The sequence below is a fragment of the Panicum hallii genome, chromosome 8 (assembly GCF_002211085.1).
Source record: "Panicum hallii strain FIL2 chromosome 8, PHallii_v3.1, whole genome shotgun sequence".
In the NCBI taxonomy this organism is placed as follows: domain Eukaryota; kingdom Viridiplantae; phylum Streptophyta; class Magnoliopsida; order Poales; family Poaceae; genus Panicum; species Panicum hallii.
The window spans coordinates 36,768,695-36,840,783 of NC_038049.1; the positions used below are offsets into that span (position 1 = coordinate 36,768,695).

A 72,089-nucleotide genomic window follows, 5' to 3' on the forward strand; every position below is an offset into this window, starting at 1 on the left:
TGTTTGTCATTGTGCAAATGTTTGATTTGGATTTTTGGTTGATTGCATAGTCTAGTAGTTAAACTTGTTCTTGCAAATCGACCTAACCTGTAGCAGAGCAAATTGTACACAGTGTACTGCAGGATTAGGGTATGAGAAACAAGTAATCATTCTCTTATGTAGATACTTCACTCGATATCTCTACTTGTTTGCGTGCCTTAGCTGAATTGGGATCCAGGCTCACAAGGCTCAAGTAGTAGACGCTTCCCTGGGTGCAACGACCCGAAGGGTGGCTAATACTTGTCGAACGGATTAGCCACGACTCGATCGAGCGGGTCTAAACTTGTTAGGAAAGAACGCGAGCATCGTCGCGGGGTTGCCGTGCATAGGGGCAAAAAGGGGACACCCCCGAGTGCAGCGACTCGGAGTGTAGTCGAAAGTCGCTCCTGCTGTGAGCGTGCTCCGTAAGCTAGGTAAGACCCGGATGGACGGATCAAGCTTGCAAGGAGCAGGTGCAGGCGGTGCCACGAGCTTGCCATTCTTTTGGCAGAAACAAGACTGTTCTGAGTGCAGCCACTCAGGATGTAGTCGAGATAGCTCTTTATGCGAGCCTTTCCAGCGTGCTGCTGTTAAGCTAGTCGAGCGGATCGACTGCGTTGGAAAAGATACGACTGCTGTCGCGTGCGACCATCCGAGGTTGCGGCGGAACTCGATGTGCAGAGGAGTTAGCCGGAGCCGAGGGTTCCGTCAGGAATAGGAGTCGAAGGGAAATGATCGTGGCCATAGCCCCCGCATCATTCACGACAAGAAGTCGATTTATGTACATATGTGTTTGCACGTGACCCTGGCCATCGTGTAAGTAAGAAGGCAGGTACAAAACGAGTCGTGACCCGCGACGACCTCATCTGGCTTTCGTTTCCGGGGTGGCCCCAAAAAGTCCCGCTGGCCCTTGTCGCTGCGGTTGTCGTTTGGGCGCCGCAGATTGCTGTCTTGACGCCGCGGGAACCGCTCCCGCATCTTCTCCTCCTGCTCGAACCAATCGTGCATCATATCACGAAGGCCCGCAACAGTTTTCGGCCTGTTCCGCCCGAAATCCCTGTATATGCCCGGGTCGGTGATGCTGTTGTAGAAGCAGTCGATGATGTCCTCCTCTGAGATGTTCGCGATGGTGGCGCGGACGTTGAAGAAATAGCGCGTGTAGGACCGCAGAAGCTCGTTACACTCTTGTTTGCACTGGGCAAGATCGTGTCGAGTACCTGCACGGGTAATCGCTCCCTGGAAATTGTCGATGAAGACCTTCTTAAGTCGTTCCCAGGAGTCGATGGAGTTGCTGCCGAGGCTCTCCAGCCAAGTGAGCGGTGCAGGATCCAAAGCCATCGGGAAGTAGACGATTTTGGTGATATTTGAGCCCCCCGCGACCTCAATGGCCGTGGAGTAGCAACGGAGCCACTGCTGGTGTAACATACCAAGTTAACCCCTAGAGGGTTAGATTAACCAAAAATCATGGATTTCGAAAAACTTTCGTGTATGATCATGTTTGGATGGGTTATTGCATTTTATTTGTGTTGGATTTTCGAATTTGTTTGATTTATTCGTGTGAGATTTGAAGTTGGAAAGGCCATTCAAATTCAAATCTAAATACTAACCCCTAACACCCCTAGTGGGCCGCCAGTCCACCGACCCACGCTACCCAAGCCCAGGCGCTCCATCCCTTCTCCCTTCCTCCCCCGCACGCGCGCCAGCCCGCGCAAGCCGGCCCAGCCCAGCTCCGCAACCCGTCGCGACGCTCCACCTCCTTTCCACCGGGGCAGCTGACGGGCGGGCCCCACCCGTCAGCTTTCCCCTTCCACCCGACGCCCGCGACCCCGCTCTCTCTCCCGGCTCCCGCTCGCCTCCGCCGCGTCGCCCGCTCCGCGACAGGAGTCCCCAACCGCCCGCTCCCCTTTTCTCTTTTCTTCCCCGACCGCGGCCCCGCTCCTTGCGTCACCTGCCAAGCGCGCGCCCCTATCCCCGCTCCGCGACAGCTCGCCGCAACCGCCCGTGCCGCGAGCCCGAAACCCTAGCCGCTCGCCCGCGCCGTGATGCCGCCATGCGTCCCAGCACGGACGCCCAAAAGCCCCAGCCGCCGCCGGTCCCGAGCCCTAGGGTCGCGCCCCATAAGAGCCCCCTCGGCGCCGCCTAAAACCCTAGCCATTCGTGCCTACGCCCTTCCACCGTCGTAGCCCGAGGAGAAGCGAGAGGAGAGGAGGGGAAGAAGGAGAAGAGCCGCGCGAGGGGGAGGAGGACGCCACCCGGAGCCGCCCGAGGAGCAGGTCGCCGTCGCCCGGAGCTTCACCGAGCCGGCGCCTCGATCGTCTACACCAACGTCGCGGATCTTCCTGCACAGCCTCGACGCACCGGCCCCGACCCGCCACCGCACCAGGCACTTCTCCCTTCAGCCCCGCCGGTGAGCCGCACCGCCACCAACCCCTTCTCCTTCCTTTCCCTTGCTGCCGGCGTGAGCTTTAGGCCGCCGAGGAACCCTCTGTAGGAGCCGTAGGACCCCCCTATCCCTCCGGCCGCCGTGCCACCTTTTCTTGCAGGAGCCCGACGCGCCGCTTCAAGCCCCCGCTACCGCTGTCGCCTTTCCCGCCGCCGCGTCGTGCCGCGGGCCCGGGATGCCGGTTCCCCGCGCACGGCACGGCCACGCCGCGGCCCTGGGCAGCCAGGCTCCGCGTACTTGCGTGCGCACCCGCGCCGCAAGGCCACGGCCGCGTCCACCCACGCCACGCCCAGCCTCACCACGGCCTCGCCGTGCGCATGCACCCCCGCGACGCGGCCGCGACGTCGCGTTCGCGTCGCGGCCATATCGTTGGGGCATTCCCCCGAGCACCCTTCGGGCACCCACACCCACACGCACGCACGCACACCTTCTGTCGCACCGGATCCGGGCCACCGCACCGGATCCCGCAGAAACTGGCTTCTGGGCCCGAGCTGTCAGTAAGAGAGGAGAGAAGGGCAGTCGCCGCCGGCCCACGAGGAGGAGAAGGCGAAGGAGCAGCCAGCGCGGGGAAAAGAAGAAGGAGAGCAGGCCCAGCCCATGGAGGAGGAGAAGCCGGCCCGCGGAGGAATCAAGCCGAGCCAAACCGCGTGCCCAGCCAGCCCATTCGCCCGAGCCGGCCTGCTGAGCCGCAGGCCGAGCTGCCCCTGTGAGCCTAAGCCGAGCCGATGGGCCTCGAGCCGGCCATCACCCCTTTCGGCCCAAGAACCGAACTGTGACCTTTCTTTTTGTTTACGACCTGACCCGAGGGGCCCGCATGTCAGCCTCGTGCCGAGACTGACCAGTGGGGCCCGACGACCGCTGACCGACCCTTGACCGTTGACCGTTGACCAGTCAACGTTGACCGGTCAACGCTGACGTCAGCAGGGCCCACTGCTGACGTCATCATCCCGGACCCCCTCTGATGACGTCATGCTGACGTCAGCATGCCACGTGGCGCGCCCTGGTGCTGCCACATGTCCCTATTTTTCAGGCTTTCTTTTCTGAAACTCTTTTATTAATTTCAGAAATGGGTTTTTCCTTAGAAAATTCATAATAAATTATCCGGACCTCCAAAAATTATGAAACCAGTTTCATAATTCTTCTAAAATCATGAACCACCTGTTAGAGTAGGTATTGTGATGATTTGGATCTTATTTGCAACCTTTTGTGCACTTTTGCACTTTAGACCCTACTCTTACTCGTATTTACGAATAGGACCCGTCCGCAAGGAGCTGACCGACGACCAGGACTACCCAGAGACTCAGGAGGACTTCGAGGAGACGCCAGGTTCACGCCCATCTACGATTTGAATTCCTATTAGGCATTTGCTTGTAGATATGCTAATGCTGCATGTGTATATATGTATACCGAGATAAACCTGCATGGCCTTTTTACGAACCATACCCCTTGTCAACCTATCTTAAATTGCTTATTATATGAAATGCCTTGTAAATCCTTGAAAGTGTATGTGTGGGATATGGTTGGATAGTCTTGGCGTGCGTGAAGTGGTTCTCTTCAGGAGTTGGTGATTAGGGTTTAGCCGGGAGTGGGCAACCTAACTCGATCGTGGATCGAGGGCTTGGGGTGTGTATCTTGGCACACCCTACGGAGTACCTGTGGCGGGTACAGTTTTGGTTCCGTGTTTGAGGCGTTTGGGGCACCCGTTAAAGGTGCAGTGCGGACCACCGCGGTGGATACGCTTTTGTCGAAGATGCCCGCTCCGGTAGATAAGGACCGGGTGAGAGTAACCATGACTTGTGGGACTTTGTAAGCGTGCACACCACTTACCCATTATGAGGGTGGGCCCGGTCCGGATTTAGCAAGCGCGGTACCAAGCCGGTAGGAGGATCGAGTATCGGTGCAAGGGAAGGAGGCGCTGACCTCACGTTCCCCGAGACGCATGGGAGGCTTCACAGTCCTGGGGCGACCTCTCGCGGGAGGATGCGCCCAAGACCCGGGAAAGCCGGATGGTGCCGTGGCTCCTATTTCCGTTTCGTAGACCGGTGTTTCGTATGCTAGTCGACTGATCTCCGGCTAGTGTCGATTCGAGTGGGTCCAGGTGTACAACCCCTGCAGGGTGAAAACTATACGTATAGCCGCGTCCTCGGTTATGGACAACCCTACTCCTCTGTTGCTCTTATTAGTTAGTGTTACTCACAAATTCTACCTCCCTCTAGAATATTGTCCTGCCAGGGGGCAGTTGAGATACGAGGAGAGGGAGTCCTCGCATCGACGTGGTGGTTTTTGGAAGGTGTGTGTGACCGGGAGTCCGGAATGCCGGAAGAGCCCGAGTCGGGAATGAAAGGAGATGAGTATTCCTATATATATATATTGCATGCATAGGGAAAACCCCAGCCGTACCTCTTGAACTCTGTTATATCCGTAGTATAGACCACATAAAGCTTGCATACAGATGGTGACGTGAACCTATCCCATTCCTTGGGGATAGCCTGGTACGATGCAGGATCCGACCCGGAATTCGACATTAACGATGATGGATGGTACGACTGAGGCCCGAGCTACGCTCAAGTCGCCTGTGGAGGTGGATCCCGAAGATGGAGGATGGCCGAAGACCTAGCTACCGCTATGCGCCTTCTGCTTGTTCGATCTAGCCGAGAGGCTTGTAATAAATTCCGTACTACAGATCCTCTGGATTTATGTAATATTTAAACCCGTGTTTGACCTCTTAATGAGTATGACTGTGGTATTATGCCTGGAATGAGTTCTGTATGTGATAGCGCTTGATCCAGGGACTATCACGACGATACAGGGAGTCGGATTCCTCGATTTGGGAATCCGGTTCATTTCAGTTGGTATCAGAGCCATGCTTGACCGTAGCACGAGCCTTAGACATGGTCGGTAGACCTAGGGAAATCTATACGATTCTATCCAGTTATTATAATACCTTGGACTATTTTTCGTCGACCCCTTGACTCAGTTTACCTCCACTCTTGAGTTACTCTCTTACCTACGCTGACTCAATTCTCACGTTCCTACGCAGGGTAGCAACCGCGATGGCAACTACGATGGAGAGCGTGACCCACGACCTCGAGCTGTACGAGGAGTACCACCAGAGAGGCGTCTTCAGGTGGTTCGAGCGTGTGGTGGAGCACATCGGCATCGACCTAGCCTACATCAAGCTTTCCCTGAAGTCGACCACCGCTCCCCCATACTACTCCAAGATGGCCACGCTCGTCATCTTGCCCGACCCCGCAGTGCCCGCTTTCGAGGGCAAGATGGTCCACAGCTTCGGCGTACTCACCGAGACCACAGTTCAGTCAGCCGCTCGGAAGATGACGATGGAGCTGCTCGCCCAGTTCTGGCAGACCAAGTTCGCCGACTCTTCTTTCCGCCTGCTACCTCGGGCTGTCCTGCCCAATGAGGATCCCGAGGCCATCTACCTGGAGATGTACTCTGCCCCGGTTCAGGAGACCAAAGGGGACCAGCCCATGATCCACACCACCGGCTCTTACCTCTACGACCTGGACCACCTAGCCGTGAACCTCTCCTCGGAGAGCGATCAGCTACACCTGGGCTTCTACGACAGTGTGAGGCACATCCACGTCCTACAGCACGAGATTCAGGGGTGGAACCAGCTCTACACCACAGCCTAGAGAGAGGCCCGCCGCAACCAAAGGAACTACATGGAGGCGTATTTGATGCGTCAGACAGAGACCCAGCTGAGGACGGCTGCCAAAGCCAAGCTACTCCAGACCGAGACTGAGCTCCAGAAGCTCAGAGAGGAGAAGGCCGAGTGGAAGCTCAAGGAGAAGGACTACCTCGACGCCATCAGCAAGCTCAAAGACCGGGCCACCGACAGTGAGGCCGAGTGCCGCCAGCTGCAGACTCAGGTGGACGACCAGCAGGACTTCATGACCCTGCACGGCTACTTCGAGGCCAAGGTAGAGGACCGGGTGAAGGAACTGGAGACCCGGCTGGAGAGGAACAAGAAGAACATCGCCTTACTGACCCGCACCGCCGTGTACCTCCGCGACAAGGCCGCACACGCCTTGCAGACGTGGGAGATTTCCGACTCCATCCGCGTCGATGAGATCCACGAGCTGAGGAATCAGCTACCCGAGGAGAGTCAGCCCCTGGTGAGGAAGGAGGATTTCAAGCTCATCCCCACGGAGCTTCGCCTACACCTGTGCCCCCACGAGGAGATGCCGCCCGCGATCGAGACCGAGGAGGTGGTAGAGGCCGTCGCAGCCATCGACGCCATCTTCCCGGAGGACTACCCGGAGGCGTACAAGCGTGTGCTGTCCTACAAGAAGCCACGCGTCACCTTCTATTAGGGCGTGAGTTAGTGTCTTAGGTAGGAGTAGATGTAGGGTAAGTAGCCGCCGATGGTCTATTCCGGCGGGAGTTTCTCATGAGTCGTGTTTTGAGCAGATGACACGTTTCCGGCTAGCGTCCTATGATGTCACGAGTCTAGGTAGACACGATAGGAGTCACCACTCTTTTGTAAACATTCACGATGTATTCTTAGAGTGTGAGTTGGGGGTGTTATCTTGAAGGCTTTTGTGTTGACCTTGAGATAACACCGGTGATTTCTTGTACTGCTCAATTGATGTCTAAATGGATGGATGTTATGACTCTTTATTCTCGCATTATTTTGTTCGATAATTGCTTTCATCTAAAATATTACTGCCGTTATTCTTGCATCTTCTTCGGATAATCGGCATGTTTGCCCATGTGTGAATTCTTTTACTTTGGGTGGTGAGTGCCGGCGTTTACGCAAGAGAATTTCCCCCTTCACCCTACACAGGAAATGTCGATCCGGAGATCCGACCGCTTGATGGCTCGTTTCGAGCAAGCCGCCCAGGAGGAAGCCGCAGCCGAGGCACGCGGACGAGGTCGCCCGTTTGGCCGAGGGCGCGGACGTGCTGCCCCAGCACGTGCCCCGGCAGCAGGGCGTGGAAGAGGCAGAGGACCTGCCGCGGGTGCCGCACCCCACGCCTTTGGGGAGGCACGCCGTGGAGACGCAGCTGATGAGGAGGAAGTCGATGAGGAGATCGACGCTGAGCCAGCACAGCAGCCACCGCCACCACCGCCGACACTCGCGGAGATCATGGACAGGCAGACACAGCTACTTCAGCGTCTGGCCGAGTCAGTTGACCAGAGGAACCACGGGGCCAACCGTCATGGCCCGCCCGAAGAGGACCTCCAGCGCAAGATCGAGAGGTTCATCCGCCTGAAGGCCCCGACTTTCAGCTACGCCGAGGACCCCTTGGAAGCCGATGACTGGCTGAGGGTGATCGAGACCAAGTTGGATCTCACCAACTGCACCGACGAGGAGTGCGTCGCACTCGCCTTCCACCAGCTTGAGGGTACCGCCAAGTCGTGGTGGGACAGCTACTGTGACTCCCACCATGACCCAGCACACATCTCGTGGGAGGAGTTTGCCAGGGCATTCCGTGAGCAGCACGTGCCCCGGCAAGTGATGATACAGAAGGCTCAGGAGTTCCGTACCATGACCCAGGGTACGATGAGGGTGGAGGAGTACGAGCATCACTTCACCAAGATGATGAGGTACGCTGCAGACGACACCAACACCGAGGAGAAGAAGCAGTTCTGGTTTCTCCGAGGACTACACCACGGCATCCGTTAGATCGTGACGGGATGCGAGTACCCATCCCTCCGCAGCTTGGTCAACCATGCCATTGCTGTGGAGAGGGAGAGACTAGGATGGGAAGACCGTCAGCGCAACAAGAAGCGCCAGACCGACCACCAGGTACGAGACCGACCTTTCCAGAAGGCAAGGAACGCGCCACCTCTGCCACCGAGGAGCGGTTTCCGTTCCGGCTCCAGTCAGCCGAGCAGGAACTACGGTGGGGGAGGCAACCACTACTCCGGCAACAGGACCCACGGAGGACAGAACCAAGGAGGAGGCAACTACCACCGCCAGCAGCCGGCACAAAGGACCAACAGTGGCTCGACGCCGTTTGTTTGCTTCACCTGCAACAAACCGGGCCACAAGTCCTATGAGTGCCCCGAGAAGAAGACCTCGACTCCAGCTCGTGCGCCTGGCTCCACCGGCAGGCCCGCTCAAGCTCCGCGCTCCGCAGACCGTGGCCGCCTCACCCACCTGACAGAGGAGGAAGCCCGGGATGCCCCCGACGTCGTGACAGGTGAGTACCTTATCAACGGCTCTAAAGCCTTGGTGTTGTTTGACTCTGGAGCCACTTGCTCCTACATCTCTTCCAAGTGTGTTGCACAAAAATCCCTTCTGGTGACCCCGAGAAGCCATCCTATCATCACTAGCTCCCCGCTGGGGGATCATAGGTGCACATTAGCATGTAAAGGAGTGAAGATCATGATTCAGGGGCTGCCATTCACAGCTGATCTGACAGTACTGCCGTCAGAAGGGATAGATGTTATTTTGGGAATGGATTGGTTGACAACACATAAGGGTGTCATATCTTGCTCACCCAGGTTGGTGACCCTGGAACACCCTAGTGGGAAGAAAATCGAGGTGGAACCGTTGAAGTCCCGAGATGTACCTCAGGTGTACAATTTGGACAGCTTGGAGAAGCGGACACTCGAAGATGTACCGGTGATTTGCGAGTATCCTGATGTGTTTCCCGAGGAGCTGCCAGGCCTACCACCGGACAGGGATGTCGAGTTCGTGATTGACCTTGTGCCAGGGACGGCACCGATCGTGAAGCGACCCTACCACATGTCCGCAGAAGAACTCACCGAGTTGAAGAATCAGCTGAAGGACCTGCTAGATAAACAGTACATCAGGCCCAGTGCATCACCATGGGGATCACCCGTGTTGTTCGTGAGGAAGAAGGACGGAACCATGAGGCTATGCATCGACTACCGATCGCTGAACGCCGTGACAATCAAGAACAAGTATCCGTTGCCCAGAATCGATGACCTGCTTGACCAGTTGCGGAAGGCCAAATTTTTCAGCAAGATCGATCTGAGATCCGGATACCATCAGATGAAGATCCGGGAAAGCGATACCCCGAAGACAGCGTTCGTGACCAGATATGGCCAGTACGAGTTCACCGTAGTATCTTTCGGACTGACCAATGCACCTGCCTACTTCATGAATATGATGAACAAGGTATTCATGGAAGAACTGGATAAGTTCGTCATAGTCTTCATCGACGACATCTTGGTCTACTCCGAGACAGCCGAAGAACATGCTGAGCACCTGAGGGTAGTACTCGAGAGGTTAAGACAGAACCAGCTGTATCTAAGTTCAGCAAGTGCGAGTTTTGGCTAGAGAAGGTTGCCTTCCTAGGCCACGTGTTGACTGCACACGAGGTTGCTGTAGACCCCGAGAAGATCAAAGCAGTGTCCGAGTGGCAGCAGCCGGAGAGCGTTACCGACATCCGAAGCTTCCTGGGTTTGGCAGGCTACTACCGGCGATTTATCGAGAACTTTTCCAAGATTGCCAAGCCTATGACCGAGCTACTCAAGAACAACGTGCCATTCGTATGGTCATCCAAGTGCGAAGCCAGCTTTCAAGAGCTCAAGTCCCGACTCACCACTACTCCAGTCCTCACTCTTCCGGACATTTGGAAGGACTTCGTAGTCTATTGTGACGCTTCTCATCAAGGCCTGGGTTGTGTGCTGATGCAAGATGGCAAAGTTGTGGCGTATGCCTCCCGACAGTTGAGGAAACACGAAGAAAACTACCCTACCCACGACCTTGAACTCGCAGCGGTAGTGCACGCCTTGAAGATTTGGAGGCACTACCTCATTGGCAACAAGTGCGACATCTATACCGACCACAAGAGCCTAAAGTACTTCTTCACTCAGGCAGAGCTGAATATGAGGCAGAGGAGATGGTTGGAACTGATCAAGGACTACAACCTGAATATTCAGTATCACCCCGGCAAGGCTAACGTCGTAGCGGACGCCTTGAGCAGGAAGCACTATTGCAGCAATCTGCTGGTTCGAGAGGAACAGCCTGCTCTGTGCGACGAACTCGAGAGACTGAAGTTAGAAATAGTAGGACAAGGGCACCTGAACACAATGATAGTCAAGTACGATCTGGAAGATCGAATCAGGCAAGCACAGCGACGATGCCCGGAACTTCAGAAGCTCAAGCGAGCAATGCGAGACGGGAAAGCGACCGACTACAGGGTCGACGACCAAGGGATCATATGGCTGAAAGATCGCATATGTGTACCCCAGGATCAAGGGATCCGTGCCGAGATTCTGGATGAAGCGCATAACTCCAAATACGCCATACACCCAGGATGTACGAAGATGTACCAAGACCTAAAGGACCGTTTCTGGTGGAACGACATGAGAACGGATATAGCCGAGTTCGTGGCTAAGTGCGACATTTGTAGAAGAATCAAGGCAGAACACCAGCGCCCTGCCGGTCTGCTAAAACCACTTGACATTCCCGTATGGAAGTGGGACGACATTTGCATGGACTTCATAACAGGGTTACCCCGGACTCGGAAGGGCAATGACTCCATTTGGGTAATCGTTGATCGCCTAACCAAAGTGGCACATTTCATCCCCGTCAAGACCACGTACCCCGTGAGTCGACTATCCGAACTGTACATAGAGAACATTCTGAAACTCCACGGGGCACCACGAAGCATAGTATCAGATCGAGGCCCTCAGTTCACCGCGAAATTCTGGCAGAGCTTGCACAAATCCCTAGGGACTCAGCTAGATTACAGCACCGCCTTTCACCCCCAAACCGATGGGCAGACCGAGAGAGTGAACCAGATACTCGAGGACTTGCTTAGAGCATGTGTGCTAGCCTACGGGAGTGATTGGGAGAAGAGTTTGTCCTATGCTGAGTTCACGTACAACAACAGCCATCAGGCCAGTTTGCAAATGTCACCCTTTGAGGCACTTTATGGCAGGAAATGCAGAACACCACTGATGTGGTCAGAAACCGGAGAGAGATCGTATTTTGGTCCAGACTCTATATTAGAGGCTGAGGAGAATGTCGCCAAGATCAGGGAAAATCTGAAGATAGCGCAGAGCAGACAGAAGAGCTACGCCGACAAGAGGAGGAGAGACCTCTCGTTCGAAGTCGGAGACCACGTATACCTGAAGGTGTCACCACTCCGAGGCACCAAGAGGTTCCATGTCAACGGGAAGCTAGCCCCAAGGTTCGTTGGACCGTATCCGATCATCCAAAGGATCGGAGAATTAGCGTACAAACTGGAGCTACCAGAAGGACTTGCTGGGGTACATCCGGTTTTCCACGTATCTCAGTTACGCAAATGCTTACGAGTACCGGATGAGACAATACCCCCAGAGGCAGTGGACTTGCAGGAAACGCTTGAGTATGTTGAATATCCCGTGAAGATTCTGTCCCGGGCAGATAAGGAGACTAGAAGGACCTCCATTCCCTATTGCAAGGTTCTTTGGAGTAATCACACAGAACGGGAAGCCACTTGGGAGAAAGAGTCCGATCTGAAGGAGAAACACCCGCACCTTTTCGAAGACCAGGTAAGCCTTTAATCTCGGGGACGAGATTCTTGTGAGGGGGGGAGTCTGTAACATACCAAGTTAACCCCTAGAGGGTTAGATTAACCAAAAATCATGGATTTCGAAAAACTTTCGTGTATGATCATGTTTGGATGGGTTATTGCATTTTATTTGTGTTGGATTTTTGAATTTGTTTGATTTATTCATGTGAGATTTGAAGTTGGAAAGGCCATTCAAATTCAAATCTAAATACTAACCCCTAACACCCCTAGTGGGCCGCCAGTCCACCGACCCACGCTACCCAAGCCCAGGCGCTCCATCCCTTCTCCCTTCCTCCCCCGCACGCGCGCCAGCCCGCGCAAGCCGGCCCAGCCCAGCTCCGCAACCCGTCGCGACGCTCCGCCTCCTTTCCACCGGGGCAGCTGACGGGCGGGCCCCACCCGTCAGCTTTCCCCTTCCTCCCGACGCCCGCGACACCGCTCTCTCTCCCGGCTCCCGCTCGCCTCCGCCGCGTCGCCCGCTCCGCGACAGGAGTCCCCAACCGCCCGCTCCCCTTTTCTCTTTTCTTCCCCGACCGCGGCCCCGCTCCTTGCGTCACCTGCCAAGCGCGCGCCCCTGTCCCCGCTCCGCGACAGCTCGCCGCAACCGCCCGTGCCGCGAGCCCGAAACCCTAGCCGCTCGCCCGCGCCGTGATGCCGCCATGCGTCCCAGCACGGACGCCCAAAAGCCCCAGCCGCCGCCGGTCCCGAGCCCTAGGGTCGCGCCCCATAAGAGCCCCCTCGGCGCCGCCTAAAACCCTAGCCATTCGTGCCTACGCCCTTCCACCGTCGTAGCCCGAGGAGAAGCGAGAGGAGAGGAGGGGAAGAAGGAGAAGAGCCGCGCGAGGGGGAGGAGGACGCCACCCGGAGCCGCCCGAGGAGCAGGTCGCCGTCGCCCGGAGCTTCACCGAGCCGGCGCCTCGATCGTCTACACCAACGTCGCGGATCTTCCTGCACAGCCTCGACGCATCGGCCCCGACCCGCCACCGCACCAGGCACTTCTCCCTTCAGCCCCGCCGGTGAGCCGCACCGCCACCAACCCCTTCTCCTTCCTTTCCCTTGCTGCCGGCGTGAGCTTTAGGCCGCCGAGGAACCCTCTGTAGGAGCCGTAGGACCCCCCGATCCCTCCAGCCGCCGTGCCACCTTTTCTTGCAGGAGCCCGACGCGCCGCTTCAAGCCCCCGCTACGGCTGTCGCCTTTCCTGCCGCCGCGTCGTGCCGCGGGCCCGGGATGCCGGTTCTTCGCGCACAGCACGGCCACGCCGCGGCCCTGGGCAGCCAGGCTCCACGCACTTGCGTGCGCACCCGCGCCGCAAGGCCACGGCCGCGTCCACCCACGCCACGCCCAGCCTCACCACGGCCTCATCGTGCGCATGCACCCCCGCGACGCGGCCGCGACATCGCGTTCGCGTCGCGGCCATATCGTTGGGGCATTCCCCCGAGCACCCTTCGGGCACCCACACCCACACGCACGCACGCACACCTTCTGTCGCACCGGATCCGGGCCACTGCACCGGATCCCGCAGAAACTGGCTTCTGGGCCCGAGCTGTCAGTAAGAGAGGAGAGAAGGGCAGTCGCCGCCGGCCCACGAGGAGGAGAAGGCGAAGGAGCAGCCAGCGCGGGGAAAAGAAGAAGGAGAGCAGGCCCAGCCCATGGAGGAGGAGAAGCCGGCCCGCGGAGGAATCAAGCCGAGCCAAACCGCGTGCCCAGCCAGCCCATTCGCCCGAGCCGGCCTGCTGAGCCGCAGGCCGAGCTGCCCCTGTGAGCCTAAGCCGAGCCGATGGGCCTCGAGCCGGCCATCACCCCTTTCGGCCCAAGAACCGAACTGTGACCTTTCTTTTTGTTTACAACCTGACCCCAGGGGCCCGCATGTCAGCCTCGTGCCGAGACTGACCAGTGGGGCCCGACGACCGCTGACCGACCCTTGACCGTTGACCGTTGACCAGTCAACGTTGACCGGTCAACGCTGACGTCAGCAGGGCCCACTGCTGACGTCATCATCCCGGACCCCCTCTGATGACATCATGCTGACGTCATGCTGACGTCAGCATGCCACGTGGCGCGCCCTGGTGCTGCCACGTGTCCCTATTTTTTCAGGCTTTCTTTTCTGAAACTCTTTTATTAATTTCAGAAATGGGTTTTTCCTTAGAAAATTCATAATAAATTATCCGGACCTCCAAAAATTATGAAACCAGTTTCATAATTCTTCTAAAATCATGAACCACCTGTTAGAGTAGGTATTGTGATGATTTGGATCTTATTTGCAACCTTTTGTGCACTTTTGCACTTTGGACCCTACTCTTACTCGTATTTACGAATAGGACCCGTCCGCAAGGAGCTGACCGACGACCAGGACTACCCGGAGACTCAGGAGGACTTCGAGGAGACGCCAGGTTCACGCCCATCTACGATTTCAATTCCTATTAGGCATTTGCTTGTAGATATGCTAATGCTGCATGTGTATATATGTATACCGAGATAAACCTGCATGGCCTTTTTATGAACCATACCCCTTGTCAACCTATCTTAAATTGCTTATTATATGAAATGCCTTGTAAATCCTTGAATGTGTATGTGTGGGATATGGTTGGATAGTCTTGGCGTGCGTGAAGTGGTTCTCTTCAGGAGTTGGTGATTAGGGTTTAGCCGGGAGTGGGCAACCTAACTCGATCGTGGATCGAGGGCTTGGGGTGTGTATCTTGGCACACCCTACGGAGTACCTGTGGCGGGTACAGTTTTGGTTCCGTGTTTGAGGCGTTTGGGGCACCCGTTAAAGGTGCAGGGCTTGGGGTGAGTATGACTGTGGTATTATGCGTGGAATGAGTTCTGTATGTGATAGCGCTTGATCCAGGGACTATCACGACGATACAGAGAGTCAGATTCCTCGATTTGGGAATCCGGTTCATTTCAGCTGGGGAGCCTGCTTGCCGTCATACTTGGTGATGCCGATCGGCTTGAAGCTCTCTGGGTACTTGTAGCTGCTGAAACGAGCAGAAAAAGCAGGGAATCGATCGCTACAGTCAGTACCTTCAGCTTCGACTTCTTCGCGGGTCTTGCGCCTGGAGGAGATCACGGTGCGCGCGTCGCGACCTTCATTGATGTGCTGGCGCAGGTCCTCCGGAGGAGGTCGTCGATTGGCCTGCCGCAGATGACCCCCTTGCGGTGGCTGTTGCCTCCTGACAGGGGCCTGGCTCCCACGTGCGTTGTCGTTGCTGACCTGGTGTTGAGGACGACCACCAGCCGTTCGACTGCGAGCCCTGACTTCGACTCTTGCCCACACGCTCCTCCCGGACGATGGACGCTGGATGATGTTGATCCAGCTGGATCCAAGCCCTCTGCGCGTAGAGGAGTGCTTGACGTACCTCCGGATCGTGGCTGCACTCGAGGATGGCCGTGACCCTGGCGATGTTGGCCACCGGAGTCCTGAAACCCTGCTCGCTTACAGCAGCAAACTCAGGATCGAGCTCGCGATGCATAGATCGCCTTCGCTCGTTAGCCGTCCTCCGCCGGATTGAGCGGGCCCTATTCCTGGCCTGCCGCGCCTCTCGATCAGCGTCGTTCTCATTACCGGCGTTGGCCGTGATCTCATCTTCAGAGATCACTTCAAAGTTGTTGATGGGAAAGTCCCCACCGTCTTCGCCTTCTTCGGCCATCAGCACCTGGCGGGAGGAAAGGTCATGAGAGCTTTCGTCGACTAGTTTAGTCGACCCCTCCGCCGCGGTGGCTAATGGCCTGCCCTCTTGGAAAGGCAATGGCTCGAGGTGAACCACAAGCCGGCTCTCTGCCTCGAGTAGATTAGAGAGCATCATGCCCCTCCAATGCACAATGTGCCCCCTCGGCAAGGAGGTGATCACCAGATCACCGGGACCAGAACAACCCGAAGCCCCCCGACACGCGGTGGCTTCAGGATTTCCATCTTGGAGCAGCAGGTCCAGATCCTTCTCTAACATGGAGAGGGATCCAGACACGTAGGCCTCCTGAAGATCAGTGGCCAATTTGCATGGACCGAGTTGAGTTCGACCATGCAGATCCCTAGATTTGAACGAGTCCAAACCAGGGGAAGATGTCGCAACACTAGAAGAAGTCGAGCCTGGAGCAGATTCCATCTTGACCCGTGCTGCGGAAGTATGGAGCGGCAAGTTGTCGAGCTTGTCGACGAACTTGTCGAGGCCGCTGCGAGGATCCACAGCGAGGGTTTTTGGCTTCATGTCGACGAGGAATTGCCGAAAATTGTCCGCACCATCTGCGATGCAGACCCACGAGCCAAAAACGAATGTCGTACCCTGAGAGGGAACTGACCTGATGAAGTTGAAAGATGCCATCGAGCTCGCCGGTGGATCTTCGACGCGAGCCCCTATCTAGCGTGCCAGCTGTCGGTGTTTAACCGGCTGCCCACCGAGGGATATACCCAAGGTGGTAAGTTTTGGGTGAGGGGACGCCGAGATCAGGAACTCGAAGGTGCAAGGAACACAAAACTTTAGACAGGTTCGGGCCGCACGGAGCGTAACACCCTACATCCTGTATGGTGGTTTGTATTCCCTTTGGTGTAGAATGACCTAATGATCTTCTGTTTTGAGGGGGGTCCCTGACCTCCCTTATATATCCGAGAGGTCAGAGTTACAAAGATGCTAACCAACCCCCATCGAGGGATCATACCAGAACATGTCTCGAGCAGATCCTCTCCGTGTTGGTTAGCTCTATCTCCTATTTAAACGGGATAAACAAGAGATAAACAAAATGAATAAGAGATAAGACGGGCTTAATCTCTTAGACTACGTAACGTGCCCAGCCCGGTGGCCCCGGGTCTGACAATGGGGTCTCTGTGGTGTCTCTGAAAGGTATGTTACACTTACTCATCGCTAGTACCGATTTTGTTGATAGCAGCTTACTAATGATATCTTGTTTTGTCTTATGTAGCCTACTTGGGTTAGATTGCACATGAAGAAATCGTACCCAGATTTTGTCGGCTAGTTTGATGATCTGGTCGACCAGAACATTAGGTGGATGCCTTACACCTTGGATGAGATCCACACTCGTGCACTGCAGGGACTGTCTTCTTTGTGCCTCGGGGACCAGGTGTTCTGGATTACCAGGAAGCCACTTGTCTACGACATCCACATGGCGGAGTACGCCGTGCATCGCGTGATGAGGCAGTTCTACAATTACCAGATCTCGCTGTTGCCGGTTACGCATAGCGTGGAGGCTCACGTGCACAGGTAACAAATGTCATCTAATGCTTTCAATTTACTTACCATTTTCTTGTATCCCCAATCCTCATTCGAACACGTACTGCAGGTGGATATGGCAGGGTCAGGGCCCCAGCGCGTTGTGGGCAGCAAAGGTGCTTCCATACATCCAGGCTTCGGACTCAGTTGTAGACGACGTGGTGGATGACCATCGACCACACTCAGAGGAGGCCTTCGCGGCCTACCTTCAGTGGTTTCTCCCTAGGACTCGCACATGTGCCATGCACATACCACAGCATCCATGCACAAAGCCGGCGCAGGTGACGGACACGTACCCCCTTTCTAGGGACCAGAACTTCGGCATTGCGGTATGTCTAAGCATTTTATTTCCTACAACATATAAAGTTGCAGCATCTGCAAATGTCAATCTTTAAGTAGTTCAATTTAATTATTCTTCACAGTATGATGTCATCTCGGCAGTGGAGGTGGAGGCCTCGTCCAGCATCCAGAACTGCATGTCGATGTCACCGAAGGAGCACCTTTCGGCACACAAGAAGATCTTGGTGGTGTGCACTAGATTTCGTTGTGCCATTAGTTGTCGTGGTGATGACTCTTGTATTCCAACACGAGCATCCTTCCCCACATCAACTTCAGGTCAGCGTACGCGCCCAGCCTACCCCATGTCGTCCTCGAGTACACCTACGCACACAACCTTCATGATGACTACGCCCTTGACTCCTATAGTGCCGCCTACTTATGCTCCACATCCACCACCTTTGTACTCGACAGGTAACACTTGCTCCTGTGATTCTTCGCCGTTACCAATTGCATGTGTACTATTTAAGTAACAAAATCCAAAACTTTGTGCAGTACCCCCGTGTAGTGCTGGCTATGGAGCCGGCCCTTCTTTGTTTGCACCTTCCACTGACTACGGAGTTGGGCCTCAGCGCATCCACGTCGTGTGCAGAATATGGGTACGTAGTCACACGTTGTCGTGGTTATTATTTGTATTTTTTCTATGAACATGTACATAACTTGATGTCGTCCTATGCAAACTACACTTACCATGGAGCAACTGACGATGATGATTCACTTGACGATACAGCTACACCCACAGAGGACGACACGACATCGCGGTGGGTGGAAACATGGTTCACTACAGAGATTGGAGGTTCCCAGCTAAGTGGTGCACCCATGGATCCTACACAGGGATCGCAGGACGCAGACGCGACACCAAGTGCAATGCCGACCGGACGACCTGCTCGACAGATAATTCCACGGGAGCCCCCCTTACGTACTCACAGCACCAGACTAGAGCAGCCATAGCAGCGGAGAGATGATGGAGGAAGAGTGCAGGGGCAGGACAGCGTCACAAGCGTGGACGTATCTAGGTCGTAGGATTTATTATGTTCTATGCAAACTTGCGTATGTTTTTATGATGCAACTTGTCATGCTACTCATGATGGCACATTTAATAATGCATTGTTTACTAGTGTGTGATTCATGTGATAGTTTTCAAGTTTTTTTTCCTGATGAGTAGTTCGACAACATTGGATGCTATGATACGAACAATGCAGGATGGGTCCAAAAAACATAGACATCACGTACAGCCCCTCGACAATGATGGAATCATAGACTTTGCAGAGCACTTACTACGACTCAGGCAAAGCTGGGAAAAGATAGTGCACTGAGACGTGCATTATTGCACTTGCACCCAATGCCTTTGTAGTGTGTAGCCTTTTCAGATGGATGCGACCCATCTTGCCCGACTTCATTCAATTGAGCACCTCCAGCGCCCCCACACACTTTTCCTTCTGCGTGAACTATGCCCATGCACCATCTAAAATGGTCTATAAATAAGAGCACGCTTTATAAATAAGAGCATGCTTCAGTGACACACTAACCACACCACACAGCATAACCACCACACCTCAGCATCATGTCATACTCAGGATCGACCTACATTCCAAGGCGTAAGGTGAAAGCAATTGTACCTCAAGTAGTTTAGGTGCCTATGTGCTTCTGTGGTTCCTTGGGCAAGCTGATGGTGTCCAAGGTTTTAGGCGACGACTTCGGCATGAGGTTCTTCATGTGCGAGAACTATGAGTATGACCCGCCCAAGAGATTTGGCAAAGACAGACCAAAGGTACTTCATCACACTCTCTGGTTTGAGCACTTATGGATTTCATAGTCACTTCTAACTTCATTTGGACATAGACACCACCGCCTCTATGTGATTTCGTGCAGTGGTTGGACACGGAGTAGACGCAGGAAGCTAAGGATCACGTTCAACGCGAAGCAAGGTGGGCTGCAGAAAGGTGGGAGCGAATGTTGCACGAGGAACAGAAGGAGGAGAAGCACAAGAAAGAGAAGGAAGAGATCTGGAAGAGAATGGAGGAGGTGGAACGTTAGGAGGAGGAGGAGCGTGAAGCTGATAGGGAGAGGAAGCGAGAGAGGGTATGCCGTGAGAAGGAAGCAGGGTCCGATGCTATTAGGAAGGGGAAATATCCCCGGTGCACTCAGTAAAGCACCAAAATGTAATCCCGGCATTTTACATTCCCTAAGGCATGTTTTAGGTCTAGTTCTAGCACGAGGTTACCGTGTTGTATGCACATGCCACTGCAATTTGTTGTTTATGGTTACTAGCATTTCTAATTTGTAATGCAAGCCGGGACTTTATGGTTCATACCTAATTTATCATTGACTTTTGAGAACATGGACAGGTCACAGCAGACCTACATACCATAGCCGTTTTAGATGGTTCTGAGCAACTTCTAACCTTTTCAGGATGACGTGACTACTCGATGGTTCTGCTGCGCAGAGCATAGCCATTTTAGAGGATAGCCTTTTCAGATCGACATGACTACTCCATAACACAACATCCCACAACTTTGCAGCCGAAGATGACCCCGCCATGACTCACATGCCGGTCTGGTGTTTTGTTTTTTCATTAATTTTCTTCATAATATTTATTTCAATATTGAAGAGCTAATCAAACAAGCTAACGTAATGGAATCAAAGACTAACAAAGTAGTGCATTACATAATTGAACACGCACAACACATGAAGTGGCATGTCAGGACCTGTACCAAACAAGGCTAAAAGGTCCTGGACTACACCTAACATGCCTTAGGTAATTAAATGAAACAACAAACACATGGACATAGCATGTGAATAAGATAGGTTACTCTTATTACTGTCCCCACATAGCAAATTGTGTTGCCCATTCTCCATAGTATCCTCCCATTGTAGGCGGTGGTGGTGGTGGTGGCAGAGGGTCCTTGTTCTTGTGACAAGGGCAGTTGCAATATGGATTACTGCACGGTGCCTCCTGTCAGCCGACACCATCGGTGTTGTCATCTTCTTCCTCGTCATTGTTACTGTGGCTCACTTCCCTTTCTAGATCGAAGATATGATTCTGCGGGTACTCGATGTACTCCTGATGCGGATCAAGAGGAGGAGGATCGACCCACCTAATGAACCCATGGTTTTGTGGAGCGTCGGAAGACTAAAACAAATATCTTGAGTAAGTTGTAGGAAACAAGAGGAACATATGTAAAAAAAGAACAATAATAACAATTACCCATGCTCGCAGGCATTTGAAGAAACAAAGACTTCCATCCATCCCATCGGTCATCAACTGGACCAAGCAGTCCTCACCATGCATGCATTTTGGCCAATCTTCCTTGCGTTTATCGTATCCTCTTAGTGGGCTCTCGTTGGTGAAATCACTTTTGCTAAGAACTAGAAACTCAAACACTGCTTCTGAAGAGGAATCAGGACTAATAGACCCCATCCACACAATAGAAAGCCACTTCCTTCCCCCTTTCCTCTCCTAGTGCCGAAACCCTTTCCACTAGACGACCCTCCGGATATTTTTTGAAGTTAGTAGCAATGCATCTAGCAATGCGAATATATAGGCGGAGGTAGGTGTGTGGAGGCGTAAATGCACCTGAAAAGGCTACGCCCCAATCACTGAAAAGCCTATTTCAAAAGATATTGAAAAGCCTATTTCGAAGGACACCAAAAAGCCTGTTCGAAATCAGACTGGACATACTATTTCAATTCAGACTGAAAAGCCTATTTGAAAACACACTGACACACACTGAAAAGGCTTGATTGTTGTACTGATAGTTTCGTACGCGCAATTATTTCATCTGCAAAGCTAATATATATCTTATAGTTTTAAAACTAAACAAGTATTTAAGATTGTTACAATTTGATTTCATGAAATATTATTGATTTGGTAGGAGAATCGGCTACAAATATTCAAATTTAGGTTATTGGATTATTTCTTGAAAATATGGACATTTACCACCATTTGATTCGGCTATAGCCGATTTAAATGGCGTTTTAACTCACCAAATAGATTTCACGTGGGAAGGAACTGATGAGGACATCACTCATTTGGATGCACACAATACTCCTCCGCTGGACATTCAAGGTCCAATCACTAGAGCTCATGCACGACAATTAAATTTAGAGGTGAGCTCGTTCCTAAGCACTTCAACTTATAATTTTGAGAATAGATTGCTACCTAATGATTATATTATGATTAGGAACCAAGGAGAGGACCAGGAGATGCATGTAGAAGGGCTTGGAGGCGTGGAGGTACAGCAAGGGAGTGCAAGCCAAGTTGGAGACCCAATCCAAGTCGACTTCGAGTCCACCTCGGAGTCCAGAAATAGTCTGCCTTAAATTGGACGCCCAGGCCACATACGGAGTCGGATTTGGACGTTCTATATATGGTTGGAACCATAATTTCATAAGGCTTCCAATGGCACTGGATCCACTTCAAAATTCCTTCTGAGTTGACAGAAATCGACGAAACAATTGGATGCCCAGAATCTGTCACGGTGCAGCGTCACCATCTTTTGGGCCGCTAGACCGTGTATCGTGTTGGAGCCCGTTAGGGTTGCGTCCAGGGGATTGCACACTCCTAGCTCCTTTTTATTCAGTAGCTATCGCCACTTTAGGGTTTGGGTTTTGCATAGATTCCATCTGTCATCGAACAGTGTCGCCGTTCATCGGTTTGTGAGACCCCAACTTGTGAGTTTAATCATTCATCTGCAAATTGGTTGCATTCTTCCTTGTTCTTGCTTGTGTTCTTCGATTCGTAGGCAAGGATTAGCCTTCTTGGCGAGTTTGACCGAGCACCACCGGTCGATAACCAGAGGAGACATTGTGCTGCGATTGCGGGATTCGGAACGTGTTGTTCGGAAGCCGGATCGAATTGTGTAGCGACTCCACCAAATCGAGAGCTATCAGAACCTTCCAGAAGATTGGGAAAACTAGTCTACATCAAGTGGTATCCAGAGATAGGTTTACCATCAGGTTCATCTTACCTTTGTTAGATTTATTTTGCCTTCATCCTAGAGTCCACAGAAAAGCCAAAAAAATTTATCTCCTTCCTAGATTGTGTTTAGCTGTTCGCATAATTCTGTTTTAAAGTCCGTAGTGTTGAGTTTGTGTCCTAGTTTGTGTCTTTGTTGCTGGTTTGGTTCGTATTTTAGTTTGGTTATGTTTCCCATTTCCGCTGCCATCATTTCCGCATTTGTTTTCCCCCACCCGGTTAGCATCTGATTCCGATTCAACCACCAGCGAAACCTAATTCGGAGGGTCCTCCTTAAAAGGGGCATAACTTTTTGCTCGAAACTCCGATTGAGGTGAATTTTTTTCGGAAAGCTCTCAAAAAATTGCACATACGATTCCTCAGCTTCGCCGGATGTGGCAATCTCAAAAAAATTAAAAAAAATAGGAAGGCACATGATTCAAGCTTCGAAGTTCCAACACCAGTTTTTCCAAATGCTCGCGAATTTCTACCGATCACATCTTTCATCAGTTTGAGCTGATCCTTGGTGCTGTTCCTATTCTTGTGCCCCTGGTTGAGAAAAAATATCAAAAAAACAAAAATTTGATTCCTACTAGTGGTACACGACAAAACAGGAGTCTTTCACCTGTTGTTTCTCATAGTGCTGCCGGATACTTGTTGATCTTGTCATTGTTGTTCATCATATTCATCCTTGTGCCTTTCTTGTTGACACTACTATTCTAAGGATAGGAGTAGACCAGCAATTAAGGACTAGTAGCTTTGGACATTTATTCAGCATTACTATCTGTTATTGAATTGTTTTCCACTCACATATTTGGCCTTCCAATAGCTCCACATACAAATTCTGGACAGCAGCTTTTTGACCCTTGCAATCGCAGAGCACGCCTCTCAGGTATCCTTTGCCTTGCTGGTAAGACCCTTGTAAGAGCTTGGTAAGGTGTCTTCCTATTGCTGTGTTGATTGAGAGGCACCACTGTCCCTGTGTAGTAGATTATTAGGGATAATCTTCACTGTTTGTTCCTGTTCTTGTGTCTACAATGGCAGGTGACGATGGAAGTGGCACCCCAAAGACTTCCATGAGTGTGTGAGCCAAGATCAACTACGTGAGGCCATCAAGCAGGGGCAGCAGTTGATGACAAATACTATCACCCAGGCAATCACCACCGCTATCAAGGACCTCAGGCTCCATGAATCCATTGAGCGCTTGGATAAACGGATATCCACTCTAACCGATAGGGTGGTTGCATTGGAAACTCGTCCCCCACCCAATGAAGATGAGGACGTGGTCTATGATGTCCATGGTAACACAAATGAAGCAGCCACCAGAGACGCGCGACTTCGATGTCGTCTACGCACCAACACCATAGGTATGGGTGGTAATCGTAACCATGCTACAGATGACCCTTATGCTAAGATTAAATTCAGTATACCTTCATTTTCTAGATATTATGATGCTGAGGGATATCTTGATTGGGAGATGACTGTCGAGCAGAAATTTAGTGCCCATCTTGTACCTGAACAACATAGAGTTCGACAAGCCACTAGTGAATTTAAAGATTTTGCTATCATTTGGTAGACTGGTTTAACTTTAGCGGGGCTAGCACCTACTACATGGGTAGAACTTAAGGTTGCTATGCACGATAGATTTATTCCCCCTTCTTATCATAGAGATCTGCGTAAGAGCTTGATGCGCTTAGAATAGGGAGATAAGTCTGTACAGGACTATTATGGTGAGCTTCAAAAGGGTTTGATGCGTTGCAGCATAGTAGAGGGAACTGAGGATTCTATTTGTCATTTTTACTTAGGTTTGCGGCATGATATTCAGGACGTAGTGGATTATAAGGAGTTTACCACCGTCAACTAGTTGTTTCAGTTGGCTATGTTTGCAGAAAAGGAGTTGCAGGGACGTGCTTTGCAGGGCACGAGCAAGGTTGGCACCACATACGCTCCGCGTTCGACGCCATCGTCTGGGCTGACCAGACCCTCCTCCTTTCGGGCGCCTCCTCCAACAAGCAAGTGACCAGCAGATGCCGGAGTTGCTACACCGCCTAAACCTTCGGATTCAGGTAAAAAGTCTTTCCAGGTTCCAGCAGGTGCATCCTCTGTGGCTTCTACAGGACGCACGACTGGAATTCAGTGCCACCGTTACCTTGGTTTTGACCATGTGCGGAAGGATTGCCCAAGTCAGCGGGCATACATGGCTACACACGATGGGTACATCAGCACCTCCGAAATGGAAGATGATGCAGGAGAAGATGCTACTGCAGAGGACGGCGATGTCCTTGGTAGCGAGGACACGACGTCTTCTAGGAGCATCATCGTGCACTGAGTACTCAGCATGCAGTTACAACAACAAGGGAAGCTTCAACGCCATAATTTATTCTAGACTTTCTTCGTCATCAACAATCAACGAGCACGTGTCATCATTGATGGAGGTAGCTGCAATAATTTGGTGAGTTCAGATTTGGTCAACAAGCTAGGCTTGACCACACGCCCCCACCCCCATCCATACCATCTTATGTGGTTTAATGATGCTGGAAAAGCTAAGGTAATACATACTTGCAGAGTTTCATTTTCCATTGGTTCCTATGCTAGTTCTGTTGATTGTGATGTGGTACATATGGAAGCTTGTTCAATTTTATTGGGTCGTCCTTAGAAATTTGATAATGTTGCTACACACCATGGTTGAAGTAATACATACACTTTATGCATAAAGGAAAGAAAATTACTTTGTTACCTTTGACCCCTGCTAAAATTGTACAAGCTGATAAAGAACGAGTTACTAGTTTGAATGATACTAATTCTAAAAATCAGCAAGTTGCTAAGTCTCTTTACCCACCTAAAAAGGATAAAGAAATTAAATTGAAGGGTGGTATCATGATTGCCAGAAAATGTGACCTTGCTGAAATTTCTGATGATGATGTTTGCTATGCTTTGGTGTGCACGCAGACCTTGTTTTCACTTAATAATATTGCGAGCTCGATACCTCCTATTGCCACTAACCTTTTGCAGGAGTATGAGGATATTTTTCCATCTGAGATACCACCGGGACTACCACCTATGAGAAGGATTGAGCATCAAATTGATTTGATTCCGGGTGCAACTTTGCCAAATCGTGCTGCTTATAGAACCAACCCCGAGGAGACTAAGGAAATTCAGTGACAAGTCCAAGACCTTTTGGACCGCGGTGATGTATGTGAAAGCCTTAGTCCTTGTGTCGTTCCTGTTCTTTTGGTTCCTAAGAAAGATGGTACTTGGCATATGTGTGTTGATTGTAGAGCTATTAATAATATTACTATTCGGTATCGTCATCCTATTTCTAGGCTAGACGACATGCTTGATGAGTTGTGTGGCTCTATCATTTTCAGAAAAATTTACTTACGTAGTGGCTACCACCAAATTAGAATGAAACTTTGAGATGAATGGAAAATAGCTTTTAAAACCAAATTCGGGTTGTATGAGTGGTTAGTAATGCCTTTCGGTTTAACTAATGCACCTAGTACTTTTATGCGATTAATGAATGAGGTTTTGAGGGCTTTTATTGGTCGATTTGTGGTGGTTTACTTTGATGATATCTTGATTTATAGCAAGTCTTTGGATGAACATATGGATCACTTACGTGCTGTTTTTAATAATTTACGAGATGCACATTTATTTGCTAACCTTGAGAAGTGCATCTTTTGCACGGATCGAGTCTCTTTCCTTGGATATGTTGTAACTCCACAGGAAATTGAGGTGGATGAGACAAAAATTTAAGCCATAAAGAGCTGGCCGACTCCCAAATCCATCACACAGGTGAGGAGTTTTCTTGGTCTTGCATGTTTCTATCGCCGCTTTGTCAAAGATTTTAGCACCATCGCTGCGCCGCTGCACGAGTTGACAAAGAAGGGTGTGGTGTTTCGTTGGGGACAAACACAAGAGGAGTCCTTTGCCACTTTGGAGGACAAGCTTACGCACGCGCCACTGCTGCAACATCCAAATTTTGGTAAGACTTTTGAGCTTGAATGTGATGCTAGTGGAATTGGCATTGGTGGTGTTTTGATGCAAGATGGTAAGCCTGTTGCATACTTTAGCGAAAAATTGCATGGTCTTGTTCTAAATTACTCTACGTATGATAAGGAAATGTATGCTCCTGTACATTTTTTAGAGACGTGGCATTATTATTTGTGGCCTAAGTAATTTGTTATATATTCTGATCATGAATCGCTTAAGTACTTTCGTTCTTAAAACAATATGAAACATAGACATGCTAAATGGGTTGAATTTATTGAGTCTTTTCCTTACATCATCAGACATCAGAAAGGGAAGGATAATATAATTGTTGATGCTTTGTCTAGACGATATACTTTGTTGTCCCAACTTGATTGTCGGATTTTTGGACTTGAATCAATTAAAGAACAATATGCGGTTGATCCTGATTTTAAAGATGTCTTGCTGAATTGTAATGAGGGATGTACACGGAACAAGTTTGTGGTCAATGATGGGTTTGTGTTTAGGGCTAACCGCTTGTGCATTCTAATTGGTTCCGTTCATCTTTTGTTGATGCAGGAAGCGCATGGAGGAGAATTGATGGGGCATTTTGGTGCTAAGAAGATGGAAGATGTTTTAGCCTCACATTTCTTTTGGCCAAAGATGAGGAGAGACGTTGAGCGATTCGTTAGTCGCTGCACTACATGTCAAAAAGCTAAGCCTCGATTGAATCCACATGGTTTGTACATACCTCTTCCTGTTCCTTCTATTCCATGGGTGGATATTTCTATGGATTTTGTGTTGGGTTTGCCTTGGACTAAGAGAGGGAGGGATAGCATTTTTATTATGGTAGATCCATTTTCTAAGATGATACATTTTATACTATGTCATAAAAGTGATGATGCTGTACAAATAGTTGATCTCTTTTTCAAAAATATTGTACATTTGCATAGTATGCCTTCTACTATTGTTTCAGATCGTGATGCAAAATTCTTGAGTCATTTTTGGCGAACTTTGTGGAACAAGTTGGGTATCAAATTATTATTTTCTACCACTTGTCATCCACAAACGGATGGACAAACGGAGATGGTGAATTGCACCTTAGGCACCATGCTGAGAGCTGTTTTGAAGAAGAATTTGAAAATATGGGAAGAATGTTTGCCTCATGTGGAGTTTTCATACAATCAGGCAATACATTCTACAACCAAGGTAAGTCCTTTTCAGGTAGTGTATGGTTTCAACCCCGTGCTCCTATTGATATTTTGCCTTTGCCTACTAGTGAAAGGATTCATAGTGATGCAAAAGAATATGTTGATTTTATTTTGCAAATGCATGAAACAACTAAGCACAACATTGAAAAGATGAATGAAAAGTATAGAATTGCTGGTAGTAAAGGTAGAAAGGAAGTTAAGCTTGAACTGGGTGATTTAGTTTGGTTGCATCTGAGAAAGGATAGATTTTCAGATTTGAGAAAGTCTAAGTTGATCCCTAGAGCTGATGGTCCTTTTAAAATAATTAAGAAGATTAATGATAATGCATATAAACTTGATTTGCCTCCCGAGTTCGGGGTTAGTCCTACCTTTAATATTTCAGATCTGAAGCCTTACTTGGAAGAGGAAGATACGCTTGAGTCGAGGACGACTCTGATTCAAAAGGGGGAGGATGATGAGGACACACTCATTTGGATGCACACAACACTCCTCCGCTGGACATTCAAGGTCCAATCACTACAGCTCGTGCACGACAATTGAATTTAGAGATGAGCTCATTCCTAAGCACTTCAACTTATGATTTTGAGAATAGATTGCTATCTAATAATTATATTATGATTAGGAACCAGGACCAGGAGATGCATGTAGAAGGGCTTGGAGGCGTGGAGGTACAACAAGGGAGTGCAAACCAAGTTGGAGACCCAATCCAAGTGGACTTCGAGTCCATCTCGGAGTTTAGGAGCAGTCTGCCTTAAGTTGGACGCCCAGGACACATACGGAGTCGGATTTGGATGTTCTATATATGGTTGGAACCAAAATTTCATAAGGCTTCCAACGGACCCACCTCAAAATTTCTTCTGAGTCGATGGGAATCGTCAAAACAAGTGGACGTCCAGAATCTGTCAGGGTGCAGCGTCACTATCTTTTGGACCGCTGGCCCGTGTATCGTGTTGGAGCCCATTAGGGTTGCGTCCAAGGGACTTACACACCCCTAGCTCCTTTTTATTCAGTAGCCATCGCCACTTTAGGATTTGGGTTTTGCTTAGATTCAATCTGTCATCAAACAGTGTCGTCGTTCATCGGTTTGTGAGACCCCAACTTGTGAATTTAATCATTCATCTGTAAATTGGTTGCATTCTTCCTTGTTCTTGCTTGTGTTCTTCGATTCGCAGACAAGGATTAGTCTTCTTGGCGAGGTCGACCGAGCACCACCGGTCGATAACCAGAGGAGACGTTGTGCTACGATTGCGGGATTCGGAACGTGTTGTTCGGAAGCCGGATCGAGTTGTGTAGCGACTCCACCAAATCGAGAGCTATCATAACCTTTCGGAAGATTGGGAACCCTAGTCTACATCAGGAACGTACCCCTTACCACCGTTTCAGATGGATATAGCCGACGAGTATGTCTGTTTTAAATGGCGGTAAGGGCTACTACCCTGGTGGTAAGGTCTGCGACGCTGGGCCCACCAGTCCAACAGCTTGACGCCAACCCAACCGACGGAATTTATGGTCTTTTGAGCCGGCGGTAGGGGTATAATCCTGCTAATTTTTCACTCCCGTATATATTTCTGCAAAATTATTAAAAAATATATAAAAATAAAAAATTCAGGTTTTGTCCATTGGCCCCTATCGTATTCCAAAGCCCAAAGCCCACACGTCTACCGACATGCGCAGCAGGTAGTAAAATATTGATTCGAACGTTCTTTCTTTTGGGCCGAAATATACCCATGTTGTCTTGATGAATTAAATCATAAACCAGAATTATGGTTATGCTTCTATTCTATATTTCTTTCAATGTTGATGTGAACTTATACCTAATTAGGTGGTAATAAAATTTGAGAAGCCAAAATTGCATGTCGCGGTAAGCTAAGTCAGATTTTACTTTTTTTTACATTCATATCATATAATTTTCAATACTTTTGCTGAGTATCAATAATAAGTATACTTATTTTTGCTTTTCCCTACCTTATGCTCTATAAATGCTGCTAAGAATAACAAGTTGTTGTTAAGTTTCTTGAAGATGATATTGAGCTCTAGACCGTACGTAACCTCTAGTCAACTGTCTATGAAATTTGGACTCTTTATTTTTAAAATAAGTTGTATATATTTGATACTTTTTTAGCCGTTGTAATTCTTTTTCTGTGATATTATTATTGATTATCACTAATAAAGTTATATGAACTTCATCTTAATATATTTATAGTTATGTATTCGGATTTGTTCCTACTTTGGATGTGACACTGCGACTATCTGTAGAGGCGGCCAACTTCTAGGAGCGGACCACACGATCACCCATCCTTAAAAATTATTTTTAGGAGCGGGTGAAGTCACCACCTACTCCTAAATATTATCCCTATTTACAAAGGCAGTCCTGGAAATGCTTATTTTCACTAATATCACCATCTATTCCTATAAATTATGGCTATTTCTAGAGGAGGTTCACCATACGATCCGTCTCTAAAAATATATTTTCACGTGCGGGCCAGAAGCCACGGTACCCTCGTGGTTTTATTTCAGGAGCGAGAAAACTTTTCATCCACTCTTAAAAAAAGAAAGCGATCCTACAAATTATTTTTATAATAGTGTAAGCTGCCTCATTCATAAACAAAAGCAATTAAGAGATTTGAAAGCCGTCAATAAGACAAGTTGGATCAAATTAAAAAAATTAGAGGTGGAAATGTGACTTACTTTTGAAATAGATAAAAATAAAAAGATCCATCGTAGTAGGCAAATCGCAAGACGCGTCCACAGTGAGCAGAAGCCTAATTTTAGCCAACGCGTCCACACTTTGCTAAGGCAAAATAATAATTTTCGTCAACTATCACATGAGGGTTTTGAATTGGATCAATTTAGTTCTCAAACTTCTATTTTTGGTTAATCTTGACCCTCGTTCCAGGGTAGCCGTCCATATTCGCATGTAACGTCATCCTAGGAGTGTTTTACATGGAGTTATCAATACCAAAATAGTCTATATATCTCTTGTTTGCATCCCCTCTCTCCTTCATCTATTGTTGAGGCCACCAATTATCCTTTATTTTCTCTAAAACTATGGTTTGCTCTCCAATTTACTTAATGGCTGATTGTAAGATAAGAGAGAATAAGGTGGATGGAGTTTGAGTGATCTTATAGTATATGGAGAAGACATACATAATATTTGCTAGTGATGAGCCAGAGAAAATATGTCTAGTTTGATGTGGTATGCTAATTTGAACGATTAACTAGGACGAGAAATAAGATTGATCTGAAAATAGTAGTTGGAGGATTAAATCGACCCTCGGATGATAACTGAGCGACGGATACACCTATTTTACCCTTTGCTTACCTCAGCAGTCATTAATTGACCACCCCCATCGAAAAAATATTTTATATTCACCTAAAGCCTTGAGCCAACTTTTTTTATTTTTTTAGGGAGAGAGTAGCCCTGAGCCCAAATATTATTGCGAAAGCATCCTCAAAAGTGCGGCCGTCCCAGTCCCAGCAAAGTAGTAGCCAACCTCTCTGCAGCGAGCGCACGCGCCGCGAGCTAGCAGCAGAGAACGCTCGATCCCCTCCCTCCTCTTGCGAGATCGAGCCCCCGGGCATGGACTGGCGCCGGGCCGGCAGCCCGACGTACGGGCGGCGGCGGTCGCCGGGCGGCGGGGGGATGTTCTCGGCCCCGGCGTCCCCCGCGCACCCTCTCGGCCCCGCCCCGGCCGCGGCGGCGTCGCCCGTGCACCCGCTGGCGGCGCGGTCCAAGGCCCGCGCGGCCGCCGCCATGGCGCACGCCATGTCGCGGCAGCCGCCGCAGGGCGCGCGCGATGAGGACGACGGCTACGACGACGCCGGGGCGGCGGACGGCAACGGCGGCAGGTACGGCGGCGGCGGGGGCGGGAGGAGCCCCCTGCGCGGCGGCGGCGGCGCGTACGGGTACGGCGGCCGGAGCCCGCTGCACGCCGCGGTGGCCGGCGGCGGCGGCGGCGGCGGCGGCGTGAAGGACAAGTACTTCGGTTTCGCCCTGCCCAAGGTATCATTCATTCACTCCCTGCTCTTCTCCTTGCGCTCTTCTCCCATGTCTCTTGCGTCCTTTGCGTGCGTGCGTTTCGAGCGTCGTCGATGCACAAACCTAAAACGTTCCTTTCCTTGCCGTCCGACGGTGCGAACGAGCATGAGAAACGTGCCAAAACATGGAGCTTTCACGATCAATCTCCTCTCTGTTTTTTTTTCCCTTTCATGGGTCTGTCGTGTGATCTTCAAAATTACTACTACTACCTTTTACTGTGGGGAGGTGATCCAGTGCGTGATGCAGTAGAACTTAATTTATCTTTTTTCTCCGCAAGGAATGCTTAACCTTTTTACTAGGGCGGTGATTAGCTCGATGGAATCCGAAGGCGAGATTGTTTAACTGGCCCGATCGAGGTAGGCGACGCGGGCGAGCCGGCCGGCGAGGGCGGCTAGCTAGCTTCGGGCACCCGAAAAGTTAAATCGCCGCGCATCCCGAGGCATGGTCAACGCGGCCCAGCCATAAATGCCCTGGCCCCCGGAGCCCTCCGCTCTGACCAGTCCGCCGGCCACGCCGTGCCGCCCCCCGCCGGCCGGCAAGTCAGGTGTGGAACCGGCGGTTGGTCAACCCGAAGGGATCCAGAGGTTGGACTTGGAGGGCGGACGTCCTTCCCATGCGCGCGGCACGTGACGATCTTCTCTGCTCCACGCTAGGGTGTTCCCTTTCCCTTCCCAGTTCCCCCTCATGCATAGCGCGCCCTCTCCCTCCTCCCTACTCTGCCTGCTTCGACAATTCTGCGGCCCATGGAAGTTATTTTTATTCGGAAAAAGTTATTTTTACCTCTGAACTTTAGGACGAATTGGAAGATATCTCGAGAAAAGGTTTTAGCACCGCCGGTTTTATTATTTAAGGAGGAAATATAAATTCATCCTAAAATTCAGAAGATAAAAATATTTTTTTTCATTTTATTTCCGCTCACGGCCTACTGGGCGCGCACCTGCGCAGCGACTGCAAAACAGCCCGTTCCTCCGGCCCAGCAGACTGCCGTCGTCGTCGATGATAGCAGCTGCTGCTTTTGCTCAACCCGCACTCGGCCCACTACGTAACGTCAATGTTTTTTCTAATTTTCTTTTAAAATACACGGACACAACCCTGCTGTGCTTGAAACAATACAACTCTCGCATATTGAGAATTCAAATAATTTAAATTTAAACAGACTCATACAAAATAGTATTAATATTTATGCTATAAAATAAATATTATATTAATCATGTAATATATTGTCTTACTAAATTTATTTGGAGATATAAATATTAGTAATTTTTTATATAAATTTGGTCAAAATTGAAACTATTTGACTTCTGGGGATACGAGGGTTGCATTCTTTTTTGGACGGAGGAAGTACCTCTATTAGCATTTTTGATAGGGTAATCGCTTGATCCGGCAAATTATCGAGATCGATGAAATCGCCATAGCCACCTCGATAAAGAGAGACACGTCGTCTATCACTGAAATAATAACATCATTTTAGTCCTGAAATAAATCGAGAAAATGGGAGAACCTATACCGAATCAAAGACTCGAATACACATGGGTAGGTCCCACCGCAGAGTCCTGCCAAATAAGCTAGGCTCAGTTTGCCACTGCGTTTTCTAATAATCTAATCCACTCTGCGAAAGAAATATCACTGCTTCTGATGTAATTATGGATCGTGATGGGTACTACAACAATGTCAAAGAGAACGTCTAGGAAAATGGACGTGCCACGTCAATTACCACCGCGATGTCGTTTTTCCCTCTGAAAAAATCAACAAATCGAGAGCCGTTTCGTTCCACCGAGGCAGTAATAATTTACGGTGCTCTTCAAAATCGTTACATATTTGTCTCGAGACCAGGACGGGGGCTGTTTCATTTGATCGGGTCCACGGACGTGTCAAACAAAATACAAAGGAAATAAAAGAACCGGCTCCACCAGGGAGAGTTGCGCCCTGTTGCGTGCACGAGCTGGCTAGCCTGCACGCTGGCAGGTGGGGCCAGAAATGTGGGCTGTAACGTGCCGGTGGAACGCGTGCTGGACTTGGTGCGGATCAATGTTTTCAAACCAACCATTTTGCATGGCAGTGCCTCATCTTTGTGCGATTTTTGATCGATGAGCGAGTTAGGTTTGCATCCAAGTCCTTGGTGAAAATGTGCGATCCTTTGAAGAAATTTTCGGGGATAAAGACGCATTTAGGCTACGGCCTTGTTAGCTTTTGCAACTCGTCTGGTGGGGGGGACCTCCGCACGGTGATTGTCTGATTGACCACTAGATACCGAAACAATTTAAAAATAGACAGTTGCATGTCTGATGAGCATGATTAAAATTTAAATGGTATGACACACGGTCCGATGGTTAAAATGGAAAAGGTAAATACTGATGCACACTATATACATACTATGCATCCTAATACAAGAAAAAACACGGGCCTCTTAGGTTCACTGTGAAAACAAACAAACTCCTAGCCAAGCAATTAAATAGGATTCACCTAAAAAAGAGGGCTATGTAAAAAATGCCTATAAGCTAGTAATGGCATTTGACGCTATGATATCCCATGTTTTTCAAACCGACCACTTCACCTTGCTGTAACCCACCATGGCTTTGCTCTGGAGGGAATGAATTCTTATAGAGACTCAAACACAAGTCTAAAACTTATTCATCATCCACATCATCATGCTCTAAAAATATCTGGTTTCTTTGACGATTTGTGCTCCCTAGAGAGTCGATCATCATGCTTCAAAGGCATCTCATTTCTTTGACGATTTGGTCTCCCTATAGAGTGGAGACTAGACTTGAATTATACTACTAATAAAATATTTAAACTCTAGAAAATCATCACTGTATAATTCTTCACCACCAAGATTTCCTATGGACTTCATTTCTCAAAATATTCGTTTTCGGATGGCTCAAGTGTTTGAAAAAGCCTAGCAAATTCCACTTGGGTAGGTAAAAATTAATTGCACCAAATTCATACCATTTTTACATCAGAATACCAAAAAAACAAATACCACCAAAACAAAAAGAAAAAATTACATAGTAAAAAATCTAAAATAAAAACTAGCATTCTCAGCCGTAAATCGCAAAAAAGAAACGGACTGGAGTGCAAACCGACCCACACCTGCCCTTTCCACCCCCCCCCCCCCCCCCCCCCCCCCCCTCCCTCCTGTCGAAACGCCCAAATCCGCAGCTTCTCTTGGAGCCGAAAACAGGCACGAGCTCGGAGAAGCAAAAGTCAAACCAAAGTCAACGCGGAGGCGGTTTGGCGGCCACCCACCCACCCCGCGACGCCGATGGACGCGCCCCGCGGCGGCGCGCGGCGGCCGGCCCCCTCCGGCGCGGGTGCGGACCAGCGCCGCGCGGCGGCGCAGCAGGCGATGGCGCGCATGGAGGAGATGATGCTCGCGCACGCGGGCGCCGCGGGCGAGTTCAGCATCATCCTCGACGCGCCGCTCCCGTCGCTCCAGCAGTACCGCCGCCACCCCGCGCCGCCGTCGGGCGCCTCCCCGGCCTCGTCCTCCCCGTTCCGCCGGGGCGGGAAGGACGGCGCCGGCGGAGGGCGCGACGAGGAGAGGATCCCCGCGCGCCTGCGCCGCGAGGGGAGCGGCCACGACGCCCTCGGCGACGCGGGCGCCTCTCGCCGAGGCGCGGACGTCGGCGCACGACGGGAGCGGCGGCCGGCTGGTGGCGCGCGCGGGCGCGGCGAGGAGGGGGAGGGGGAGGAGGTAGAGGCGCCGGTGCGGCTGACGGGCCCGCGGAGCGTGCGGAGGCCGTCCTCCCGCGGCGCGACGCCTCCCCCGAGGCCCGCCGAGGCGAAACGCGTTGTAGCGGAGGAGGAGGGGGACGAGGAGACGCCGCTGCAGCTGCTGGCGCGCGGCGATCGGAGCTCGAGAGCGACGAGGCCTGCGGAAGCGCCGCCTCCGCCGCAAGCGGTGGAGACCGCCCCCGCCGCCACAAGGCCGTCGAGCCGGCGGTCGAGTCGGGAGGTTGGCGTGAGGCCAGTTGTGGCTGAGGTGGCGGCGAACGTGGACTCTGACGTGGAGAGCGTTGAGCGGCGGAGCAGCCGAGGGAGCGAGGATGGTGGCGAGGACGCGGTGGCGTTGCCCAGGCCGTTGGCGACAGTCGTCGCCAGAGACCGGAGCAGGAGCAACTCGCCCGCGATAAGTAATGTCAAAGATGATAGCTTTCTTACGTTTTTTATGCCGAGCAACTCGTTTGAAACAACTAAGAATTTCGTTTCAACAAAGACAAACAAGTTAGGAAAATTTATTCAAATTGATTTACTCTTCGTAGGCTCTTATTTATGCTCTGTTTTGAAACAGTTGATTAGGAAAATGTTTGCTTTAATTTTTGTAACTAAAAACAAGCATATGAGGCACTGGAGAATGTAGTTGTTGAAATTGTCATTAGGGTCTGTTCTCTGTTCTCAGCTTATTTAGGGTTAATGGTGGCTGATAACTGACTGCATTGCATTGGTGTTTCGCTGTTTTTCCTTCTCCAACAATTTTCAGTTACTGGTAATGCGGGCTGTAGTTATTAAATAAATGTGGTGTTGCTGCACTTGATGTTTCTTGTTGATGCATTCCTTTTATCCGATGCTGTTGCATTTGATGTTTCTTGTTGATAGAATTTAATCTTTGATGCATCATGCTGAACATAAAGGTTTTTTTTTGGGTTCCAAAGTGAAGGGGAAGTGAATTCTGGGTTCATACAATTACTTATTTTCAGAATACTGTCAATCTTGGATGTTACGGCAAACCTATTGTTCTCGAATGATTATGTATTTTTCAGTTCTCCTATGAAATGGCACGCCTTATTTCTTCTGTCCCTGTTTACCTAGTTAGGTCGGAATGGTGCGGACTCCGCTGCAGCGAATCGCCCACCATCAACAGGAAGGTCAACATTTGCACCACCAATTGGCGTTAATGTGAAACCTCTACAGGCTGTGGAAATGCCAAATGGGACACCTAGGGATAGAAGGTGAATTGTCAAGCTTTTTGAGATAATTCTCTTGCTCTCGTGTTGTCATACTGACAACACTTGTTTTCAAAACAGATGGCACTGCGAATCTATCAACAAATTTTGGCCCCAGTTCATAGTTGACACTTAGTTTTTATTCTGCTAAATTAGTAGATTGTTGATTTTCGTACATTGTACATGAGAGATGAGACTTAGTTCAAGCCTATACTACTACCGTATTGATGCTTTCTTCAGTTCTTAAGTGCCTAGAAAATTGCATTGATGTTCTTTTTATTTATTTGTGTCCTTTTTCATACACCCCCAATGTCTTATTCTTGGCATAGGCAAGTATGCCTGACCTTTTTTATTTTTAGTTTTCCTTGAAGTATAAATAATTAAATCAGAACAACTTTTTCTGCTGTTGATATTCATCATTGGAAATTAATCTGACTTCCTTCCAGTTTGTTTAATTCGTGCACTAATTCTAGTCCATCCACAAGTAGTGACAGGATTGCTGGGATTAAAATTTGATATTCCAAATGTGCTGTAGGGCTGTTTATCCAGATCCCACTTTTGCCCAATCCACACGGTCACGAGACTCACATGACAGTTCAACAATAACAGAAGAGGTTTGTTGCAAAGCTTCCTAGCACACCTTCTACATTCTATCGTGAACTATTTGTGAACTGACACAAGGCTTTCATCAATAATATTGAAGTTTTTTTTTCCAATGAAAACTGACAAATACTGGTTTTGTTTTTCAGCTTGAAATGCTAAAAGATGAGAATGTAAATCTTTTGGAGAAGGTGTGCTATGGTTCTTGCTTGTATTGTAATGAATTCCGTGAATCAGAAAATAGAAGTGTCTTCGCCTTACAAAAATTGTGGTAATATTTTTTTTCTGTTTTCCAAATTCAGCTTGGCCTAGCCGAAGAGAAACTTAGACAATCTGAAGCCCGGACAATGGAGCTTGAGAAACAGGTTTTTTTTTCTTAGCATTTCAAGTATCTGATATTATTGTCCCAGATTCTCCTTCATTCTATTGTAAAACTCTATATACTTAGTTATGCAGCTTCTTTCAGATATCTGAGATGTAATAATGTGTTTGAAGAGTTTCTCAACATGCATCATATTATTGCTTCATAATATAACTTTTTAAGTGTTCATTCAGTACTGTAATGTTAATATTTTATTAATAGTATAAGGGCATAATTAGAGGGTATATCAGCCTGTTCTTACAATTTAGTATAATTTTTCTCGCTTTGACATTATTCCTGCAAACATGAAATATCATACGATCTGGGTTTGAGCTTAAATTAGAATGGTCACTTCCTTTTATGGGTTCACTTCGAGAAATTAATTGCTTTTGTATCACTTTAGGATGAATAAGAACTTAAGAAGTAGTGTGACCAATGTGATTTGACAATTCGATCATGAATAGGGATAATTTAATCATGAATATGACATATGATATCCATTTTATATCTTTGTTGTCTACAATATGTACAGGTTGCTAATCTTGGTGATGGGTTATCTATGGAAGTAAAGCTTATGAAAAGGTATTTATAATTCATTTTGGATATCTTGCGCATTGATTTTCCTATGACTTGATCCGTGACTTGCCACTTATGGATGCAGGCGGGAGGAGATGCTTGTAAGAAAGGAGGTACATATTTAATTTTTCATGTTTATCTATTTATATTAACAATGACCATCTGGATTTTCTTAAATGGATTCGTCCACTTGTGACTTGTTAAAAAAACATTGGCATCAATTCTGAAGTGTGATGCATGCACTACATTTCATTGTATGAAGTGGCCCGATAGCACAATCTGAGTTTTGGTAGAATATTTGCTACTCTAGGCGGTTTCTTTACGTTGTGGGTGTTACTGAATGACATGATATTGATACATATGCATTCTTGGTATAAAAACAGCAAGAGATAAGAAAAGCTCTTATATCCAAGAATGGTAAAAGTGAGGAACTCGCCACTCTTCAACAACAGCTACAGGTAAGGTGCTAACCTATGCCCTAGAATAAGAAACATTATGAGTTCAATTATCAGTTATCACAACTGTTGTTTTCTTTTCTAGTCTGCAAGAGAAGAGGCATCTTCTGCTGTGAAGAAACTCAAAGAAGCTGAATCCGAAACAAAAGACTTACGTACAATGACACGCAGGATGATCTTAAGCAAAGAAGAAATGGTTAATTTCCTTATCAGTTTTCCTTTTATTCCAAAGATGCAATCAAGCATTGGTGTCTATTTGCTTGTGGAAGTGTTGATTTCAAGCACATAATTATTGTACAGGAAGAAGTTGTCATGAAGAGGTGTTGGCTAGCCCGATATTGGGGCTTGGCTGTTCAATATGGTAATTCAAAAGATGCCAACCTTTTCTTTCTGCAACGACTTCAACTGGATGCTGGTTTTATGTGACGTATGGGGACCTATAAAATTAGTCCGCCTAAAATTCCTGTCATTATTGGCTACAGAGTAGCAATGCTCTGTTTCCTTAGTTTATAAATTCCTATCAGAAAGCAGTGCCCTGATTCCCCATTTCTAACATATTTTACTAATTGATACTTTGTTATTTTTGAGTAAATTCTTGCAATTCTGCAGGCATCTATCCAGATATCTCCACGTCAAAACATGAATACTGGTCTTCGCTTGCACCTCTTCCGTTTGAGTATGTAACATCTGCTGGACAGAGAGCTAAGAATGGATCTGAAACAGGAAGTGATGGTTTGGAAGAGGTAGACAAGCTTGTTCATGATTTGACTGTTACAGCAGGAGAAGGCAATGTAGAAACCATGCTTGCTGTTGATAAAGGACTTCAAGAACTAGCTTTCCTGAAGGTGCTTATCTTTTAACTTGGTTTCATCCGTATTTGTTATGCATTAATTTTCATAAGTTCTCAGCACCTTACGTTGCCTGGTTCCAAAGAAGACTTTCTAGATCAAAATTTTCCTTTTACCTTTTTTTTCTGTCGTTCACTTTTCTGATACTCCTAATTATTTTGGAGGTTGAGGATGCGGTACTTTTTGCCCTTGCCCAACATCATCGTTCTAATGTTGCTGGGCCAGCAGATCCAGGTCTCTTACTTTCATTGGTTTTCCTATTTGTTATTGACAATGTTCGGAGAATATTTTGCACTAAAGTTCTTTATGTAGTTAAGAATCAATTGATCAATTGACCATTGTTCCTTCATTGCCCTTCTGAGACATTTATGGTTCGGTGTTTCACATACGCAGATATCAAATCATCTGGGGATGAAAAATTCACTGAAGCATTCGGTACTGTTATCCATTTATTCTATTAACCATTGTATTAATAGATATATGAGAATGATGTTATTTCAGCACTTGTGGGCTGTAGCATCAACCTATGCCATGTTCGTTATGTTGGGAAACTTTGATTCTTGACCAATACTCAATCTGGTTCTGCAGACCTAAGCAAGGAGGAAGAGGAAGATGTACAGTTCAAGCAGGTACTGTCCCTATTCCTTTTCCTCTGAGACTCTGACTTAATCAGCAAGTTGGTTAATTCTGTACCAAGTTGCCAACAAAATTCGTTTTGCTTCATTGTGACCGTGTCATCTCTTGCACATCTAATTCCTTTTCTGTTGCACCTTTTAGTAGATATAAAGTATTTGTTTTCTCTCTTCCAATTGACTAGAACAGATTTTGTGTTGATTTTCAGTTCTCTGTTGTTGAACTAAGGCCTAATTGTATTTTGAAAAAAGTAAAAGTAAAGTGTCATTTATCACAATTAAAATCAGTTCTGTAGAGCAGATAAATAATGAACTGCATGAGGATGCAAAGTATATATTACAAAAATATTTGCACAATACCTTGGTTGCACACCTAAGAAGTATGACATGCCAGATGTCTAGTCTAGACTATATAAATGCTAATGTTTTTAACTTGTGGCTGTTAACTTTGGACCTTTGGTGCCACCCAGGCTTGGCTCATCTATTTCTGGAGAAGGGCTAAAAACCATAACGTGGAAGAAGATATCGCTGAGGAGCGGTTGCAGATGTGGATTGATCGAAATGACCAGCAACCAACTTCACATGACGCTGTAGATGGTATGTTTTTGTACATTGCTCCTCAGATTACCGCGTCCTCGCTTTGCCGGTGATTTCTTCTAGGCTTCACTTTTACCTTGTGCATCCTGCTTTTCCCATTCTCAACACATTTTCTTACAGTCGAGCAAGGCCTGCACGAGCTGAGGAAGCTGGGGATCGAGCAGCTCCTGTGGGAGCTCTCCCGCCACGAGGTGAATCTCACGAAAGACGATCCATCCGATGTCGAGGATCTGACCTAACAGCCTCGGAAATGGCGAGCACACAGAGCGAATCCAGTTTGGTTATCCATGTGTATCAGAAGGAAACTGGAGAACACTGTAAACATGTTTCTGTTTTTTGCTTTTTCAGTTTTGTCCCAAACTGTTCATTGATTTTTTTTCCCTCACTGTACATAACTTTGTGTCTCTACTGTGTTGCAAAAGCAGAGCTTGAAGGGTGCAACAGGTTAAACCTAGTGTTGTACTTGCCGTGTGCCTAACAGAATCATCGCATCTGTGTCACTATTCCTGAACCAAGCGTGCCCCTTTTGCTGTTCTTTTCTCTTTTATTTTTTGAAGAACTTTTTGCTGTTCTTTTGAACCTGGCAGAAAGAATAAGCAGGGCAAGGACAGTCACAGTTGCACGGAGGGCACCGACGAAAGTAGAATAGAAGTTGCTTCCAAGTTGCAATGTTTCTGAATTCTGATAGCTTTGACTCCGTATCCGTCTCTAGCATTGTCATTTTCGATCCTGAATTTGGAGAAATCATAATTGGAAGTAATTCTTGAAGAACTCCGGAGCAGTCTCTGCCACTATTTGGCCACTCACCAAACGGAAGAGGCTGTCGAGCCTGATGGAACGCTAGGACGGCAGCCGGATCTTCCGTCAGAACAACGGTTGGCGCGCAACTTCCCCCGTTTGAAATTTGAAAAGCGTGAGCGACTGAGCGGGCTCGCGGGGTTCTCTGAAAGTCTCTCGTCTCTTCGTCAGTTCGTCTTCTTCCCGAATCCAAGCGCTCGATTCTCCTCTCGCCGTTGCCGGCGCTCCGCGTCTCTCCTGTTTGCGCTCGCCGGCCCTCCAGGGGAGGCTCCTCCCGTGCCGATCGCGAGCAGCGCGCGGGAGCGGGCCCCCTCCTACGCCGCGCCAGCAGGCTCGCCTTCACGGACTCACTGGAGCGATCGACAAAGAAAGGAAGCGGCCATCGGAAGCATGGCGTCGCCAGCCACAAGGCCGCTTGCATTGCATCACTGAAGAGAGTGTTCGTCACAATGACCCCTCTGGACTATCCATCTGGGAGTCACGGAGTGTGATATCCAAGATTGGAACCTGAGCACGGGAGTTACATGACAAGTGTTAGTGTTAGGGTATGTTTGGATCCGCGAGACTAAAGTTTGGTGCCACCACATTACATCGGATGTTTGACATCAATTATAAGTATTAAATATAAGCTAATTATAAAATCAATTATATAAATGGAGACTAATTCACATGACGAATCTATTAAGCCTAATTAATCCATCATTAGCATATATTTACTATAGCTTAATATGGTCAAATTATGGACTAATTAGGTTTAATGGATTCATCTCGAAAATTAGCCTCCATCTATGCAATTATAGTTTTATAATTAGTTTATGTTTAGTACTCTTAACTAGTATTCAAACATCTGATGTGATAGGGACTAAAGTTTAGTCGGAGTGATCAAACAGATCCTTAGATGACTGCTCTATGAGCGGAGGGTGCTAAGGGGTGCGACTATGGCCTTGTTTGGATCCTTTAGTCTCTTGACTAAAGTTTTGTCCAGGATCTAAACTTTAATCCCTATCCTGTTTGGAAGCAAGGACTAAAGGTCATTAAAGCACTAGTAAAAAGACCATGATGCCCCTGGTCTGCTGCCCCTGATCTTGCAAACGCTGGTGCCCCTGTGCCACACTTGCTCTGTTCTATAGCCGTGCTGGTGCACCGCCGGTGCTGCTCCTGCGCCGCCCGTACGGTAGCCATGTTGTTGTGCATTGCCGTTCAAATATGATTAATACAAAGCATGGAATATGTTCATACATTCGAAATGTACAGCTCAAGATTACAAATTACATACATGGTCCACAAGTTAAAAAAAACCCACAAGTTTCAGCTAAGACCTATTGAACGAACCATCAGCTATTCAATCTCGAAATTGATTCATGGTTCCATCTTCGTCGCCATGACGGGAATTAGTTCCATTTCCTTGAGAAGACGAAGCTTCGGCCATTGGAATGTAATCATCATCACGATCACACATGTCGAAGTTGTATCCGCCAAAGCACTCTCACAAATGAAATTATGAAGTGCCATGCATGCAACAATTATTTTCCTTTGCTTTGGCATCGGCAAACTCGGTAAATCTAACAAAATCCTCCACTCCATCTTTAGTACTCTGAAAGACCTCTCAATGACATTTCGAAGTGAAGAATGTGCATAGTTTACTAGCTCATTTTTACCTCTTGGCATCAGGTCTTGTCGAAACTCGGGGATGTGATACTTTGTACCCTTGTACGGTGCAAGATATCCCAGTAGGTTTGGGTAGCCCGAGTTGACGAGACAAAATTTCCCTACACATGAGAACCTTGTTGTTAGTGGCATGGAAAGTCTTGCAACTATGGAATAGAATGAACAATTGATCTTGTCAATACCTAGCGATGGATGTGAAAACTTGTCACCATATTTTTGAATTGAGTCATTAAACACCCTCATATCATGAACTGATTCAGGCCATCCCGCAACGATAAAGGTGAATCTCATATCAAAGTCACATATTGCCAAGACATTCTGAGAGGTGTATCCTTGGCCATCCCGCAATGATAAAGGTGAATCTCATATCAAAGTCACATATTGCCAAGACATTATGAGAGGTGTATTCTTTTCTTAACGTATGTTAAACTACCTTTTTACTTGGCAACACAACAACTACATGTGTCCCATCTATTGCCCCAATACAACTATCAAAGTATGGAGAAAAATGAGGAGACTGTAGCCTTTCATGCACTGTACTAAATTCAGGATCCACAGGCCTAATGATATCAGCTGCATGCTTGATGACACTTGCCAAGACCTTTTCAAACTTCCTACTAATTGTCTTGGTTGACCTCACAAAATGATCTTCAACTTGTCTAGAAGACTGAGGGGCACTAAGTATCCATAAAAACATCCCTAATATCTCCATCGACAACTTCTTCTGAGTGGACTGTAGTCCATATGACTCCACAAAGCAAATTATGAAGTTTATTGAAGACTAGCCTACTCATCCTAAATATATTGTAGCAAGATGTTCTGTTGTCTAGAGTTCTTAAGACCCATTCATATCCAGACTCCATAACTACTCTCCTCTCAGATTTGTTTATGTAAGCATCAAAGTACTACGTACCAATCATAGAAGCAACCATAATTATTTTTCTCTTCCTCATCTGAGACCTCTCCGAAAGCTCTCTTGTCTGGGCCATCAATAAAACATCCTCATGCACCACACCCCTGCCCTCATCCTCATAGGAGCCCTCCTATTGCACCTCCTCCTGGCCCTCCTCCTGGCCCTCCTCCTGCACTTCCTGGACCTCCTCCTTGACCTCAACCGAGCCATCTTCTTGCACAAGAATGACAACATGCAAAAATATAACAGTATCATCAGACTGTAGTTAAGAATACAAAGCCCAATGAAATAGCGGCACACCAATCAATTAACATGACACACTTAATAATTTAAAGGATTACATAACCAGGTTCAGTACAAGTTCACCACAATTTCATAAGATACAGATAAGCATTAGATAAAACACCGTACCACATTCATGCACTGGTACATCTTCATGCTCTGGCAGTGCCTCTTCAACCACAGAAACCTTGCTTCATTTGTTTTCATGTTCTGAAAAAAGGCCCTTTGGCACTAGTTTTCAAACAACTTAGAGGCCACAAAATATTCCACTGACTCTTCAGCTTCCCCACACTCCACAACCAAGCTCTGACATTTTGCCATCTCCTCTTTCAATCTCTGTTCTGCCCTTTCTTGTGCCCGTTCATGTTGAGACACCAACTGTTGTCCAAGCCGTTCATATTGCTCTCTTTCAGACCTAAACTCTTGTATGAGACCCTTCATCAGCTTGATCATTGGACTCTTGCTTTTCTTGACAGGACTTATGGTTGTATCTGTAGTGCTGCTTCCCCTCTTGTGGCTGTTGGTGCTCACTGGACTGTTCTTAAATCCATCTCCATCTCCATCTCCATTAGAGTCATCACATGGAGCATCCTCATCCCCACGTGTTAGATCCTCCTCTCAAGGGATATAAGAGGAAGAACCATCTACTGCCACACCATGGAACATCTTTGACATTTGGTCTGTTTAGACAGGCCCGTACTTGAATTTCATATGCTTTGGTTGTTTCTACAATTAGCACAAGAACCTTGCATTTAGCACAAGTAGCATTGAGAGAGCATGACAAATAAATACAGCAATTAGCACAATTACCTGGCAAGCTTGCCTCTAGACTGATTCACTTGCAATAATTTCTCCATTAGCACCCTGACCAAAAGTTGTGTGTCTATTTAGCATCATCCAAAATACATAGAGGCTCTTGAGTTGAGTCCATCTATTCCTCAATTGTTTGCTTGAATGCATCAGTCCAGACAATTCCTCATATTTTGCTCTCATTAGCTTGTACCCTCTAGAAGTCATTATCCCATTCGGGCAACTGCCTGCCTTAATTTGCTCAATGGCTGCATCACAGAAATGGCATGTATTTTCTTCGAACCAATTTGCCTTGTCAAAATGGTTCTATTAAAGGAAACAAAGTTAATAGATAACAAGCTAACAGTTTGACCGGAACAATCAAAGAAATATATTTCAAATGGCACTAACAAGCTAACAGTTTGACATGGACAAACTTAAAAATCTATTTCACATGGCAATAACAAGCTAAGAAACTAACAATTTAACAGCAACAAACTAGCTAACAAACTAACAAGTTCCTATGCAAGTTCGACATGAACCTTAGGATAGAAATCGAGCTTACCTCCTAGGAATAGCCTTGAGCGCCGATGTCATCTTCTTGCTTCATGCCATCGTCACCGTTGAGGTCCTCTGCACCCACAGTGCTGTTCCAGGCTATCGTCAACCCCAGGAGACCGCCCACTACACCGTGCGACATGGCTCCACGCAGGAATCCTGGGCCAGCTGCGCCCACTGCGCCATGGAACATGGATGTCCCATGGCCGCCGCCGCCAGCTGCGCCCACCGTGCCAAGCGACATGGATGTCCCACAGCCACTGCCACCAGCTGCGCCCACTGCGCCGAGGGACATGGATCCCCCATAGCCACCACAGCCCACTGCGCCATGGGGGATCGAGCCGCGCCTACGTCCGCCAGATACAGAACCACTGGGCATGGACTTGCCGCGGCCACCACCTCCGTGCGCACCTTGGTATGCCCCACGGCTTGTCTTGGTGCGACATCCCTTCATGCGGGGGGGCGCAGAAAGAGGCGGCACCGGATTGGCCTTTCCGACAAAGAGGAGGTAGCCCATGGCCGGCAAGCGTCGGATCCGCGAGCTGAAGGAGCTCCTGGTACCCCTCAAGGTTAGGGAAGGGCTGGACCTCGGAGTTGAGATTGAGGTGCTCCATTCCCACCCGCCTAGCAAACAAGCCGGAGGCCACCAGAATTGAAGAAGATGCCTGGGAGTACACAGACCAGTCGTACCCATCGTTGGCGGCATGCACACCATCCTCCCTTGCGAAAAAAATCCACCAAGTTCTCCCCGTCGCCGGGCATGGTGGATGCGGTGGCGGATGGACCAGAGCGGCGGCCGTGTTAGGTGGCAGAGGCGGGGATCGAGGGCTGGTGGCGGCAGGAGCAGATGAGCGAGGGGTGTGGGGGGGGGGGGCAAAGGAGCGAGGGGCGGCGAGGGCGAGGCGCGAGAGGAAGAGGCGGCAGGAGCAGAGGAGCGAGGGGCGGTGGTGGGGGCAGAGGCGCGAGAGGCAGCGGCAGGACCTAAGGAGCGAGGGGGAGCGAGCGAGGGGAGAGGCATCAGCGCGAGTGGATAGGGTTGGTGGGAGGGACGGGGGTGGAAAAGTGGAGTTTCAGTCCCCTTTAGCCAGCCCTCGAGACTAATGGACTAAAAGCTTTAGTCCCTCTTTTAGTCCGTGTGTTTGGAGCTCTAAGGACTAAAAAGGGACTAAAATGAGGGAACCAACCTTAGCAAGGGTGATCCAAACAGGCCCCATACATCACTTGAGGCGATAAAATCAAAACCATCATTTGAAGAGTGCGCTTTCCCATACGTATTAAATGCGCTGTGAGCCCATCAAACTAGATGCATGGTCTGTCTAATTAATCAACTGCATAGATTTGACACGAAGAAGTAGTATCACGATTAGTACTCGCGAGAGCAAAAAGAATAACAGATGCATGCATGCAAGTGGAGACAGATTGATGACATCACTCACATGCAAATGGGGTTCAAGTTAAAAAAATCTATAAATCTTAAAGTCCAAATTAAATTCCGATCACATCATCATGTTTTTTACAATAAGATCATCAAAATAAGACCACACTTGACCATATTTCTAGATAATACTTAAAATATATTTTTAATAAAGCTAAAATATTTTGACGACCAAGAAAAATAACCTATGCAAGAAGAATAAATAATTAGTTTCTCTGAAATAATATTAAAATGATGAACAAATAATTTGAGGATCTTCCGGCTTAGTCTGTCATAGGTGCTTATAGGGGTAGAGTTACCTGCCTGTATTCATAGAGATGAGTGTGCGTGCGTATTTATGAGTGTCCATATCTATACTGTGTTTCACAAAAAAAAATAATACACTACAAACAACAAAAGAAAAAGGTAGGTACCTAACTTATCGATAGCAATAGTTGGTAATATCGGTGAGCTGCATCATTTTATTATTTATTCTGAACCTATCCGTTTTGTTTGTACTATTTATAGATAGAACGTGATGCATGCATGAAATAAAATATAAAATGATGCCATCATCTAGAATCAAGAAAGTTTGAAGTAAAAAATATAAGTCACGAACCGAGCATCCAAATTAATTATGATAAATCTTAAAAATAAAAGCACACTTGACTATTTTTATAAGAATCTTTTAAGTATATTTTTTCAAGTTGAAGATGTTCTACGAGATATACACACTTGGAACATATAAATTGATGGAACAAAAAATTGTATACCAACAACAAATTGTACGGACTCATTGAACAAAAAATATACACTTAGAACAAATTATACAAACTCTGAACAAAACAAATGTATATATCAAATAAATAATACATATCCATAGAATAAAGATATATACAACTGGAATAAATTATCTAAACTCCCAGAATATAGATACTTGCAATTTAAATAAATTATATAACCTTAAGGAATAAAAATATATATACCCAAAACTCAGAAAACAAAGATATGTACACCTGAAATAAATTATATCAACTCATGGAACCAAAATAAATAAATGTGATAAGAAATAAATCAAGAAAGGGAGAAAAATATTAGATAGGAAATAAAATGAGAGATAAAGAAGAAGATAATAGAAAAAAGAGACGCCAAGTATTAATGCATTTCTATCACTCACGCACTTAAACAATTGAAAATGAAAAAAAATATAGGGATAGACATGAATTATAAAAAACCAAATACATTATATAAACATTATATACTAAAATTAGAAAAATTACGAAAAGAAAGAGTAAGAAACAAGATGAAAAAGGAATACATTTTTCTAGCAGAGGAGAAATTATCTATAAAATAATTAGAAACAAAATTAAGAATAAAAGTAGGAAGGAAAATAAACAAAAGAGAAGAAACCAAAGGAAGAAAAAGAAAAGAAAAGAGGAGAGGAGTGACTGCAGTTGACGATACGCATTCGCTGAGAGGAAAAAGGAGCATGCACGCACGTAGAGGGAAAAGAAAACAAGCTGCAAACATGCATACAAGTGGGAATGTGCGGTGTTAGAACATGTACAGAGAGAGGAAAGGAGAGGAGCACATGAGCGCATGCATATGCATGCACAGATAGCGCGTGGACCAGCATCTGGTGTGAGAAATATAAACGGTCCAATTAGAAAAGTTAATTGGGCCGAATAACTTTCCCGTTACTTCCGCTTCAGGCAATGGAATCAGGACTTGCAACGTGGGCGATGTACAGTCGTGTCGGGTGTTGAGGGTCACAGCCTAGACTACTCGCAGAAGGCCCATGACCAGCTCGTCCACGCCGCCGCCATCCTTCTCTATCTCCACCGATTCCTGACCCACTGGTTATCGAACCGTCATCCCGGTAACTAACCCACTGGTTGTCGTCAAGCCGCCACCTTGCAATCACCGTCAAGGCCCGACCTCCCTCCCAATCTCACCTTTTTCTAAAGCTGGAGACTTGAAGAACCCTTACAGTCCCCGTTCCCGAACTCCGACACCGATCAAGCGGAGAAGAACAGTACCTTTAGTAGACCCACTGCAGCGAGCGCAACGTCTCTTCCACGATGCATCCGCTCACACTCCCGTGCGGACTCCTTTTGCTCCTGATCGCCACACCTCTAAATTGCAACATAGCCACATTTTCTTTTTGAGCATTGCAACATAGCCACATAGGAGAACATATCCTGTGTTACCTATTTTAGGTGTTACTGTGTTATCAAACACGATAACACCTAAACCGATGCATCCAAAATTGTAAGAAAAATAAGGATTGATAGATGACATATAATCTACGTGCATATAAAATTTGAATTTGAACAAAAGTTTATGCATGGAGAAAAAAGAGAAAAATCAGCACTTGAACCGCAAACAAAAGTTTATGCATGGAGAAAAAAAAGAGAAATCCATGCATAAACTTTTGTTCAAGCTCAAATTTTATATGGATATAGATAATTGCGTTCTCTATCATTCCATATTTTTTATAATTTTAAATTAACCGATTTAGATGCTACCGCGTTTAGTAACACGGCAGTTCTCAGCACGTAGGTCCGCGACTCGGTCACGAAACCCAGCCCAAGTCGTCCGTGCAGGCCAGACCACCAGCAAGGCCCATGCCTGGCCCGCTTGGCGGCAGGCCCTCCCCTATCATCGCGGGGGCGCTGCAGGCCCGCGGACCCCCTTGCCGGCGCTGCGCTGCTAGCGAGTTTGGTTTGAGCAAACTTTGCAGCATTTCAACGTGGGATCCAGCATTACACTAAGCTGTTCCTCGATCCTTGTTTTCCCCTGGGACATGACCTTAATTTTCACTGTCATAGGCTCATAGTGCCAGTCACCCAAAGCCGGTGCAGCCAGTCAATGCCTAGAAAATCACCCATTCCGATCCATCTCCGCTGTCAATTTCTGGATCACGTACAGTCCCCTTTATTGCTGTCTGATCGCGGTTCAATCAGGCCGGATTAGCAGTGAGCTAAGCCAGTCTAGCTAATCCCTTTTTGCTCAAGTAGCTTGTGCCAGCTACTGGAGAAGGTAATAGACCCTAGGCATTAGTCATTGCTTTCGGCTGGGAATTCGTTTATTCCCATCCGAGCCATGCTCTGGAAACGTGATGGATTATCCCCGGACGCCCTTGGTTAAGATCATGTTGAGGCCACTTTGCTCAATGCCAGCTCTGGAAGCTGGATCCGCATTGACTACTGGGATTTTATTTAATTATTCGAACCCGAGTGAACAGATTCCACTACGAGGAAAAGGAAAAACCAACTAAATCAAACGAGCTATCCTTATTTCACTGCAATATTTTAATGTTTCTTCAACTTAGTACGTGAGGATTTTATATTTGTTTATTTCTAGGACCATATATACGTACGCTAATTTCCATGGCAATCTTCCTTATCTTAAAGTTTGACCGCCAGGGTCTTGGCTATTTATATTTTTTTTTTCCATATAAAGGTAAGACAGATTGAAGAAAGTAAAAGAAATCTATGATTCGAATGATAAACCATCCATTCTGGTTCTACATTTGTTTGAATAGGTATCGGTTCAAGCTCGGTGCATTATGGATCCGTAATCATCAATCTGCTGTTTGAGTGAGGGGCCAGAGGCTAGATTAGCCTTCTCCGTCGGACCACCTTCCATTCTAGCGAAAGCGCGCTTGACGGGATTAAAATCCGGATTGCTTACTCTAAAGCTGGAGTAGTTAACCTCGCGGGCCTCCTCCCGCTCCCATCAATCTACTATTTCCGTGAGGACGATGGTAACCATGATTGGCTCGGATCTTTGGGACCACACGATCCCCATCCAAGGGTCTCTGTGCTATGCTGCATATGGTCTACGGAGAGGCTGCTGCCGGCGACGTGCTGACGTGGCCGGACGCGATGATGGCTCGCACGCAGCCCCCGGCCGGCTGGGGAGGACCACGAGATCTCGATCCGGTGGCGGCGAGCGAGCGCGCCCTCCGAGGCAGCAAGCTGCATTTTATTTTTTATGTAGTGATCCACGGGCTGACCTCACGGTCGGCGTGCCGCTGTTACTTTGTCGTCCGTTGCAGCTCTCTGAGAAATGCAAGCTGCATTTTATTTTTTATGTAGTGACGAAATAAAAGCGGATTATCACTAATCAAAAGCCCTGATCTCGTTTCATGTCAGGTGCTCGATTAGATTTGCATGCTGCTGTTGCTGCTACGTTGGTTGCATGCAGGCCGGAGCAGAATTTGCAGGTAGGAATTTGCATTGCATCGTCGATCCAAACCCTAGGGAAAAGCAGCAGCTGCTGCTGCAAACTCCCATGTAACACATGCTGCCTCAGAGTCAGTAATAGTACTACTAGCTTAGCTTAGCTTATGCATGTACAGGACACTACACTGGTGCCATCATGCGCGGGCCCAGCTGCAGTGTCTCCCGGGGTGCAAGCCAGCGACAAGTAGAGATGGCAGGCTGCAGCGGCAAATCATTACGGCCACCAAAAAGGCGCGTCTGCGTGCCACCACGTCCTCGCCACCTTGGTTTGTCTCGAGGATGGAGGAACCTGATTGGGCAAGGGTTCAAAGGCGCCCTGAGAGTTTTCAATTCCTAGCTGTTCAATTTGTGCATTTTCTGACTCTTTCGTCTATATGTGTTAGGGCATCAAGTCCTTGGGTTCAACCGAAAAACTCGATAAACTAAACAAGAGTGGTATTCCATGTAATTAATTTAAGGGAGTAAATCGAACCTAAATTCTGTCTAGGAGGTTAGACAATGCAAACAAAGTGGATTGACGAGGGTAGTAAAACCAAAATTTTCCAACATTGTATTGCACTAATTAAGTTCCTAGAAAAAGCTACAAGACACAGAAACGGCATTACACTGGGTTCATCCAGGCCAAGTAACTTCTTACTTTTGCTGTTGTGAATAGGGCGAGTAAGTTGCGTGCTGTTTCTTTTCTTTTCTTTCTTTTTTTTTCGAGAGAGCTAGCAGGACGATGATGCACGTTGCGTGGGGCGACTCTCTCTCTCAAGGTCTCTCCACGGGCCAGCGCGGCCCACCTAGCAAACCGGAACAAATGGGCAAGCACGCCAATGCAATGGCCCGCACTCTTTTTCTCCCCTCTATCCAATCCTCTCAGGCAGGAATCATTGCCGTCCTCTGACAAAATAATCACATGGGAGGTAAAAAGGATCAGAAAGCCAAATTTCCTTTTGGCCCAAGACAACCCCAGCAGGCGCCACTCGCTGCAGAGCCTACAGCTAGCCATCGACGTGTCTCACTTTTCTCACGCTGACTTGGAGAGGCATGCTAAATACTAATTTATCTGGAATAAAAACTGCACGCGCAACGAAATTCAGCAGAATCTAAAAGGGTAGCAAAAAATGTGTGCAAAGTTTCGTGGACATAAAAATAGTTGCCAAGAATACCCATAAAATCCTAGGGAAATATCACTAAATACAAAGTTATTACTTGATTGTAAATTTGTAATTGAGTGGGCTGCTTGGCACATGGTAAATAAGTGACATGATAACTATATGTAGCCACACATAAGGTATAGTTAGCTATTCTTGCTTGACCAAATTTATATAGGGATCTGACTGTCCACGGGTCAAGATAGGTCACTTTTCCATGCACAGCCTTAATCCAATAGGTGAACAAATATATATGCCAGGAACAAGTACCGAAGATATTGTTTTAGATAAGCAAGTACAAAAAGATCTACTAAAATATACTAAGTTCTCGCTATTCTCTGTCCTTCGAAATCTTGTTTGCAATCAGATTTGACATCAATTATTGTCCTTCTAATTAATCACCTAGAGTGATGAAACCAATTTGTAGGTCTAATAATGCTCCTGTATACCTAAGAAATGTATGTGTTTTCATAGGCATAAGCCCTTTATCTTAGATGCAGTATTATATTGAGAAGCTACATATCTGGGAGCAGTTGTAGCCCACCCCGTTGGGGAGCAAATTGGTGTCAGTAAGCTGTCTGGTTGCTTAAATTCATGCAAAAGCTAACGCTCGATGTGCCCTTCTAGATCCTAAAATGTAGGTTATTTAATAACTTGCCTCAAGTTGTGTACCCCGGTAGCTATCATTACGTCAAAATGGTAGTCGCCTTTCTCTAAAGAAGATTGAGAATGCACTCGAGGGCAAGCACAAGTTTTGTCACATGAACATGGATCAGAAACACCTAGGCCCTGGCCGTGGTGATGGCAAGTGTAGTCAAATGCAAATGCGAGATCTAGATTTGATCCGTAGCAGGTAGTTGTGTAGCAATTTGCGCCACCTCGACCACAAACCAGGACAATTAATTTAGGGGCAAAGTCCACAATGAGCCAGTGCACCGGGTCAAAAAATATATATAAAACGAATTTAGAAAATATTTTGTGTATAAAATGTGATTTGGCATGGAAATATATATATTTTTATCAAAATAAATCACGACTAATTGGTAAGTTAAAACTGCATTTTTGTCCCTTTGAGAATTCCATGGGGGCTAGCCGGCTAGGGGGATCAAAGTAGGTGTGCAGTAATATCAGTCACATAGAAGTGCAAGCTAAAAAAGGACCATGAAATGAAATATTAAATGGATTTGATTAATGAGATAAGAGGTTGAAATTCTACAGGACTACCTTCTCAAGAAGAAGAAAAAAAAAGAACTCCAGCATTGCCATAAAAAAATTAGGGATACAGTTAGGATTCGAACCAAGCTAGTAATTAGGCAGTAAGCTATTTATGACATGTATGGAGAATGATAATATATAAACAAGAGACAATTCACTGTAAAAGATGAAACTCATGAGTGCTCCTAGAGTTTGCAATATATTTGTGCATCAATAACCAACAAGGAAGATAGTTAATTACCTTATCATCTTGGTTAAAGTATTACTAGGATTAATTGGTTAGCACACTCTTTTCTTCAATAGATTACCCATTATTGTAAGTTTTGTTGACAATTCCACCTGATCAAATTTTATAAAATGTTACTCATCACAATGCCAAGTTCAAGTTGGGTATGTTTTTCATTATTGAGATAGAAATTGCACATCATCCGTTGAGTAGAACCTACGAGTATTCATGAAAATAGCCAGAGGATACATACTACTTGCGTGCCTGAACCTGATCTTTTACAGCACGAAAACATTATAAATCTCTTTCACACATGCACACAAAAAAGAAAACATCATGAACCTGTCTGCAAACGTTAACTAAAGCTATGTAGAGGAAAGCCTCTGCACCTTTTACCTTCTCAAGAAAGTAAAAATACAGGCAAGGGAGACAGGCAGTGTGCGTCTTTTTACCCCAGGAGAGAAAGCGGAGCCCACTCGGGTGTATCATACACACAGAGGCCAGAGGGACAAAGAGCACAAAGAGGAGCAGCAGCAGGACACGCAGCAAAAGGCCAGCGTTCCACAGACCACAGCACGCATACAACTTTGGTCGCATGATTTATCGATGGCTACACGCAAAGGGGAGGAGAGGAGATGGCGCACGGGAGGGAAAGCCTCCAGATGCACTATGCCAAAAACCTAACTGAAAAGCTTATCCGGAATCTCAGATCTAGTCATCCATATCCATGCTGACTAATACCTGGATTTTGATAGCGGTGAAAAACACTGGATTTAGTTTGGAGGATATAAAGGGCACGGTTAAATTATATGATATTTATTTAGGATTACATGCGGATATTCATGACACCTCATCGCATATAAGTAGAAAACTGTACATGCTTGAAATGTGGAAATGGAATAATGTTGCCGTAATAAAAAGAAATGAAATAATCATGTAGTAAATGTTTCCGGAAAAAGGCATAGGCATTGGTTGCTGAAGATCGAATTATCATTTTTGCGATAGCAAGTTATTAGAATAAGATCTTTCAGTTTAAAAAAGTTGTATATATATAAGATCAAGATATTGTAAATGCAATTCTTTTCCAAGCAATACTTTATATGCAATTTAGCTTCCTCTACAATAATCTTAAATACTAATAAACACCAAAACAAAGACAATATGAGGACTAAAAAAGCATGCTTTTCCATCGTTTGGTGCCATGCTAGCTGTATCCACCCATCTACAGTTGTAATTATAAGCATAGCTGTGGTAGCGTATGTACGTACACGAGATAGATCACAGATACACCGGACGAGTAGATTGGACATGATATCTTTTGGAAAGCGCATTTACAAGAACTGTCACAAGAGAGGCCAAAGTGACAAAAGAAAAGCATACAAAGTGCTACCAGCGTGATAGATCGAATGTACTGGTAGATTTCCTGTCCCGTACAAGCTGTCTTTCGACATCATTGGTTCGAAGAACTTGAAGCTTTTCTGGACGAAAAATGAGAGAGAAGTAGGCTCGTTTCCTGAACTTGAAGCTTTTCCTCAAAATGTTTGGGTTTTGAGGACACGAATAATCATGGTAGATGATGCTATTTCGTCCTGGACGTGGAGGAGGAATGCAGTTGCGTGGATAGCGGGTAGCCGGGAGTCTGCAGCCTCATGTGGTTGTCTCTCATCGATTTGTCTGGAGTGGCAAGGTAGAGTTTGTTGTATTTCTCTCCAGGTCCACAAGCTAGCTAGCTACAGTGCTCGCCTTCCGTGCCATCTTCAGAATGTGTGCCGGTTAAATGAGCTAAATGGTTTAAAATCTTGAGAGAGGGCTGGATCAAGTGACGAGATTTTAATAACCACAACGGCTTTTTTTTTCTAACCCTCCGGGTCGGCTAGTTTAATTTTCATAACATTTATTAATATAATATCATATTGGATGTAGGGGAAGAATAAATGAGGAGATAAGGAGAAACAACAAGACATCGTTGCTCTTGAAAGAAGCAACCGGCAACCCCTGACCGCCCGGATCTACCCTGAAAGAAAGGAGAGCAGGAGAGAGGTGGTAACAGAGGGAAAAAATTATTACTTGTCAACATTAAGAAATGATTGGTTGTTGAGAGTAGTTTCTAAGCAAACATCTTGTTTGTGTGGCACCAGACACTATCTATTGATACCATAGGTCTGGACTGTTCTAATGAGTTTTTCAAATTTAGTATTTTCTGTAAAAACAGATAATGATATTTTATTTAAGGTAATTGTTTCTTGGCTAATAATTTCTTCACTTAACTCTAGCCCTGTAGACAACGCAAATTCAGCACTCCACACTTATAAACAAACTTAGGCTTTGTCAGCCTTTTTCTTTTACTTTTGGGGAGTTTTGATTACCCAAATAGAACTGTTCACAGGCATATCTCGATCAAAATTGATAGGTTATTTTCCCCATCATGCAACATTTATCAAAAAATAAATAGGGTTTTTTCCAGTGGTATAGGAAGATTTTAGATTGGACTGTCAAATTTTGATACTGAAGAAATCTCTATAAGTGCCTCGCTGTGAACGGTCACCTAGTCTACCACTAATAAAAAGTAGCACAGGTAATTCCTAAAATAAGTTAAGAAAATAAGTATATGATTACCTATGTCAAGTCGAGAATTCAAACCTGAACGAGTAGGATCCATCAAAAGAAATCTAATCAACTACGCTACTCTATTTCTTTTCCATAAAAGATAAACCTTGAAGCATACTTGCGTGCATAACCCGTTTGAACAAAGATTTTTCTTGCGAAAATTGGTATATGATACCATAAAAAGGAAAAGAAAATTTTAATTCTCTTTCGGTCTCTGGCCCGGGCCGGTCTTTCAGCTTTTGTAAGCTCAGGGCCAACCCCGGCCCGGCCCTCACAATATATTGAGAACAGTACAGACCCAGCCCAGAGTGGTAGGGATCTTGAACTACACTATTACTGTACGCGCTAGCTGCTAATGGTACTATAGAACAGAAAAGAAAAATGTCTGAGCCGTGCGGTCACCTTCTTATCCCTCTCCCTCCTTTAGTAGTCCTATCCTTAGAAGACATGCACGTTGTCTGCTGCAGAAGGATGGCGACCTTACCCTGCAGCGACGTCGTACGACGACGACCATCGGCCATGGCGAAAGCGATCGGGCAGATCGTGCAATGCAAAGCGCTGGATGGATGGACTGGTCGGAGTCGCCGATTTTTTTTTGTTTTTTGAAAAGAGGACTCGCCGATCTCGATCATGAGCAGCTGCTACTGGAGCTGGTCGTCCATCACGAGGAACAAAGGCGCCGGCCTGCAAGGGTTTCGCTTCACGGCTTCATGCTCCCCGCCGCAGCCGATTGAGGAGCTGCTCAGCTGCCAAATTAAAGCTGCCGGCGGCGGCGCCACCCCTCCGGCGGTCACCTCAGCAGCTGAACCAAGAACCTCTGGTACCGGACGTCCCGTCTCCATGGAGAGCCGCCGTAGATGCATGCCAGCTCGCCGGTGAACGAACGACGACCTCTCCGATGGGCGGTCGTTGATGCGTGACCGGTCGTCGGAGGGCAGCAGCGAAGTGGGGACCGGAACCCGACGTGTCGCGCGCGTCCCTGAGCCGTCTGATCGTCAGAGGCCGGGCTCGCTCTGATTCCATGCGTGCATGGAGCATGGTGCCCCAGCCTGCTCCGGCTGCTGCTCGGGCCGTCCTCCGGTCTCGGAGAATACGTACGCCTCGTGTCGTCTCTTGTCGTTCTGGCCGGCGGCCGGGGCTCTGCTCGATGCATCATCACGAGCCGTTCATGACAGTATAGGTGGATCGATCAGAAGTGCATGACAGTTTGTTTGACTCCCAAATGCTGTTGGGTACGGTGCTGGGATATATTCCTGTTTTATTTCTTCTTGGGACGGGATGATTCATGATCGAGGTGATGGGGATTTGTAACATGATCAAGACATGCATGCTTATTAATACGTACAAGTGACATTTTGGTGAGCTAGAGGTAGCCGGCCAATCACTGATGACTTGCTTCTTGTGTGTGGAATAACGTCTCCTTGCACAGCATGCATATTCTAGTCCTGTCCATTTCTTAAATCGCTTGCCCTCACATCATGGACGGCAATCACGCAGATCAGAAACACTGACCGAGGTGATGTCGTCGAGCATAAGCATATCGAAAACTGTAAAACATGTCACGTTATCAGCTGCCTGCAGTACTACTAAAAAACATGCATGTTGGATGAAAGAAAAGGAAAAAATTACAGAGCTTCACGGATCGGACAGTTTTACCGCAGCTAACTAGCTTCAACAGCTGTTTAAAACCGCATGGTTAATTTAATTTGCTTCTTTCTAGACGCGCTTGCATGCATGCATGCATGTTTACCTTTAATCACTTCATGACCTCACATCAAAGGCAAATCACCAACAAGAAAGCATGCCTGCCTGTATGCACGTACTGCATGGTAGGCTTTTGTAGCCATAGACCATGCCTCGTTGCAGTTAAGCCTCTAGTACTTAGTTTTATGCCTTCGTTTAGAAAAGAAAAAGAAAAGAAAGGCAACCCGGCCGGTTCATCCATCTGCTATGTACAGTGCAAGGGGAATGGCTAGGCAGCATGCATGGTGCACACTGACCAAGAATACCAAGGGAACTAGAGAAGAGAGCACCTGGGGGGAATAAACCGAAATAAAATAATCTCCAGAGAATGGTATCGTAAATCATTCAGCACGAAGAAGAAGAGAATCTCTCCCTCTTCTCCGTGACCGTGAGACCGTGAGCTGCTCTACTGCTCTGCTGGCCTGGCTCTGCTGCGGCCGCCTGCCGAATGCTTTCGCGCGGGTGAGCTTCTCCACGCACGAAGGTGCTTGTCGCCTCTCTTCTCTAGTAGCAGACTAGCAGTAGCAGCAGCAGCTATAGTAGCACTCGTAGCTGCGAACGCACACACACACAGGCGTGGCAGGGATACAGGCAGGCACAGGTGACAGCACCGGGTGCACATCGATCGCAGCAGAGGATGCGGTCGATGCAGCCTGCAAACCCTACAGTAGGAGCACAGGCGTCCATCCATCCACGGGCTCAGGCTGCAGTCACTGCCACTACACAACACGCCGAGGCAACTCTCTCTCTCTCTCTCGAGACTTGAGGGCGATAAGAGTATACATGTACAATACTGTACGCAATGTAGTACCTTTTAAACCGCTGTATCCAAAACTTTTAACTACTGGCTGGTCGGAGCCAATGAAATGAAATGTTATCAGGTGGGGATCCTCTGCCCTTCCGTTGACCCTTAATTAAAAAGAAGAATACAATCGGTTTTAGTTTAGCATCGGTCCAAAGGACCGAAAAAGAGTACAATCGGTTATTAAGGAAGTATACTATGTCAAAATGAGTACACGGATGGTTGCGCGCAGTTTACGAACCGTTTGTGGGGGTGCGGGGCTTGAGATCCGACGGTGATCGCTCAAATAGCCACCATAGACGGACACATCCATTAGAAGAAGAAACTGAAATTCGGGGAGTACTCTAAACCAGAGATCCTCGATAAAGAAAGTCTCCATGCGAGAAACGGATTACAGTTCCATGATAGAACACACACCGGTAAGAAAAGGAAGTAAGCATAGTCTTCATTGAACCGGAAGAAAATTTTAATTTTCTATCAACAAAGTAAACCCGATTTGTCCTAGATTGTACAAATAAATGTTCTACCTAGGCTAATAAGAAGGGCCTCCACACCTTTCCATATCTTTTCTCCCTTGTGCACTCTTGTGCACCAGAGACCACTGTTATCGGCACGTAGGGTCTCGCACCTCTGTTGATGCTAAAATTTTGCAGAATTATTGATAGAAAAGAAATGGAGCCGATGGAATCCTAGGAAGAGCCGTTTGAGCCAAAGTAGTTAGGAAATTCTGGTCAAAGATAATATGGCGTTGGTCAAGAGAGACGTGGATTCGGTTGAGGAGCAACTGGAGGAGTTTGAATCGGATTGGGATGAAAGATTTTACTAGAGTCTGATTGCTTTTTAGAAGTGTTATAGACATAGTAATTTTTCTCTTTAAAATCAAGTTTGTAACAGATAGTAATCGATCAGGAGTCTATAATTTTAGGGTATAAATAGTAGCAGTCAAAACTTGTAAGGATAATCATCAATCAATACAACTTTCTCGACACTTTGCTAAAATAGCGTACTTTTTCTTGGCGAATTCTTCAACAAGCAGAGTTACATCGGATCGATCTCCGGTTTGTTGGTAAGTTCGTATTTATCAGATTTTCTAGGCTTTAACTACCGGCGCATCGTTGTAGCTTTGTCTAGCTTAATCTATCGATTCCTATCAAATTCTTATAAGGCTGCATCATTTGATCTCTTACTAGTTCTCAATAAATTTTACAATTTATCTAGTGGTAATCATAGATTTATCGGGTTTATCTAACCTTTTCATGCAGCAATTCTATAGCTGATTTCTTCATTGATTATCACTAAAACTATCAAGTTACCTATAATCTTGGACTTCGTTGTGGGTAATCTGATTGGCTAAATCGTTTGCCCAAGCTTTAAGCTGTCTCGGTTGGGTCCGATCCTTGAATAATGACGTCAGGTCAACTATTACTAGCTGGGTCTGTTTATCAATTGACGATAACATGATGGCAATAGCTCGGTAGCATCAATCAATCGGCCTTTTTGGCCAATTTTGAACTTAATGATAAGATTAAATTCTAATATAGTTAAATGCATCAGCTAATTATATTTGGTTTGTCGCCCTGCTGTTAGCGCTGTCTCGGTTAGCTCTGATCCAACTAACGATAACGATAAATTTAGTTTAAATAGATGTGTATGTTTAATTATGAAGTTTTTTATTCTTAACCTTGCCTCATCATGAATCGGTTTTGTAGCTGGTGTGTGAATATACGGGCATCCCGGCCGATGTGCTCTTTGGAACTCTTCGGAATCCCGTTCCTTATTATTACTGATTAATTTTTTCCCCTTATCAATTTGAGGTCAAATTAACTGGTACGCACCGAACCTAATTTGCAGGACCTGCACTGAAATAAGCAGAACTTCTAAAACATAGCGTGTCGTGCTCCGCAAGACTCGACATCCTATATTTACGGCAATAACCTCTTCATCGATCTCCTTGCACCAAGGGCTGCTCGACCCTAGCGTCCGATGAAGAAGCATCCGCAGCGTCTTTGGCGCGGAGGCGGGAGGCAGAGGATCATCAAAGGGGTCATGGTAGTGATATCATGGCATGCATGGATGCCATAGAAGGTGCTCTGTCGATGGCAAAATAGTGGGTGCTCTGGAAGGCATCACCACAATCTTGGTGGCAGCGGAAGTCAACAAGGTTGCCGTGCAGGACGGAGACAGGAAGGGGCTGATGGAGGGGTGTTTAGTTCGAGAGATTAAAAGTTTAATCTCTGTCACATCATCGAATATTTGATTACTAATTAGAAGTATTAAAGATAGATTAATTATAAAACTAATTGTATAGATGGAGACTAATTCACAAGACGAATCTATTAAGCATAATTAATCCATCATTAACACATATTTAGTGTAGCATCACATGGTCAAATCATAGAGTAATTAGACTTAATTGATTTCTCTCCTAAATTAGCCTCCATATGTGCAATTAATTTTATAATTAGTCTAAACTTAACACTTCTAATTAGAAACCAAATATTCGATGCATCAGGAACTAAATTTTAGTCCCGTAGCCAAACACCCCGAAGTATCAGCTCCTCCATGTACTTGATGAAACTTCATAGTATTTGGGCCTGTAATAGTTATGTCAACACAACATGTATATAAGCTGCCCCTGCGGCCGTGACAGCGCGGACGATGGCAACATCGGATATGGCGCACACGCAGGCTATAGAACTTCAGTAGTGTTTACTATTTGTTTCGAAGTAAATGTGAGTGATGGTAGACATATTATCACTACTTAGGTCAATGGCGATGCATCACCAACCAAATATCATATCAAAAAACGAGTGCACGGACAAATGGTAGGTAGGCAATGGTTTTTGACCAAGTACCATGTCAGAAACGAGTACATGGACCGTTGCGGTTTATGAACCGTACATGGGGTGCGGGTTTCTGAGTTAGAACCCACGGTGGAAGTCGATTTGTATGATGTGTTCTACCTAAACTGTACAAATAAATTGTGTTTCCACCATTGGACCCGTAGTAGGTCCAATCAAATGTGCAACAATTTATATGGCGCACGTGTAGGCTATAAAACTTCAGTAACGTTGAGTAGTTCATCCGTTCTAAATTTAAAGTTGTTTTTAGTAAATCTAGATGCATAGCTTTTTTACGTATCTAGACGTAGTCCATATCTGTATATAGCAAAATCTAGCTATATATCTAGAAAAGTTAAAATAACCTATAATTTAAAATGGAACAAGTATTTCTTTCAGGATAAACGAGAGCGATGGCAGACATATCACTGTTCAGGTAACGGCAATACATCACCAACTAAATATCATAGAAAAATCCCCTCATGAAAACGGCCATTGGAAGCACTGGAGGACATTGCTTATTTCACCCTCTCACTTCACATATTTCCAAATGAAAGCCCTTGAGTAACGTGAAGAGGACAATGGGACGATTGGGTACGTCAGAGAGAAATGGAAAAACAAAGCATCCACGAGAGTCGAGAGGGTATACTCGTGAACCGTGAGTCTGTGACGGGGATGCGTACATCGCTACGTGTGTAGGAGTACATCATGTTTTGTCGTCGCTTGTGTAGAAGAATAGACGGCGGCGCAGCTAGCGGTGATGGCAACGCTACGCGCAGTCGCCGTGTTTGCAGTCCTGATCATCGTCAGAGAGCTAGCAGCCATAGCTAGCTGATGTGTCGAAAAAGGCGCAACGCCGGCAAGATTCCCCTATAGCTGATGATGCTTGCAGTTGCAGATCGTAGCAGCCATCTGCCTGATTCCGTGCATGCCAAATGGTTTGCTAGCCCCTGCTGCCGCGCACCTCTTGTTTCGCTTGCTTGCAACAGGTCTACACAACCCAACAACACCTCCTGTTTGTTATACTACTAGTACTCTATACAGTAGCCCCATCCTTTACGAACTCAACGAATCATGTTTCAAAAAAAAAAGAATCATTGAATCAACGACACGACCATGCATGCATAGAGTAGGAACTGTCCCTAGTTTGGACGCATCGACTTCTGCTCGTCACGGCTCACGAGAGGAGGTTACGAATAGGATTGTTTTTTCTTCTTCTGACCTTGCCTCTTATTTACGATCAGAATATTGTTTATATGCGTTGCGCTGGGTACGTCAGACTTATCGAGTTAGTTAATTTCTTAATAATTTATAACCTGTTCATATAAATAATACACAATATCCTCTTAACGAAATACAGCACGTTCGTGAAAAAAAATAATACACAGTGAAGTGTCAAGAAGAAACTGTGCGTTAAAGATCTGCCAGGTCAACTAAGCATTTTCTCGAAACTAGGACTCTGCAACACTCCGTCCCATGTGTGTAAGCTCGCCATCGTTACGAACTCCTCGACTTTGCATGGGGCTTACTTAAGGAGTTAAGATTGCGCAATCTTTTTCATATTTTTTGAAACGGACCAAGCAGAAGAGCAGGTAATAATATTAAAAAAATCTATATAGAGTAAAATAACAATATCGGACCGATTGGTTTAAAACATCAACCCAAACTGCAACACATCATTCTACTAATTTGAAGACAAGCAACATTAGACGGTTGAATTAGAGCATCAACATGCAAGCATGACGCCGTTGCACTCTTGCTCAACTCCCCCACAATTAGCTTCCAGTACCTCGTGCTCGAAGTACCGCAACATCAGCAAACGCTCCACCACGCGGTTCATGAATACCGGTACCAAAGCCCTGCTTGTGCCATCTTGATGACAATGTTCCACACCAAACTAGCCACTATGATGCAGGGCTAGCCACTTCAGAACACTGTAAACTATCTCACTAAACCAGCATTATTGTTGCCGCTTGCGCCATCTTTCGAAGTTATTTCACACCGCACTAGCCACTTCAAAGCAAGGCTAGAGCCACTGCAGTTCGCTGCAAGCTGCCAAGACGGTACAAGAGTGACTATCCCTAGCCACTGCAATCCCACCACCACGTGCAGTCAAACAACACCACCACCCTGCTAACATCGCCACCATAATTTTTTCTTTTTTTCTTTATTTCGTAGAAGGCACCTCGCTCGCTGGCGGTAGCCACAAGTGCAAACATCAAAAGCGACGCCTCCAACAAATTAAAGGAAGCGGTGCCATCAGCGGTCGTTGTCGCTGAACCAAATAGTTAAGATTTTCACCGAAGATGAAAAGCACCTGTCACAAAAGGGAAAAGGGCAGATCAATGGAAACTTCCAAGGAAGTAATGGTGCCTGAAGATGTCGCCAACATCAGCCCACAGAACAGGCAACGCTTTCGCCCCTGCCACTATCTCTATCAGTGTTTCGATCACCGGCTAGTAATTTAGCACTACGCTTCTTTCTGGCTTGATGGCTAAGGATTTAGACTAGTTTGAGCAAATACCCTACGTCTAGTATGGATGGTGTTCTTTGTGTTCCTCGTGTTTAAATGCTGGGTGCTTACAACAAGACTCTTGCAAGTGGTGTGTGTGTCAGCTTGTTCAGCCTCTGAGTGTTCAAATGCTGGGTGCTTACAACGGGACACTTGCAAGCGGTGTGTGTGTCAGCTTGTTCAGCTTCTGAGAGATAAGGCCGACCTCCGCCTTATATCCTTAGTGTCCTGGGCTACAATGCGTGAGAGAGGGTGCCTCCCCCCCCCACCCCCCCACGGGGTTGACATCCTGGGAAGAAGGTCGGCTATCCTACACGTGTCCTGTCCGGGACCCTCAGTCAAATGTGCCCCCACGGTCCGCGGCGCCGGCTGACATGTCCTCGATCTCGTTCGCCTTGCCTATGGCAGGAGATTGCGCCATCGTACTTGCGGCACACCCTCCCCTGATGCGCTGGGGGCGGGCCTCTAATCCGGTCGGCATGGCCAACCTCCCTCGTGATGGTTGGGAGGTCGGGCGCCCTGTTACCATTGATGTTGGTCCAAGGTGGGGCCCGCTAGCTCGGAGCGCCCACCTTGCCCTACGTCTGATAGTGGAGGGTGACCCGGTTACATACTGTCCCATTGAGATGATGGACGGGGGCGTGGCCACGGTGAGCGCCTGTCCCGGTGTCGTGATGGCTCGGCTGACCGGGGGTGTCCCCATCGATCCGTAGGCGACGCCCCTACCTCAGCTATCGTTTGAGGGGCGCGCATGCACACTTTTTCGAATCCTGCGCAGTTAATGCTCCTTCGTGCCTTTCCCGACCCCGCGTGGTTATTATGTCGTGGGTCAGGAAGGTGCCACGTGTCCCGAGCTCTGTTGTTGTTGGGCCTTTGCACCTTGTCCTACTGATGGGCCGACACCAATTGTGCTTCTGTCATGATGGGCCGGGCCATCTGATAGCGGCTGCCTAGTCCTTGCTTAGGCCCTTGAGGACCTTGCTTTGGGGTACCCATAGTACTTAACCCCGTCAGTAGCTCCTAAGCTTGTACGTGGTTCAGAGAGCCATGTGGAGGCTATGCTCCGCTCAGGCCCTGCTCCCTCGAGCACTGCACGAGCCGGGTCGAGTTTTTGTCCACTGGGTTTGCGCGAGAGGACCCAGTAGATCTAGCCCTCGAGCCCCTTGAGGAGTCTGAGGACTCGTGCAGGAGGTTAGCTGCTAAGGTTGGCCATGTATCTTGGCTGGTGTGATCGGAGGCGATCTCCTTTCAGTCAGATCCACGTGTGCGCACCTAGTGGGAGTAGCCCCCGAGCCTCTGGGCAAATCAGAGACTCGCGCGGAGGGTTAGCTGGTGTCCGAGCCGGTCTTCTGCGCCCGATGCCTTGACCGAAGCGCTCCCCATTCAGTCACTTCGCTGCTGGTCGCAGTCAGGGGCTACTTTGCTAACGTCATAGTTCTTTGCGTGGATTCGCCTTCTGCGCCAATCTTTGCTACCTCTTGGGCTCGCGCGCTGCTCGCCATGTGGCCTCGCCTCGACGGGTGTTAGCCTGTCTTGGCTTGTCCAGCACTGTCCCACCGGATGGGTTGTTGCTGGTGAGGATAGGGGTAGGTAAGCGCCTTAACGCCAAGCCGCTGGTCACGACCTGCTTTCGTCTGGAGGCGCAACTTGACCGGCCGCGGTTATAAATAGCGGTGCCGGGCTTCTGCTTGCTTACCGAGCTTGGCGAACATTGTTTCTGAAGATGTATGGTAGATTTAGGCCTTCTAGATCTCAAGTTCGGCTTGCTCAAGCTGGGTCCTGATCCTTCATTGGTTACTATTAAAGGGATTGACTGCAAGAGGTGGAGCGTGAGAAAGGGGAACTCGGGCATCCAGTCCCTCGCCTGCGCTATCCTGAGGCGGTCCCGCTGGCTCCGGTGCTGACATCCTTCGAGAGTGGGGGTAGGTCTGCTCGTCCGACTGAAATCGTTGGGTAAGTGGTGGCCCCCTGTGACCTTCCCGCTAGAAGGTGCAAGTGGGCTTCGTCATGCTTCCCTAGATTTTGCGGGCACCGGATCTACTCGGTGTCGCATGGACCCGCCCGGTGGATGCGGCCGCCAGAGTTCACGACCCCTGGTCTCTCTTTCTTATGCTCCTCGTTGCCATTGCCGAGGCATTCTCGCTGATAGAGGATGGACTACGATGCAGTCATTCATCACGGCTTGCACCGTGTCGAAGAAGACCCCCAGCAAACCCTGACCGGTAGCACCTATGTTTTTTGTTCTTGTACATGGCCTTTGTCCGGTTACCATGTATTCGAATGTCCCTTGTAATTGAATAAAAGAGTAGACTTTGTAGTGTCACTTTGCTTCGCGCGTGTTTCATTGATGCGTTTTTGCTAGGGGTGCTCGTTTGCTCGATTGGTTTCATTGATGCATTTTCACTAGAGCTGCGTAGCGTTTGCTATGTTTGCCGAACAGCGTGCTCATTTTAGCATCGTAGAGTAAACTAAGCAGAACCCGATCGCCTCCCCTTTGTGGGAGTTCGTCTACGTCTCGTTGGGAGATGTTCCATAAACCCCAACATCCCAGTTTTCTGGTTCCCGATCCCTTCGCAGGGGTCAGGCGTCTCAGCGCCTCCCCTCATCGGGGTCACCTAGAGGGGGAGCGTAGTCTAGACTCCATCGTTCTACCTCTAGCTCATTATGCGTGCGTTGAAGCAACCTCATGCCCGTCCTTGGTGGGCCGGCCTACGAATCCCACGCTCCACAGGCCTGGTCGCGCGATCGGCCTGGGGCTGCCTGGCGTGCTCCGTGGGCCCCCGAGGGCAATTGATTGGTTGTGGGTGATGAAGCGTTCAGGCGGTTCGTTCCACTCAATCATCGTACGCCTTAACTGCGCCTGTCGCGCATAAGTCTCGGCACTCACCTTTCCCCGAAGTGTCAAGTCGTAGGGTCCGCCACTTTCTGGGCGGTTTTCGCCCCGTCGCGCCCGCTCGGCTTTTGCGGGGGTTGGGTATAAATTGCCCCGTGCTAGTTCCGCTGTCGTTCTTCCTCTTCGCCTTCTGCCATTCAAACGAGCAAAAGTAGGAGAAAGAGGGAGTGAGGTGAAGGTGACAGGGTTGCCTACCTCATGCTCACCGTCGCAGCCGTTCGTCGATCGCCCTAGCCTTGGCGACGATGTCCGCCTGGAGGAAGTGCGTCATGTTGGGGGAGAGGATCAAGCTCCTGGAGGAGAGGGGCTTCTCCCTCCCCACTCCAGATGGCGCTCTACGGTGGGGGAGTTCTCCTCACAGCCCACCCCCACCAAGGCGGTCACGTTGGCGGAATTCTACCGCCGGGGCTTTGGCATGCCAGCGCACGACTTCCTTCATTCCGTTCTGCGTGAGCTCAGCATCAGGCTTCACCACTTCCACCCGGAGGGCCTACTTCATCTCGCCAGGTTCGTCTTCTTGTGCGAGGGGTTCCTAGGTGTTGCCCCCCAACTCTCCCTCTTCCGTAGATTTTTTGTGGTCTAGGGTCGGAAGGTAAAGCCCGGCGACGTGACATTCACGCCCGTTGGTGGGGTCACGGTGGTAGTTCGTCCTGACCTAGCCTGGGACTACCTGCACTTGCAGCTGGCGGGGCTGAGTTCGGGTTTGGAATCCGAGTGGTTCTACATCCACAACGACATTGACGGGCCTGTCTCGGAGTTCATCATGCAGCCCCGACGAACTTGCCCCCTCCTCAGTTGGTGTGCCCGGCGCAAGACCTCCCCTAGGTCGACGAGCACGTCGGGATCATGTGCGGTCGGGTTCAAGCTTGGTTGACCGGCGTGGGCCTGGTGCGTGCATTCGTTAGCCGCTAGGTGCAGCCTCTTCAGCGCCACGCGCGCGCTCTGCGAGCTGCCCTCGGGAGAGGACTTGTCGTGGTGTGGTGCCTGCAGGTGATCTTCGCCAAGGAGGAGGATCTGAGCACCGCAGGGGAGCTGGCACCGTTTTACCACAAAAGGCCTCCTTATCAGCTACATCTTTGTTCGGCGCACCCCTTTTGCCCTTTGCATCATAGCTCTGGGATGTGTGGTTAGCTTAATATCTTCCTTGGAGTTACCCTCCTTTCTCGTCCCATGATTTTTAGAGATACATTCGCCCTAGCGCCCGGCCAATCTGGGAGTTCGAAGGCGTGCTCCTCTCACGGCCAGCTTGGGAAGCAAGCATAGCACGGACGCTGGATCATTCCCCAAGCGCCCGAGGTCTGACTCCACGCGGGACCGGTTCAGACTCTGCCTGCGAGATGTGGTTTGGTGATCTGCTCGTGATCACCTCCTCCACCGCCTTCCCTGCCGCGCGGTTCGAAGGTCAATGCTGAGGAGCTTCCGCCGCCTCCCGCCGGCCCATCTCCCGCCTATGCGGAGATATGGGTGCCCATCGCTGCTACGGAGGGGGTCCTATCGCTAGATTCCGGTGGGACTACTGCGGGCGTGCACGGACAAGGCCGAGGCGCAGCTCCAGGAGCTTTAGAGCTCATGCAGTGGTGAGCCCTCTAGTGCCGTTCTTGCGGCTTCTCCCTCAAGGTTGGTTTCTTACCACATTCGTCTTGCATTTCTAGTGTGGCAGCGGTGGGTTGGCACTGATTCTGACAAGGCGTCCATGCCGCGCTCACTGCCACCGCCTCCCATTACGACAACATGGATCTCGCGATGGTGAGGGGCGGCTGCAATCTTCTACGGTCCGAGGGTGACATCCTCACGCTTAGCGACACCGCGGCTCCGCACGCTCTCCTGCTGGCTGACGAGATCGCACTGTCCACCGTCATTAGCCGCCATAATGATCTGCCCTAGATTTCGGCCCCTGCGACCTTGTCAGTCCCCGTGCATGTCCTCGCCACTGCTGGCCCTTGCCGTGCCGCAGAAGCAGTCGGTTTTGTCACTGGATGATGGTGGCGTACACAGGCATCCCTACTGCCACTAACGCCATCACACAGTTGCAGGCGTCCCCGCAACATGCTCTAGGAAAGGAAACAACTGCCGCAGACGTCCCCTCGAACCATCACCGCAGATCTCCCCTCGAGCCACCACCACCGACACCGCGCAGGCTAGGAGTATTGATGCTGGGCCAGCGGGCCACGAGCCGCCAATGCGGCACGGTTGGGGTGCCGCATCAATAGCCCATGCAAGGCTGAACACCATAGCCCACTTGATGCCGGGCCAGCGGGCCACGAGCCGCCAATGCGGTTCGGTTGAGTGCCGCAGCAATAGCCCATGCAAGGCTGAACACCATAGCCCACGCATAGCCGCACACTACCGTCGGGTAGGGTCGTGTGCCATATCCCTAGTGGCAGAACTGAGGTTGGCCAGCAGGGGCCATGGCCACCCCCAACAAAAAGCCAAAAAATTTAGTACCCCTTTGTCTGCCTATGTAGGCAGGTTAATTTGAGAACAAGAAAGAATAAAAGAGAGCCAATTTGAGATGTCAACTACATCACCATGAACTTGATGATGCACCTACCAATCCAAAGTTTTAAAATTTGACAACTCTAGCTGATCTTTGTCTTCGACTTGTAGAAACTAAAAAAGTTGATTCACAGATATATTCTTATTTTATATTATTGGTAATTAATTTCTTAACCAGAAAATTACAACATCAAATAATAATATTTCCTTTTTATTTGTAGCTTGATGTGTCTTGTTCTTACTTTACCGGATTCAACTACAAACTATAGAGTGCGCATTTTCTACAATGAAACTTAATAAGACTAGGCTACAAGATGAAATGGAAGATGAATTTTTAAGAGATTGCTTGTACTCTATATTGAGAGAGATTGCAATGAAGGTCACGACAGATTCAATTATTAGTGATTTCAATATGGTGAAGAATCACGTAGTGAAATTTAAATGAACAAGTAAACTATCTTAGCCACTTTTGTAAATTATTCGCTTTTATGTATTGCCATTGCGTAATTTATCACTATAGTCATGGCTAGCTAGTGTATGCTTGTGTGGACAATGAAAAAATTGGATAAATTGTCGAATCGTTGAACCACAAATATGTTTGTCTGGCTCCCTTTAGTTTTCTCTCTGTTCCGTCACTGCGTATCCCACGCCTGCGTGCAGGCTGCCTCCGCGCTGCAGCCCGCGAAAGGCCAGGTATGGCCACACGCCACTGGCGCTTCTGGACTCGTGCCGCTGCATGGGAGGTGCCACCATCAGCAAGATCTAGAAAGGAAAAAGGAGGAAAGGGAGAGGAAGGAAATGGGAAAGCAGGAAGGCGGAAACAGGGGCCGCCACCAGCCGGCGACAAGGATGGCCAGAAAAATCAGCCGGCGGCGGCCACGGTGGTGGCCGGAGGAATTGCCCCCGAGTCACTTACGGGAGACGAAGCGAAATAGGTTTGTTCAGTTTCCAGAAAGTAGAAACCGAAATAAATAAGGAAAAATAGAAAACCAAACCTGAATAAGCTAGATATTTGGTTTGGTGTTTTTGATTTTTTAGATTTAAACCAAATTTCCAGATACCTTCTGAATTCTTTTTTTTTTGAATTTTTTTGCCACCCCTGATAAAGCTAACATTTGGCTATATTACCACTGGACTGATCCATCAATGACGCTTTATTTCCCTTTTCAATTTTGTATTCATCCAAGAGAACAACGCAAGGGTCATCGTGGACAGACCGTCGCTAGTGCACGCAAGCAACTGTCTCACAGCTTTAACGCAGACGGCAAATTTTGTTCCCATGTCCAAGCCGATGGAACATACAAGCGCATACAGGTTTCCTTGCACAAGATCAGACGATCGGTCTCTGTGTATGCAAAAAAACGCAAGCTCGTGACATCCTTGCAGACGCTGCTCAGTACGTACACAGCATGTGAGAGAGGAAGGAAGGAACGTTGCTGCACGAGAACCGAGGCGATGGCATCCATCCGTCTGATGAGAGAGAGAGAGAGAGAGAGAGAGAGAGAGAGAGAGAGAGAGAGAGAGAGAGAGAGATCTAACGTCGTCCAGTCATCTAAACAGATTTCGATAGGATTTGAGATGGCAGGTTTACAGCTTGGAAAACATCAAAATTCAGAAACAAAAAGCCACATCATATAGGAGCAAGTCATCAACCGATGAATGAAACCGTGCAGGATTTGGAATCTTTTCTCAGTGGCACGAGCAGGCCTCTGGTCTGCTGACGTTGCACGGCCTGGGCTTGGTAGGTGCTGCATGCCGCTGCCGCTGCCGCTGCTGCCACTGCCACCACAGAACATCATGCACTGGGTGAGCATGGAATCCCAAGAAAAGGGTGCGTCGTCGAGATGTGTTTTCTCCGATGAATTATTGCCGTCCTTCTTCAGTTCGTCCCATGCGTTGGCGATCGAGGGCATGAACAGTGCATGTTTTGTGTTGTTTCCTTCTGACTTGTTCGGACGGGGCGTGCAGCCATGGATCAGCTGACGGTGGTGAAATGTCTGGAACTGTTGGCGCAAGTTGTGCATTGAAGTACAGAAGTCAAAATGGGAGGGGCTTTTGAGGATTCATGTAAACTTTTTACAGATTCAGCGGATTGCGTGGTCTAGTGATGCCATTAATTCGGATCATCACGTGTCAACATGCATGTGTCTTTTTTCTTTTCTTTTCTTTTTCAAGACAACATTATGTATGTTTTCACAAAAAAAGGGTATGTATGTATGTATGTATGTATGTAT

At 47.7% G+C, this 72,089-nt stretch overlaps 1 protein-coding gene across 2 annotated transcripts; it reads left to right on the top strand.

The window, feature by feature from the left end:
- Positions 1-31,149: 31,149 nt before the first annotated feature.
- LOC112903436 (coiled-coil domain-containing protein SCD2-like) lies at positions 31,150-41,221 on the top strand. Of its 2 annotated transcripts, none has more exons than XM_025972709.1 (16): positions 31,150-31,659; positions 36,508-36,647; positions 37,177-37,255; positions 37,391-37,432; positions 37,544-37,606; positions 38,135-38,184; positions 38,264-38,291; positions 38,562-38,636; positions 38,719-38,829; positions 38,934-38,994; positions 39,243-39,478; positions 39,646-39,715; positions 39,875-39,916; positions 40,070-40,110; positions 40,584-40,710; positions 40,831-41,221. In XM_025972709.1, exons 1-16 carry the CDS (start codon positions 31,237-31,239, stop codon positions 40,947-40,949), a joined length of 1,707 nt encoding a protein of 568 aa, XP_025828494.1. In that variant the 5' UTR covers positions 31,150-31,236; the 3' UTR covers positions 40,950-41,221. The 2 variants fall into 2 exon arrangements, with proteins under 2 accessions (XP_025828494.1, XP_025828493.1); XM_025972708.1 differs by lacking the exon at positions 31,150-31,659 and adding an exon at positions 34,854-35,831 and having other exon boundaries at positions 36,512-36,647.
- The last annotated feature ends 30,868 nt before the right edge of the window (positions 41,222-72,089 follow it).

What these genes read in the sequence shown, in the direction of transcription:
- LOC112903436 (XM_025972708.1), top strand. Translation starts at nt 34,961, where the DNA reads ATGGACGCGCCCCGCGGCGGCGCGCGGCGGCCGGCCCCCTCCGGCGCG. An exon ending in AAAATTCACTGAAGCATTCG is followed by an intron (nt 39,917 to 40,069) that starts GTACTGTTATCC and finishes CTGGTTCTGCAG; the next exon opens with ACCTAAGCAAGGAGGAAGAG. An exon ending in AAGATGTACAGTTCAAGCAG is followed by an intron (nt 40,111 to 40,583) that starts GTACTGTCCCTA and finishes GGTGCCACCCAG; the next exon opens with GCTTGGCTCATCTATTTCTG.